Genomic DNA, 72,089 nt, shown 5'->3' on the forward strand with positions numbered 1-72,089 from the left:
CAATTTTGGATTTTGTTTTTTGTTTCTTATGCAGGGTGCATTGCCAAACAGGACTGTAATAATCTCTCCAGTGCAGAGATCTGATTGAAATGTATGTTGATGCTTCGGTTTAAAGGCCAGCAGTTTCTAATCAGCAGTTGGAATGAGGCCACGCTTGGGTGATGATGTGCAAAGCTTCCTCCAGGGACTTACATGAATAATCACAATCGCTCACAGGCTTAGGGTCCAACATGTGCGTTTTTTTCACATTTCAAACATCAATAAGCTTGGTTGCAATCAGCCTCCTGTGATTAATATGTGACTCATTTATCTGCTTCAGTAGCACTAAAACCGCTCTCCTCATCTAGTGCGGCTTCTACACTTTAAAGTCTCAGTGTAACACTATAAGGCATCCCTCTCGTCCGTGCTCATTTGTACCCATGGTTCCTTTTTCAGACAGAAAGTCGCTTACCAATGTGAACCACATTTAACACACTCTGAGCTTGTACTTAACTCTCAAAGCTATGTACTTCAAATTGTCCTGTGCACTTTTTTTTTTTTTTCAGAAAGGAGAAACACACCCAATAAAATTATCAAACCAGATGCAACAAAAACTGTTAAACTTGTTAAGTATTCTTTCTTTTCCTATTTGTTTAGAATCATTATTTTTTTTATTATTTTTTTCTTTCAGATAAAAATTGCAGTTCTGGTGATTTGGAGTGGTTAGCTTTGAGAATCCAACCCTCTGTGTTATTGAAAATGTGGGACAAGGCAAACGACACCCAGTTAAGTATTTACTCTGAACAGGATCATTCTCCAGCCCCCCCTCAGCGGGCAGATGAAATACCAACATGAAGGAGGGGCTGTCAGTTTCAAATCTTCTTATTGGTTTTCTTTCCACTACTCTTTCTACTGTAGGATGCTTGGCTGTCATTTCGAGAGGCTATAGGGTTTGTTACTACAATGTGAAGTTATTTGTTCTCTAAATCTGTCTGGCTTTGAGGTTGCTTTAGTTGTGAGTTTGTCTGGAGAATATCTGGACACTCCAGACCTCCTCATTTAATTCATGTGACTGTGTGTCCTTTCTACTCTGCCAGCCCCAACCTACTGCCTCTGTCTGTATAAATATAGACCAGGTGATATAAATTCAAAAGCAGATTTAGAAAAAAATGTGAATAAAATAGCTTAATACTAGAGCAACAGAACCCAGGAGCACTCAGACAGGGACTGTTAAAGTGCAGGGGCAGTTTCAACTTGATAAGGGAAAGCTGAACATCATGTCCCCATAGTATGGTATGAAACACCACAGAAGGCAAGCATTTGGTGAATTGTTTATTACAAATAAACATACACTTAACACTCCAATAGAAAAGCTGATATGCATTAATATTTACAGCGACTACAAATTTACATATAGTATTTACAAACAATGCAGGTGGTGATGTTGTGAGACTGGAGCTGGGATCAATCGCATAATCTATAGCACATGCGGAAAGCTAAAACTGCATTATAGTCCAGTTTCTTTTTTTTTTTTTTTTATATAAATACAACACTATTTATACACCTTTTTCTTTTCTTAAAGACCCCTAAATCATAAAAAAAATAGTTTTGCATCCAAATCAAGAATCTGATTATCATTTAAAATTCATATCTAAACGCATTTAAAGAAACAGACACTGTTTTTGATGTATCAAACTTGTTGACCTACGTAGGCTGTGCTTCACAAACAGAAACTTAAAAATAAAAGACAATTTGTTATCACATGCACAATTGGTAATAGTGACAGAATCATGAGATGTATATTTATATACATTGAACAAGTGATTCTTTCTGACAAACAGGATGGAAAGTTTCATGAAAAATGAAGACTGGTAAAAGGCAGTGAACTTGCCAATTGCTATCAAAGACCCTCTTGGTATGGGTATGAGATTTCACAGTTATGTTAACTAATGTATTCTAGGTTTTTTTCTAGAAAAGTTAAAAGCACTTTGAAAGAGCAGTCTGCTCTCTGAGTGCAGCTGTAAAGCAGAGTTTTGGCAGAGGGATGTAAGTTACCATTTACACTGTGGCACAGCAAGAGGAAAAGTGCTCTGCTCAGCTTGGCTTGAGCTACAGCTTTGTGAATAGATCTTTTTTTTTATATATATTATATATATATATATATATACATTTTCTTTAGAAACATACTGGTAGCATTTAATTTGGGATTTATTCAAGTGTCAAGTCTTCATTGTTCATTGCCACTTACAAATAACCAAACTCAACATATAGACATAACTTCATATACTGTTCAAACACACCGAACTTCAAATCAATACTAAAGCTTACCAACTGAATTGCAGTGAAGTAAGAGATGAAAAAAAAAACTTACATTGTAAAGAGCAAGTATAAAAAAAAAAAAAACACACCAGTTACCTTACATAGGACAGTATAGAGCTTGTTACAGTAATAGAGGTGTTTTTTTTTTACCCTGTTAAACAAAGCAAGACCAGCATGTTCTGTATGATTGTAAAATTCGGTTTGCCAGTATATTTGATAGTACCGTATAGAGGTTTAGTTGCACTGATCAGACATGCATCAGAATAGAAAATAGGGTCTTACTTCATGCCATGGTAACCCTTTCAGTCCTGAATTGTTTTTGTCGAGCTGAAGAATAAACTCCTTGATTGAGTACACATCAGAACACGAATGTAAGGACCTTTACATTTACCATGGTTTGTCTTGTTTTTATTTTATATAGGCTTTACCATACCTCTATGGGTCTGACAATGCTTATGTATGATTTAACTTACTTTTATCTGCTTTATTACACTGCGCTGCACTTTTACAAAGGTAACATTTATTTGAATGTTGTACAATGCTGTACAGCATGTTCGCACGTGCTGTGTACGTTCCAGTACAAAGCTACAATGAAGGTTCAGACAAGTGCCTTTGGAATGGAGGTTGGTTGTGAGTCCAAGCCTTAGGAAGTTTTGGTTTAGGGTAGACGTAAGTCTCATATAAGTGTTCAGGAGTGTTTCCAGGGTGTAGGTAAGTTAATATGAAACATACAGAGCTAAGTTGCTACAATGAAATGTACCGTACATGGGCTGAAGAACAGCAGAGGAAATAGAAAACATCACAAAGATATAAGCCCATGTCTAGCAAACCCAGCTGAGCCTCTGTAGTTCTGAGCAGACAGAGAGAGAGAGAGAGAGAGACAGGCAGGCAGGCAGGCAGGCAGGCAGGCAGCAATAATGTTGGTAATTAGTCCACAGTGCGCAGTGCTCTTCTCAGCAGCAGTTCTCAAGGATCACCTTACAAGCCTTACAAGCCCTGGCTTGTGTTTCAACCTCCAGGCTCTTATTTGCATTGCAGCTACACAGAATAATTGCCACGTATTAGCTAATGTCCAAGATTCTGTGAGCTGTATTTTGTTCATGGGAAAGCAATGTCAATTCAAAATGGGTATTGAGGACTGAGGTGTAACGGTTCATAATCTTGGCAGACCAGATCTGAGAAGCACTGGTCTGTTAACTGGTGTAAAAATGTTGCAAAAAGACTTGTTACGTCATGTTAACTTACTGAGTGCATGGTCTGGCAGCTTTCACAGATTTATTGAGGAACCTACAATGAGTTTTTAATCCCAAAGATAAAGTCAGATAGCAACGACAGCTACAGGATATTCATGTTTTTTTTCTAGTGGCAGGGAACAGACGCTGCTGATTGGGAGTGGCAAGCTTCAATGATCTGGGAGGCAGACGAGACAGACTTGCTCTCTGGTGCATCACCTGGGTTTTCTGACCTTGTGAAGGTGACCAGCGCCTGGGTGGAGTCGCAAGACTGCTTCTCTGCATCCTCTGAGTTCAAGGAGACCAAGCTGCTCTGCTTGGATTTATTTAACAGCTGCGTCTGCTTTAGCAGGATGCCGAGGTCCTCCTTGAAGTGCGGGTTGAACAACATGTAAAGCAAGGGGTTCAGGCAGGCCGGAAGTGGGACAATGACCAGGAGGATGGACTTGATCACTTCGGGGCTGATGAAGGACAGGTTGAGCAGGGAGGAGAAGGACAGGAAGGCGACGGGGAAGTAAAGGAAGCAGTTTGCGAAGAGCAGCCAGGCCACGTGCTTGATCATGGAGCAGTCCCAGAAGTTGTCCAGCTCGCCCTTCTCCAGGCTGCAGTACAGCCTGGTGTAGGTGACGGTCATCACGAAATAGCAGAGCGAGTTGAGCAGAACCAAGGCCACCATGAAGCCCAGGCTAGATGGCTCCCCGAAAGGCAAAGGCAAACACAGGGAGGAGATCCCGTACTCGCCCACGTGGAGCAGGGGCAGGACAGTGATGGCCAAAGCCAGGATGAAGCAGAAAGCGGAAACGATCTTGACGTTGCTCTTGGTGGACTTGGACTCCAGTTTTTTGGCGCACTTTATGGAGAGGCCACGTTCCAGCGCAGCGGTCGTCAGTAAAAAGGTGCACGTCTCAGAGCTGAAGACTGACATGAACCCTGTGATCCTGCAGCCAATTCCGCTTTCCCACCACGCCCCGTATTTGGCAAAGCTGCCGAAGGTTAAGGCATCGACGACAGCCAGGACACCACTTGAAAGCCCCATTAGGCTGTTGACAACTGCAAGCAGCCCTATGAGGTGCTTAGCTGGAGATATGTAGGTTGGTGAAACGAAGACAGTTACAGCCACCAGACCATTGCACACAAGTGACAGCACCACTATAATCCACACTCCGGTGCGAATTAACCAGCTGCCAAACAGGTGATCACAGGGCCGGAACGGACCTGGAATACAAAATACAGCACAAGCGTTTTACAGCATCTCCTTATGGAACAAGCCATTTACACGGAACTGCTTATGTTTCTAACATTTAGATTGCTTTTGTTTGACAATGACGTGTAAGTAGAGCTGCTTTGACTATTCACATACAAATGACATGATATAGCATGCTTTCTGCTAAGATGGGAGGACACACCGAATTGGTGCTAGAGAGCTTACATTACCTGGTGCTGGGGTGCACTGGACAGAGTGGTGAGCTTTTGGGTCTTCTTCAAAGTCAAGAAGGAAGTCCTCAAAGTCATGTTCTTCTGGAAACAAAAACAACAGGTTTTACGAATTACATTTGCCTAAGGGATGGTTTCTGTTTCTGTTTTTTTTTTTTTTTCCTGCACTTTTCTCATTTAGGCTTCAAAGCAATGAACTTCGAGTACGGGTCCCACCTGGATTTTGTCTTCAGTAGAAGACACACATTCCACAATGTTTTATTATTATTATCGCTGTTGTCTGTTACAGGGAAGTATTTTAGACTCTATTAAAATAGTGAGCATTAACACACCCTGACTGAGCAGAATGCCGCTGTCCTTCTTGACAAAGTGGTCGGTGCTACGGGTCTCGTCTTTGTCCCAAGGATTGGACATTTTGTTGTGGTTTTCACAGGATACGAATGCACAGCACTGGAAAGCGTACGGCATCTCCATAACCCTGTGAAGAGAAAAAGAAACACTTGAGAAATGAACAGAGGTGCAAATTCGACTGTGATCACAGTGAGGAATTCACATGTTTACACAGCAGTGAAGACTATGGGGTCTCTTTATACACTGTATCTTTTAATATTTCTCTAAATTGTTCTGTCTTATTTATTTTATGTTATTTTAGGCAATTTATCACAAAAGGGCACTATATAAGAAATAATATATAATAATAATATCTTTATTTTTATATAGCGCCTTTCATAGTGGACCAGCATCACAAAGCGCTTTACAGAGGTAGGCTGTCAACAGTGCATTATATGCAGAGTCACTTACAATAAGACATTGATTTAACATCTCATCCGCAGGATGGAGCACAAGGAGATTAAGTGACTTGCTCAGGGTCACACAGTGGCAGAGGTGGGATTTGACCTTCTGGTTACAAAGCCTGGACTTTAACCACTGGACCGCACTGCCTCCCCATATTAATTGATAGTTAATTGGTGTTTTTTTTACAAAACACAGCAAAGGAAATTATCCAAGTGCTTAATCTCTGATTGAAAACAGATAAGCAACGGCAAAAATCTATTATTCGTAATACCTTTTAATTTAACAAATAAATGAAAGAAAACATTGCGTTGTAATCCATTACCTCAGTTTTGGAAAGTTTTCCGCAGATAATAGCTCCTGGAGGTCTGTGTTGCCTGCTAATTTAAGGTGTGTTAATCCGTGCAGTCCAGTGACAGGAAGAGAGGAGAGGAGGTTAGATGAGAGATCCCTGTAGAAGTGGAACGACAGTGATCAGCAGATTAGTGGCATGTTCAGTATTCACAAAGAAGCAAACTGAAGCCATCGCTAGGAAGTACTACCGATACTTACAGCTTGATTAACGAAGGCAGATGGGAGAATCCATTGGGATGAACTGCACATAACTTGTTCCAAGCCAGGTCACTGTGAATAAATATTAAAATAGCAATGCAGCTTATTAATGTGATTCATAAAAAGTGCTCACAGACCCCGATAAGACTAATCTTAGGTTATTTATTAAAACATAGACTGAACAACACCACTACATTATACATATTTTGCACTACATTCTATGGTCTTTACCCGGCCCATAAATTAGTTCACAGATAAGTGGAGAGGCTGACCAAGGGGAAGCCATGGGCAGGGGGGCAGGTTAGCTGCCCTCCCCTGTTAGATGAAGCCAAAATGCAGGTGGAGGCTGACCCACAGCGGGGATGTGATGGATTGGGGTAAAATATAAATCCTTTCCTTGCCGATCGTTAGGCATATCGTTTATCGAAGGACAAATAAGATACTAGCCATTTGATTGATGATCTCACCTGGTATTGGAAGCGCTTGATGTCGTGAGTTCTCTAACCTTTGCCTCAACCACCACAAACATAGTAATATGTCACAATGGGGTCAATACACTAAAACCCCTGATTTTGCAGTACTTTAATTAATTAATCCTACTGGTGCTTCCCACAGGAGTGACACTGACCCACTTTTCACAGAATCTTCATTGTATGTAGTGATGTTAAAATTAGATATTTTACTGTATTTATTAATATCTGCCTCTGTTGAGATCATTAAAACAGATCCCATGATTGCGGGACACAGTACTTGAGATTTCTAAATGTAAGACTCTTTTCAGAAATATTTTTTTCACATATGCATTAATAAAATTATCTTTATCCTGACCTAAGTAAATCAAAATGATTTCAACCAGAAAATTCCAATCTATTATTGTACACTAACCCTAACCCAGAGACTGTTGTTGCCCTGGTATTTTGGCAGGGCTGTAATATACAATAACATTTGTTCATATGGGAACTCTTAACTGTCAAGGCTAGAAATGTGTGCAATTATTTTTTGCTTCGTAAATGTACTGTTGTTTGTTTTATTGTTAGCGTGTCATCCTGAATAAGAGTGCCCTGGCAGCGGCCAACAGGGCATTTTTTGCGTCTCTCAGTATGCCTTCTGGTGCAAATAAATAATACATATTAACTCTTAACCTCTGGTACATTTTAGTTCTGGTCACAGTCATACCTCAAAAATAGAGTGAAACAACAAAAGCTTGACAATTACTCCCCTACTATCCTCAAGTAAACTTCCAAATGACAGAAACAATAATATAACATGTTCAACAGAATAAAGTGTATTGCTGGTGATTACACATACCAGAGTAAAACAAGCAGTGTATATATAGACCCATGTAGGCCAGCAATCCCTAAAATGCACAGGTGGAGATCTCCTCAGTAACTGGCATATAAACTGTGATCATCTTGTAACTAAAACGGATCCCATTTGAGTGTAAACGTTGCGATTTGGGTCTCAGATTATTAGATGTGTGTAGGTTTCGTTTTCTGTATCCTGGCTGCCAAATCACGTCCTGACTCATCTTCCAAAGCAAGCAAGCGTGTTCATTTCACATATGAGGCCTCAATTAACCTTCCATTGATGGATGAATGGCCCTGGTACCCTATTTGTAGCCTCACATATATATACCGGTATTGCACTGCAAGCACATGCATGCTTCCACTTGTATTTTGAAGGCTACATTTCATTTCCTTCTTGCATTTTACTATCCTTAATAAAACATTTCTTAAATCATTCCTTAAAGTTTTGTGAACGGGGCACCATGAGTGGTCTTTTTTTATTATGAGTTGAAGAAATGCAGATGTTTTTAATTTATGTTAGGTTTATAATACGAACCACACCATCCATGTCAAGAGTTTATCAAGACTGACAAGTGCAGGCACAGGACACAGGAGAGACTGCCCTTTTACCTACGTTACCAATAGGGCACTGTAGCCACTGAGAGAGTCCAGCGAACAGCAACCAGACTAATCCCATGGCCTAAAGGAATACGCTGCAAAGATGATGGATCTGAATTCATTTAGCCTCAAACACACGTATAACTAAGGGTAGGAGCCTCTTCCTTACACAGAGTAGCAAGGGTAAGGAATGGGTTAACTGGCCATGTTGCTGATGCTGAATGATTGACAGCCAGAGAGTTGACTAGGAACTGGGTGAGCACTGATGGGCCGAATGGCCTCCTCCTCTTTGTATATTTTCTTAGGCGCTTATTGTACTTGGCATCTCTGCCCTCCTATGCAGATGCATGGTTTGTTATTGGATATTATAAGGCAGTTTTACTGCCAGAAGTATTCCAGCACACCCTGCAGTTTACAGTCAGCAAGTGGTACTTACAGCGATCTCAGAGCAGTCAGGTGCTGAAACGTGTTGGTCTGGATTTCTTGAATTTCGTTGTGCTGTAGGTCACTGGAAACCAAAACAAAGTAGCAAATAAAGTCACTTGTGATTTTTGATGTTTTTTTTTTTTTTTTTTTTAACACAAATTTTGTAAATTTCATGTAAAAAGTTGAACCCTCTTCACTATGTTCGTGTTTCAATAAATATATATATATATATATACTATATATATATATATATTATATATATATATACATATATATATATATATATATATATATTTTCTTTTTAACTTACATTTTCTGGAGCCTTTCACAACCATTAAAAGTGGGCAGGTCCTGAATCAGGTTGTAAGACAGATCTCTGCAGAGAAGACAGGAGAGATTGGTTTGTTTAGGTAACCTTGTCTTTTTGGTCCTCTAACTAAAAAGAATGATATGCAAACACAAAACACAGAACATTTTAGAATTTACTTGCAGTACAGACCGAGCCATGCGTCAAGGTTTGTTGTGTATTTTTTTTTTATGACTAGTGTGTACTGCAGGTCCAAAACCTCTGGACTGTTTACCCCATTTAGATCTATAAAAAGCGTGGTGGAGGAAGGCTTATTCCAGTATGTTGCGTGTGTCTTGCTATCCCCCATGCTGTTACCCCAGAAAGAATTCTGTGCTGATGTATATTTTAATTCAACAGCAGCGGATCCAACACATGCGCAATTTTAAAGTGCACAATGTTTTGTTTGGCATATTTACAAAGCAAAGTGTGTGTGTGTGTTTAAAATAGAACTGACAAGGCAGTAACATGGAAGCAAGAATGGCGAGGCTCATTCAAAAGGGGTATAAGAGACATATAACCAACACCAAGTCAGAGGGGAGCGTTAGCCTCGCCCCAGGTCAACTTTTGAATGGTGGTGCGTTCAGTTTAGTATTTCAAATGATGTGTGTTATGATTTAATTACCTATTACTATGTCAAGTGTATTAATATCTGACATGGTGGATACTTTTAGCTTTTGTTTTTATTAATGAAAAAGATTAAAAACATCTATTTGGCCAAAAAAAACTAAACAGTTTTTATTCCTGGTGGTCTGAAATGTTTCCGAAATGTTGTGTGCCTATATTAATAAATATGGCTCCAAGGAATTGCCATGCTTAAAGTCACGCCTTGGCACATCTAAATAACTCTTACTGTTACTTGACTTTGAGCACACCAGCTCTTGGCAGTGTTGGGCCCAACTGGCTAAGTATTTCCTTCCTTGGTTTTGCCATGCTTATTATAGACGTTGCACAGGAGATGTTTTTATAAGGAAACTAAGTGCCCAAAGCAGGATACCCTGCAAATGCTGACAATTGAAAAGAGCCATTAGCCTGTTACTGCAGGGTTAAAAAAAAAAAAAGACATTGCAGTGGTTGGAAACAATGCCACGATATGACTTACAGAACTTGAAGGTTCGGTAACTGCTCGCACATCTCTGCGGGAAGAGCGCTTATCCGCGCCCCGGTCAGGGTCCTGATGAAATTCAAATAAGAGTGTTACGTCACGGACATGGGTCCTTGACAGTTTCTAAAAGCCACATGAATCAGACTTTAGTGGCCGAGAACTTACAGGCTCTCCAGACTCTTGGTCCCTGTGAGGTCAGGAAACTCAGTGATTTCTGTGGCTCCGTTTAGTGACCTGAAGTTACAAAAACAAAAGTGGGAGATGGACGCAGTTAGTAAGCAGGATGTGCAACACGGAGCCACTAATCGAGGCTCCGATTAATCTCAAAAGAGGAGTGAAAATAAACGCTGAGAGGAAGTGGACAAGGATCTTACAGCGTTCTCAGTTCGGGTAAGTGCTGGAAAGCAGATTTTCCAACAAACTGGATAGGGTTGTCATAGAAAAATCTGTCAATAAAGAAGAGTTCAATGAATTACTTATGAGTAGCTATGTTTAAAATGCAGGGTGCAGTTGGCTAGTTTGTGTAAAACACATCATCTAATGAAGATTGTTCAAGGGCAACGTATCTCTGTTTCAGTACAGTAGTTCATATGTAATCAAGTCCAGTATTCAGATGAGTAATATAAAGTCTGCCGCCTGTTCTGCTAATAGAACCAGGTCCTGCTGGCACTGAAACCAGTTTCAGTTTAAGTCTCTGAACTCAGTGATCTCAGTCATTACCTCTATACAATGATGTGAAAGCTGGTGTACTTTTCCAGAGGTTCCTAACATACAGTGGAAGAGTATAAGCAACTTGTAGCTCCTCATATGAACAACTATATGAATATAGATCGTTTGTTCTATCAGGCATCCATAAATAGCCAGAAATGTAACAAGCTTTCATATTTGAAGTGTGATTGACGCAAAAACATTTAAAGCTACCAGTGAAACCATCAATAAACTATAAAAAAGAAACCATTTATACATTTATGTCACAGATGAGTTGTGTTACTGATTATAAACTACAATTAAAACCCATATGCTTATACCATCTGCATGTAAGGGTCCATATAATGTCACGTCATGATAAATGCATAAGCTTGTTTCTTATTAAATTACTTTTTTTTTTTTAAATGCAAAATGCCCAATTATTTTACCCCCGTTTTTGTCACAAATTCAGACTGTCCAATGACACTGCCCCACCACTGAGGCTTGAGCTCACCGGGCACTTGGCCAGTAGGGTTTGCAGTCCCTGTTGATTGTGCCTCACAAATCGACAGGAGTGCCTGTTAAATGTGGCATTCCCCATGGAATCCACAGCAAAGAATATGCAACTGCCAGGACATTCATTTTATTAACAAGAAATCCAATCACTTTAGAACTTACATTGATATGAGAGAAGGGTTTTCCATAAAAGCTCTTTCTGGGATCGACTTAATGTTGTTGCTATGAAAACCACTAAAACAAACAAACAAACAAATAAACAATAAAACGCAAAATTATCACTTTTCATATCTACGAATGCAATTGTTTAGTTTTTTTTCCTTCTTTTTTTAATAATAAATGCCAGTGAAATGGTTTCATTAATATTGTAAATACTTACAGTTCCTTAAGATTTATCAAGGCTTTGATGGCAGTTGGAAATTCATCCAGATTATTGTAGTTTAAATCCCTGTGGGAAATGAAAACTGGAATTAATGATAGGGTTGGAAACAGAATACCAGCGCATTACATTGCAGAGTGTATACATGGGCAATGCTGGAGAACATTAAGCTGTGCCACAGATGATTCTATGGCTTTGTTCACAAAAACACAACCAGTTCTACCTGTTTGCTACATCTTAACAGTCTATAAAAGACATAGATTTTTAGCTGTGGTAAACTGCATACACCTTTCTTTCCTAACAACATCGGCCACTTTCCCCTTTCGATCAGTGTCATACATTACTCAGAATGCAACCTGTGTTTTGGCTAGGTTAGACTGGTCTAAAGTAAGACAGCTTTATGCAACAGGCTTAGCTATGTGTCTTTAGCAAGGCTGACTTAAAGAGTAAGTAGCAGGGTTCTGAAAACGGCAGCGTCCTGCACCCCCATCTGTTACTACTGTTTAAATAGCGTACCTCCCATGTTCTTTTTATTCTTAACATCCTGACAACTTTTTACACTTATACCATTAAAGTCTGTTTCAAAGCTTTTTTCACAATGGCTGCTCTAGTGCACTGATAGTGTAAGGATTATTGCCCACATTGTCAGTAACACAGCAAGATCTATCTATGATGTGGTACGGAATAGGAAAGTCAGAGCACTTACGTTTTTTTTTAATTTTATAATCTCTCTTCCAGCAACGATTTAGAGGACAGATCTCAAACCCCAGTGCACTAGAGCGGACATTTTGAAAAGAGCTTTGATAAGACTTAAAAATTATAAGTGTAAAAAGTCGTCAGGATGTTAAAAATGAAAAATTCAATTACAGGTACGTTATTTAAACAGTTGTAGCAACAGGTGGGCACGTGTGACGGTAGACTTTTAGGGACCCCGTTCTTACTCTTTAACATTACACAGAGTTTCAAATGCTGGTTTATCTTTATGCAACATTGTTACTACAAACAGGAAAGACATAATGACAGACAATGGTGAGAAACCTTTCTCTGTAAGAATACCATGCACAGGCAAGCGCATACTGTATTAGTCAACTGCTTGTTGGCAAGCCAACTGAAAATGATATAAATAAAAGGGCTTCCTTTTACAAAACACTTTCTGAATGAAACTGCACAGTACATAGTAAGCTTCCCTGTATTTGTACCTTTTCTTCCTTCTCTCAGAATAAACAATAAAGCGCTTCCCACAAGCGACTTCCTGTTAGTACATATCTAGCCTGCCTGCCTTTGATTAACTAGGATATGGGTTGTCAGAATTTAGTTCACATACTAGACCTCTGTTTCCCTGCTTAGTGCGATATCCTCAGCTCGTTGGAACGCTGAGGGAAGATCTGATTGCTGTGCTTCACTTCCTGCGTTAAACAGCCAATGTTCTGAGAACCTGATCACACTGAGGGAACCCATGTTTCTTGAATTGCAATATTAAAAAATAAATAAATAACATTAAATCAAAGTCCTGTGCACGTCGTCTTTTATGATGGCGTAACCACGGCTTGATTTTTCAATGTTTTCACTTGATTTTTCTGTACTTCTATCAATAGAAAGTCATCTTTCAGGTCCTCACATGGTTTCAATTACAAGCAGTGATCCTTTTCTGGGGCACAGGTGGTCCTGTATGATAGCCACATTAGTGTGGCTCCTCTGTTTGACCAGACGCATTAGTAAACTTCCACAGCGTCAGCACAGCAGAAAAGGCTTGCAGAGATTGTGAAAATATCATTACATGAAAATGATTTCAGTGTGGTGCTCGACTGGCATGCAATTCGTAATGAAAGGGGCACTTGCATGTATCACCAGTCCAACACGTCTATCTATCTGTATACCCTTCTATCTGTTTATGTTTAATTTCACCTGTAACTCTTAACTATGACTAATAATATAAAACAGTAACAAAAAAAGTCTTTCCTGTTTTACTATTAAACTGTTTGTTTAATTTATTACAGTATGTACATGGACACATTTACTGAAACCCACAGAAAAAAAAAAAAGTTGGCAAATATGAACTCCCATGTTGGCATCTGAATACTTGGTATGGTTAAACAATAGGAGAGTTAGCTGTACTGTTGTTGAGGTTCACTGTTTCAGTCATCACCCTCGTGACCTCTGTAGAGCTCTCCGAATCATGTTTGTTTATGTCTGTCCCTGCGCAAGACATTGTCGCCTCTCTAGTGGACATAAGAAATATAGCATGTGTTCTTCTTGGCACGTCTTACTGGTGGGCTTCTTCCATTAACTACGAGGGCCAGCGTTGAAGGAGACAGGTTAGACATGGCTGTGAGAGCTCTATTGAGCCCACAGTTGGATTTGAAACCAGCATGTGGTGACTGAAACGGAATTTGATACAAAGTGAAGCTAAACACAAATATATTAGTTTAGATAACATAAAATTAGTAATAACATTTTTTTTTTTTTTTTGGGTGCATTATGGGTTTGGCGTCTAACGATCCAGTGGTTACACAGCAAACCAAAAAAAAAAAGTGACATAAAAACAACTGGATATTTTCAACAGCATGTAGCCAATATGCAAACTCCTTCAGGACTAGAATCGAAGCACCTTTGCAGTTCTGCTACAACAAAACATTTCTGTTTTTGCTGTTTTTTAGGTGAATTGGAAATGATTTTGTTGATACGTTCTGCATTTTAATGAAAACATTTAAAGTGAAAGAAGTCAGAGGTCAACTCACAAAGTCTCAAGGCTGTGAAGCCCATCAAAGCATTTCTTTCCCAGGGAGTGAATTCTATTGTTATGGAGATGTCTGCAGAGAAACATTAACGGCACGGTCAGGAAAGAACAATGCACCCAGCAGGCTTAAACAAACTTTTCTCATTGGCTAAGCCCAAAGACCTTGTGCCTTGCTCCATGAAAATAAGGCACCCTCATTACATGCAAGTCATGCCAAATGTACAGTAAATGAAAGTTAAAAGCTTTCAGCTTCAAAGCATGTGTCCTTTTCTCATCCGCAGTCCAATTCTGGGATTGCAATAGCAATACAAATCGACCATGGATTGGAATGAGGAGGGGGTTCTAGATCCAAGCCCAGCACAGACCACTTGAGTAACCCAGGATACTAACATTATTAGAGATTATTAACATTATTAGTGTGCTTTCTTTTTTTGTTTTACATTAATTCAGGCTATGCAAACATTTCAAACAAAGTGCTATATATGCCTTGGTGTACCCTGGTTTGAGCTCACATGGTCTGACTGTACAGCAGCTAGAACACTGGGGTCACTTTGAACATAAAGGTAGCAGCAACAACGTTGCACCTTTTCAACCTTTGTCTGCATATTCTCGGTTTAAGTATAACATACTAGAAAAGGACCAAAGAACTGAAATATCTTAAACAGACGACCAGTGATAATATCGCAAATGCTAATAAGATAATATAACTAATGCTAATAAGATGTAAGGAAATGGATTGCAAAACCGTGGCGCTGCCAAAGGTATAAACATTCATAAGCTCCAGGTTTTAAATGCTGCCCCAAGGCAGTAGTGGCGTCAGTTAGAGGAAGGATGTTTATCGGCACACCAGACACACACACATACTTAGCCTGTTGCTACAAAACAGAGAGACATCTAATTTCTCTGCACAGCCCGGCTGTTCTTATTAGCTTTATCCCAGTTAAAATACAAAACAACAACAGCCTAATCAGCCACACTTACAAGACAACCAGACTGGAAAGGTTTGCGAAGGCATAGTCAGGTATGCGTGTTATTTTATTCAGGGCTAATGTCATGGCCTGCAGGGAGGACAGGCTGCTGAGAGCCTGCACTGGAACCTCCGTCAGGGAGTTGTCGTCCAGCCAGAGGTGCCGCAGGGAACTCAAGCCAGAGAAGCTGTTGTGCGGAACGCTGTAGATGTGATTGGCATCCAAACGCCTAGCAGAGAAAAAGACGCAAGAGAGAACACACCTTTACCACTTGCAATTAAAACGTGTGCTTTCAATAATAATAATAATAATAATAATAATATCATTGCTTTATGCTTTAAAATCCCAGTTCTGCCTTTCACTGACATTCTTTAGGGTGGTTGCTGTTTTTTTGTACCGTACACTCTCCCTAATCTGAACCAGTTGAACCAGTTGGTTTCAACTCATTGTCATCTGGTTTGGCAGCTTTACTGGTTTTGGTCGAATTGCAGCTACTATAACTGACTTATTTATTATGTATGCATTCATTATTTAACCAGGAATAAACCCTTGAGAGCAAAGCCTCCTTTACAAGGGTGTCCTGGCAAGATGACCAGCAACAGACAGCAGTGCTTTCACATCACTAAAATAAACAATGTCATCCATTTATTCTGGGATTGAAACATTTGCACTCTGATAGATCTTGGAACCCACTCATTAAAGGTCATAGTCTTAGTCATTATTCTACATCTAGCTGATACATTTCGGTTATTTATCTGATGCATATATCATATCCTGGATACTCTGGATCAGACTACCCCTTGCCATAGGGGGCGCTGTGGCTAAATGCTCATCAGCCAGCACAGGACCTGCAAGGTACTTGATAAGTAAGTGTAAGACTAGATAGTAAACTGTACTTTGGTGTATTAACCTGCAACATCGAGCCTAGGTAACCTCTCAACAGACCTATTACAGTTTTACACACTGGCCAGTGGTGCGGTTGCCTTCTACAGTTCAGCAGCGTCCACTTTTAAGAAGCCAGTCTCTGGCAGTGATGGGTTTGAGGGGGGCATTCTCATACAAATCTGGCTGCTTTGTTCATTAGGCGATCCATTTTTTTTTTTAATTGCTCAGGAGAGGCATGTACAAATTAAAGAATAGCCACAATAAATGCAGCTCTTAACACAATTCCTACTTTGAATAAAGCATTAAAAACAAAGAAAGAAAAAAAAAGTCAAAAGTCTCTAATCTGGCATAATGGGTTTTCAAAATACCTTTTCAAATGTAAATTTTTCTTAAGGGAAGAAAAAAATGAAAAAACTCAAGTTGCTTCGTTTGTGGGTTCTCATTGGGATAGACGGTTACACTACTTTATATTAACAATACTCTAATCTCCAGGGATAACTATAGTTAATGAATATCTGAGAAGACTCATGAGGGTTATGCAACACAGACAGAATAGGTTACTATAGGTTACTACTGGTGCTGCCATAAAAAGTAAACCAATAAATTTGTATTTCCTAACTGCATTGTTAGTTATTAAGAGCATATATAATGAGGCCCATTTCACATGATGCAGGATTGCGTCATATTATTATTTGGGCATTACGACATAACATCAGTCATCTCCTACTTAACTGCAACTCAATATAACATAGGTGATCTCAGAGGGAATATATTTTTTAAATATGACCATGTTAAGGAAATAAATTGATTAGTCATTGTTTCAACACCAGGGAGGGTATCCTGTAACCTTCATGAGCGTCTATAGAGTTTCAGTTTGGCACCTTTACAGTCAAGTACTTCATGGAGTTTTTGCAAGCCCAGAGGGCCCGCTAAAACCTTAAACAATCAAAACGTTATATTTACACGAGTAAACCAAACAATAATAGATTTGAAAGCCATTTCAATCCGCTAGATTTTATTACTTGCACTCTGAAAGTATGTATATCGGCAAATAAAAATAAAAATTGAAAACATTCGATTGGGGGTGTTGAAATCAAATGCCAATAACATACTTTAAAAAACAAAAAATTAAATAATGTACATCTTTCAGGATTTCAGATTCATCTAAATAAAAAAGGCAAGATGAAGGTTTTCTTTTTTTTTATTTGTACACAGACACCAGACTTGATGGTCAGAATCGCAGTGTTTGTACAGTTGAGCTCAGACTATAAAAGAATGGACACATTCATCAATTTAAATCAAAATGCTACAGACTTGCATGGGGGGGCTGGCAGAATTGAGTGCAAAATATACAAACGTATCGGAGCTCCTCTCTCAGGATTGCTTGTACAAGTTCCAAAGGTGCTAAAACAAGAGCAGCCACTTGTCCAGACAGACCAGGCCCCACATGCTGATCTCTCAGAAGGCTCAGGCCAGCTCAGTGGAGCCAACCCAAGCCCAGCGTCTGCAGCTCGGTCAGAAGTTTCAGGCCTATCGTTTCTGACAGACCGGAAGCTAACAATCAAACATTTTTGTTCGGATGTATATCACTAGTAGAAGCCTTTGGGACTGAAGAACACCCTTGTAAGAGTTCTCCTTGAAATATCTTCAGCCTACAGTAAAGCATGGAGGGATTTGTTTTGCTGATTGTTTGGGAGCAAGCTTGTTATCTGCAAAAAAAAAAAAAAAATCCCCCTAGCCTAAAAATCGAGCTGAAGTGGAGTCTCTGAGGAGCAGAACAGCATCTCTCAAGATGACACAGCGGCTGGACTTCACAATGAGTGGAACAGATGGAGCCACACTGTATTAATGGAAGGCATACTATTGCTCTGGCTTCATTGTTACCAGTAAAACTATGATTGGGTATGCATGGATTTCTTTAATATATTTTTTCTTTATATATGATGCAGTTTGTATGCACAAGGGTTCTAGATTCACCATGCTTGGTTATATTTTGCTGTGCTTTTGCCATGGTGTACCACAAGAAGCATGTACGGGAAAGCTCAGTAGATATGCATGTTTGCTACAGGGGATTATGAAGTTACTACATTGGGAATCGCTGGTTTAATTTAGTGCTAATGTTCAAGGCAATTATCCACTTGTAGTCGTGGCAGTTTCTTTATCTGTGGAGGCGATGGTGTTAAGAGCTCTTCACCTCACACCACAGACAACACTACCCCTTACTATGTGTTCCAAGATAAAGCGAGCATTTCTGGCAGGACGATTGGCCTCGTAAAGTACTGAAGCAAGGTTACAGGGATTACACTGTTGAAGCACCCCTTGAGGTTCACGTGGTCTGTGTGTTAGCTGACATGAAAGGAACTGGAGCTGCCTGGTCCATTTCAAAACCAGTCAAGGTTCTGTCAACAAACAATCAAAGCTGGATATGGTTAGACTGTCTCAAGGCTGTCCGAATCCCAAAAGAATAATATTAAAAAAGGGCATTTTATTTAAACAATATAATAATCTGTTTCGTGGAAACTTGTTTCAGTTGTTAAACAGGAACAGAAATGACAGTGTATTACAGGAATGGCACGAGACAGTTAAAGTGCATTTAACTTTCGCACAGACTTGGGCTGTTTGGATAGTTCTTTTAAATGCAGCATATTGTAACTGGTGAATGCTACAGATTTTTTTTTGTACTCACGAATCACGTTACTGTGCATTTAAATAGACTGCAATTATTGTGCCAAGCATGTACTAATTGATTTTTTTATATGTGGATATATAAAGTGTTGTCATCTTACCCTGTGCCAAAACCACTAAACTGCGCACACAAGTATTAAACTGAAGTGATTCGTTATAAACGGCTGCATATATTGTGATACCCAATCACCCGCACTATGCAGTTACTTGTAGTCTGCCAAGAAAGTGTCTTTTGAAGTAATATAGTTTATTTATTGTTGGAACACGTATATTCTCATGATGAAATGAATACTTTTAAAAATAGTCTACTGTATCTGTTTATTATATCATGAAGTGTTGTTAATCATTCCTGGATATTTGGCAGTTTTCTTCAGGGTTATATTACATGGTTATATTATGCATTTACCATAGTTCAGCCTGGTTTGCCGTGTTTATTAACCTGCCATACCTCGCTATTCTTTACAATGCTTACCTACCCTTTACCATGCTTTCAATATGCTTAAAGTTTATTACACTTTGCTATGCTTTTATTATGGTAGTCTTTTGTTCAGGATGAGTAAAAAGTGACTGCCTTTTGCCGAGTTTCAGACCATCTGCACTGCCTCTCCACAAGCTTTTCATTGTGGTGTGTCTGTTATCACTGCTCACTCCTCCAGAAGTCGTTCAGCGGGTTGCTATATTTAAGAAAAGCAGTTGCTCATTGCTACAGTGTTCTTTTTGCAGGTGCATTTTGGTTCTAGAATGCGCTTTCTGATGTTCCTAACCAGACTCTCTTTGGAGGGAATTTATCTGAAGTTTTTCATTCTACACCTAGGATATTACTACAAAAGCATAACGTTTCAAAATGCACAAGCAGGTGCATCACCATCTCCCAAAAATAACTTTACAGCTTCAGAACGTTTATTTATTTATTTGTAACATTTTCCATCGTAAAAATGTAATATATCGGTTATATGTTATTTCTCTGGGTATTTAACTGGCTTGTACAGGCGACAGGATGCTCCATGAAAAGTATTCGTATTTTAATCAGATTTATGTTTTAGAAGTTTACAGACACACAAGACCAGCAATAACCTAATGCTTACTAAAATTACAAAAGAAACATAGGTAAATGTGTATTATAACAAAACAGAACTGAAAATGCTTTTTACTGACAGTATGTGAAATATTAAAAAACAATGCCTAATTATTTATATCAATAGGGATTCTGGGTTGTGCTTGTTATAACTGTTTTTGTTAAGGTTACCACTTCCAGGGAGGTCTGTGCATTCTTCACCAGCATGGTAGTAGTTTCTGTAATTTCTTGTGTTGACATTTGTTGTAGGGACATAGCATTTTGACACAGGTTTCTGGCAGAAACACAGCTTCTCTGTTTGCTGGTGAGTGTCAATCTCCGACCTAACATGTGAACTGCTGGGCGGTATTTATAAACAGAGCTGCACATTGTTTATCATGGTTATAGTTTTGCAGTGTCTAACATTGCCAGGTATGCATTTTCAGTCTGATTGTTTTTCATCAAGCACAAGAGTTTTTTCATTGGAATTCCAGTGTTATATCAGAGCCAGAAAGAATCATGAAGACAAGTACGTTTACAATACTACTCTACAAATATGTGAATGGTATTTTCAGTTTTTAATGGACAATTATATTTCAAGCAGTGTTGCAGCTGCAAGAAATTTAGATACAGGTAGGCTACAAATGCTTTTAGGTGACAAATTAAATAAAAATTATAAATTATAATTTATAAAAATTATAAATTAGTGAAGAGACCTTATACTGGACAGTGAAGTACAGTGCGTGCAGAATTTACTGTCACCGTGGCCAGACCGCAAATAAACCTCATTTAAATAATGGGACATTTAAAAAAAAAAAAAAAGGTTATTTCTCATTGTCAGAGTTGTACTGGGAGATGGAAGGTGTGGATTACTGTTGCCTGCTAATTACCAAGTAGGTTTATTTAATATAAGCAGCTGTATAATTATTTGACACTTAACCAGTAATCTACTTAGTCTCCCAGTTGAACCGCTCTGATTCTCACGCTGCAGTCACCTCTTTACCCTACAAAAGAAGTTACCTGACGAGTCACACCTGGTGAGAAAGCCGGATAAAACAGCAGGGCAAGTCACAGCTATTGTATCCCACTGAATAACTGTGTTCATTTAGTTCAAATGTTTCCCCTCTTCGCTGGAGAGAAAGCCTTTAAACCCCTTGTGCCTACCTGTGCCCCCCCCCCCCCCAAACACAACAGGAAACCAAAGATCAGTATTACTAAAGATCATTTGGAAAGAACAAAAGGCATCCTCGACGCCCTCAATCCAGTAACCCATCTTTCAGCAGACAGTACCTCTAGTGCACTGCCTCAGGGATCTTTCATCTGCTCAGTCTATTTTACAGCTGTTTCGCTCGCCCCATTCAACACTGCCACTCTTGTGTTTTAATGGTCACTGGATACCACTTGCTTACTTGGACAACAGAACCCAGAGTCTTTCTCTTCCTGCGCTTTGTACAGAGGGAAGCATTTAGGTAACAAAGGCACCATGAGAGTAGCTGTCATGTTATTTAGGAAGCCCTGTACAACATGCATCAGAACCTGGAACTGCAACAATGGGCTGTCTGTTCACTTGGCCTACCTTTGGGCAGAATGCTTATGGAATAATGTGATCTTAGTCAGATATTCTGCATGTGTTCGAAAAAAAGGAGACAAAAAACAAGGGATAGATTCCAGCTTGGCTACCCTGAAAGGTAGGCTGTATAGAATTCCCTTATCTCCTTTTTTTTTTTTTTTTAGTTATCAAAAGGTAAGCTTTCTTTCTATCCAAGTCTATTTAGACTCATTCTGCTACCTCCCCCCAGCTTTACCCCTCTTACTTCAGATGATAATTAAAAGACAGAGTTGCTTTCAGCTGATCCACACTGATAAATGACAAACAGCAAGTACAGAAATGAGACTGATGGCCTCTCGGTTCTCAGCGATGGCTTTTAGAGAGAGATGCTGCCTGTCAGGGTGTGCGTTCCCTTTGTGGAGCGAGCTGAAAAGGTCTGGTTCTCTGATTTCAGCAGGAGCATCTTACTGAGGTACTCACAGAGACTGGAGATTACGGAGATTCTGCAGTGCTTCGCTAGGGACCTGTCTTAACTGATTGTTCTGTAGCATTCTGTATAGAAAACAAAAACATTGAACAGAAAGGGTCAATTAGGAATCAGCAGAAAAGAAGCGCTAAAGCAAACGGAGGTCATTATGTGAGCTGAAACTGCCTTACACAGGGTAGTTAGTACAGTGTGAGGGATGAACCTTTTCAAAACTGGGGAACAACTGGCTCAATATCGGTATGACACTTTCTAAAACTGTATATACGGTCTATCTCTTTGAAAAGTTCATTAATAATACTAACTTGCCAGGTGCTGCACGGCTACATGATAAGAAGAAAGAAAAGGTAAACAATAACACCCTTAATGAGAAGTTTTCATTATGTCAACCTCGAAGTGCAGAACTTGTAAAAGTTGCATTGTAAAAGTTACCTGTTTTCCCTCAACAGCCACAACTTGAACATTTTTCAAGCCCCTTACTTACCCCTTAACACCAGAGTGTAACCATTAACATGTCCCTCAGCAGCACTCTGCCCTTAGATGACATCGGTACCGATTTATGTAAATACCACAATGTTTAGTTTTTAAAAAATCAGCAGGAGGCAATGACTGAAACAGAAAAGTATCTCTCTCTCTCTCTCTCTCTCTCTCTCTCTCTCTCTCTCTCTCTCTCTCTCTCGTTTTTGCTCAAGATAGCTAACTTCTCAACGTTTTGGTATGTTTAACATGCCTTTGTCAAGGGAAAGTGTGTTTGAAAACAAACAGTGGAGGTACTTGAAGGCTTTTGAAGTCATGGTAACTACACTCACCTATTTCTATGTAAATCTATTAATGTGTTTATGATGTCATTTAGTACATAGTTAATGATGTAATTATCTCCTATTCATTTCTATTTAAACCTTCAGGCATCATGGTATGTCTATTAATCCATTTATTTTCCTTTACTCTTCTGTATTGTACATTATCTAATTGTATTTCTTCTAAAACTACACATTGCAGGTCATTCTTGTTATGTTAAATCTTCTGTAAAGTGTTGAAGCTGTGTGTAATATTTTGTTTTCAATGGAAGTACTGAGAGGTCAATGCAGACAAGGTTTACAAGGTTTATTATTATATATATTATATATTATATATATATATATATAGGTCATAAAAAGAACACTTTTGGAGGAAACGTGCTTTTTCTTTAACTTTTTTTTTACATCACCAATAGTTTCATTTATTTTTATGAGGGTCCCACTGAAAAGCCAGATGTCGCATCACAAGTGGTAATAAATTCAAACATACCTCTAGTCTTAGCATGTGCATTTAACTATTACAGCTTATTGGTAGACAGGACTGTAAAGGATTACAAGCTGCTCTTGATATCAAAGGCTTTCCTTCTTATTAAAACAGGTAGGAACCGTAACAGAGCCCTTCATGAAGGCTTTTCATATAGATCGCACTTCTGCCTGCTGTTAGCAGCCCATTTTACCGGATTGTGAAGCGCCTCCCTACTGGGAAATCCTTTGCTTCACACCGCGCCACAGATGACTTTGCTTGCACTGGAGCTCACTGCGCACATGCGGTTTGCAAGGCTGCTGCAGCTGAGAGATGCACTGACACGGTAATTACTGACTGCTGTTATTCTGTCACTTGATAAGTAGGAAGGGAAACGCCTATGAACTTGAGCACGCACCACAGATGCAATAGTGAGTTGATTGTGATGTCTAATAATGCCAGCTGTGACTCCCCTGCTTGCTTGAGCAGCGGATCAGTTAACCTCAGCTGAGAAACAGAACCCGATTTCAGTGTCCTAACCCTGCCTCCTTCATGCTTGTTATACTGTGGTCTGTCTCCTGCCTTACCCCTGGAGGCACTTGAGCTACCTAAGGGAAACTTGTGCAAATCGATCACTTTGGTTTTGATCGTAAATTTGATGTTTTACATAAAAACTGCTTATTTTTGTCAATCGTATCGTAACCTTAGTGCTGTTTAATAGCAAACAAAAACAGAAGCAAATAAATTTTAATAAAGCCACACTGTGGATAGACTTACAGAATATGTAAAGGGCACAGTGACTGATCTGGCCCCATACATATTCTCCCAATACAATACAATAAGTCAGTGCTGTCCACTTTGCAATTTGGTTGATATGTCATGTTAAAAAATAAATAAATAAATAAATTAATAAATAAATAAATAAATAAATAAATAAACACCCTACCCGCTACATATGTTTGATTCTGGAAGTTAAATGTTGTAAATATTGAAAGTGTACTCTAGAATTCTGCGATTGATCAGTGTTCTTCAGGCAACACAATCTATACAGAAGCTCTCACGAGCCAGTCTTTGGCATGGAGTAGCCAGTGCCTAACTTTAACAGAAGTGCTTCAACTGTGAGTGTCTTGATTCTGACTGCACAGAGAGTCTGTGCTAGGCTTAACAACTCCCTAAATGACAAGATTGCGGCATTTCTGGCCAAGCAGCTGTCTGTTATTATTAATAAAGATGTGATTTACTGGCAGTGATGGGATAGTTTTGATGCCACAGATTTACTCAAAATAACAAATAAATGTGAAACAGACTAGCCTAGGAATTTCCCAGTCCCATTCCTTTTGAATTTTATTTTTTCACGTTATATGCATTTTCACTTTCTTTCTTAATCTGCAAGGAAATCCCTTACCTTTATCAAGCAGTATTCGCCCCCAGTCAAGACTTCCTCCCTAATATGATAGAGTCCAGGACTTGAGCGCCTTGACGTTGCCTTTTCTAATGGAACCCCATCAGCCCGGCCCTCCCACACCCCCAGTGTTCTGCTGAATGGAAACAGGAGACCTATTAAACAGCACAGGCTTTACTTACAGCACTTTAAGATTGAAAAGGCCAGACAGGGCTCCCTTAGGGATGTGTGTCAAGTCATTTCCTGCAAGACGCCTGTAGGGGAGGAGAAAAAAACAAAGGGAATACATTTCTCGTCATGTGGTTTTAATTCTGCAGAGAAGACAGGCAATACAAATATAGCCTAACAATAGGTGCCAGAACATGAATTAAAAAAAATGCATTTCCTCTAATCTTCTACAGCAAACACATCACCAAGGAAGTAAGTCATGTATAGACAGAGTGTGATAGTTTCTATTATTGTATTGAAGTCATGTATAGACAGAGGGTTTGATATTTTCTATTATTGTATTGAAGTCATGTATAGACAGAGTGTGATATTTTCTATTATTGTATTGAAGTCATGTATAGACAGAGAGTTTGATATTTTCTATTATTGTATTGAAGTCATGTATAGACAGAGAGTGTGATAGTTTCTATTATTGTATTGAAGTCATGTATAGACAGAGAGTGATATTTTCTATTATTGTATTGAAGTCATGTATAGACAGAGAGTGATATTTTCTATTATTGTATTGAAGTCATGTATAGACAGAGAGTTTGATATTTTTTATTATTGTATTTAATACTCTACTCTATGCTCTATTTAATACTCTACAAATACTCTTCTATTGTTGTATTTAAAACTCATCATAATATTTGTTTTTCCTTTGCAGAAAATCTGATTATTTGTTGACACAGTAATTTAGTATTGGATTGGTACAATCGCTCGTATACTCACTTCTGTGTTGTGTTTGTTGTTACTCAGCTCACAAACACTGTTCCAGCTGTTTCTTTTTTCAGGGATAAAATGCCTTTAAAATTAAAAGCATTCACAGGTTTATTTTGGTATCAGGATAAATGTCGACACCTAACCCGAGGACAGCAAATATCGGAGTTTTTTTTTGTTTTTTGTTTTTTTCCCCCAGAAAATAAACTGCCAGGTGTGCTTACAGATAATTTGACACAACCCTGTCTTATCAGGGGCTGTCCCCCGACACTATAGCATATATCTATATATATTATATATATATATATATATATATATATATATATATATATATATATATATATATATATTTTTTTTTTTTTTTTTTTTTTAAGGAAAAACAGAAACTAAGAACAAATGCTTTTCTCAAATGAAACACCTTGTTTTTCTAAGATTACAAACATGTGTCCCAGTGTGACCTGCAGTGGCTGCTGAAATGCTGAAGATGAGTGCTGTACACAGCCAGGAGAGCCTGGGTTTGAATCCCAGCCGAGTCACACATTTACGTTGTGGACTCCATGGCAAAACATCACACCTAGAAAACTGGGCATTAGCACGACCCGTCAAAGAAAGAAAAACAAACAGATATTTTGATAGGAACCTGTTAAGTATTAAAGCTCATCAACGTTGGTTCGAGTCTACGAGCAGTAATGCATTCAATTAATTTGTTTTGGCACAGACTCATTATAAACTCCTGTGTATAAAAAAAAAACATGTACACCTCAAATCTGCTTGACTGGCAGTGCTGATGAAGGCATTAGGGTTTGCTGCAATGGCTTTCTCAGGGGGTGTCTCAGTCCAGGCTGTGGCCAGGGTGCAGAATGTAGACCAGGACTAACAGAGGGCTTCCTTTTTTTAAGTTGGCTAGCTATATTTTCTGCATTTAGTTAAATACTGATTAGCTTTGTAAGGGTTTTGTTTTGAAATGAGTCTTTTTTTTTTATTAATTATTTAACCATGTGTAAATAGTGTAATAACAGAAGACGATAACAAGTGCCAACATTTTTCATTTTGTAATTCAGCATGTTGTTGCATTATAACCAAGTTCACATTTTTAATTACTGTCTTATAACAGGGAAAGTTTTGTCTTCACAATCAAACCAAGTAGCCGGAGCTATGACCCTGGTTTACTATTAGAACTTAAACCAAACTTCTGTTACTAACATTGTACATCATTGTAAATCTGTATTGCAGGACAATTCAGAGGAAATAAAGCTGTGGATTAAACAAGAGTCCTTTAGAAATAATAGATAATACAACAGTAGAAACAGAGATATGAAAACTACGAAAGCCATGCGGCAGAATTAGGTTACTGCAAGGTAAAAGTTTTTCTGTCAATTTTACTAAAGAACATAAGAATGTTTATCTATATTCAGTGTCTTGAGACTGTGGAGAACAACCCCAAAGACAACTCTTTGGCAGCCCTTAGGTTTGTGGCACAGTAATGCAGAATAGCATCTCAAGAAGGCTATCCCTAAGACTGAGATCCAGGAAAATGCCATTTTCACATTACACGTTTATGTCCTCCGGCAAAGTTACATGTGGCACTGCAGTGTGTAACAGCACCTCCCACGGTCTAGTAAACATTTGAAAGATATAATAACAAACAAAAATACACATCTGGTTAAACACCAAGCGCTGAACTGTAAAAATAAAGGTGTTAAATATATTTCTTTGCTCTGCTGCCACTAGTTTGACAAGTTTACTCTTGAATTATATCTCAAGCAACTATTCTTTCTTTCTTTCTTTTTCTTTCTTTGCATTCGTTGAAGTGGTTACAACCACACAGCGTAAAATTTTAAAAAAAAAAGTTAAGTAGATTACTGTAAGCTTCGCAAAATTGAAACACGTTCTTCTGCTCCAATATTGTTTTGTGTGTGTGTGACTGAAGGTAATGCAATATGTGTGGCGTCCTCTCAAACAGACTGACACATCTCTTCTCCAAGAGAACACATCCTACACGAAGCGTGTTAACTTATATTAGAAACCCTATCTTAAAGTTGCACAGTGCTTTAAAAAAATGAGAATAAACCAACCCTCTCGAAAGCATATCGTTAACTTTACTTAATTAACAAAGCATTCCTTTAAACAGTCCTTTACGTTTTCTTAGCAGGGCCAGCAGTGTCTATTGCACTGTACTGTATCAGTAAGCTTGGGTAAAGCATTGTGCCACATAAGCTCATTATTATTATTGGTCTCAGAGGCAAAATAAGGGTTAGTCAAGGGCAGTGGTAATTGGGTTCTGATCAGGATCCAGTCAATGTGTAAAAAGTCAGGAAACAAAAAGCCAAAGGCTGCAGTATAACACCAGCAGTTGGAGAAGGCTAGAGAGACTATTAGTTCTTATAAGGCAGTGCTTGCCACAAGAAACTTAAAAGGTGACTTTGCCTTCTGTTTCTCCGAGCTGAGGAAATGCACAGTGTCATTAAATCATGTAATTAGTCATGTTACTCTAGACACAACTGCTGCCCACTTTGACAAGAACTGCTTGAAAACTGTTCCATATGGTCCCATGTGTTCTTTTAAATGTAACACCTGAAATGTTTAATATTGTAGGCTGTAAAAGTCAGTGTTCGGACTCCATGCTAAGAACCCTGTAAAATAACTTTAAAAATAATACATTACCACGCTGACCTCTTGCTGAAGTTTGTATCCTTTAAAAATAAATAAGCACTCTAACAGCACCAGCTATTTTTACAAGCCAAACATCAGATATGAGTTAAAGTAAAAGAGCAATTTAGGTAGATGTCAATGTCAGTAAGAAAGACTTCCCTGTCCTATTGCTGTATTGGACACTACTCTGCTCGACCTGTCCTAGACAGGAAGGTATACTATTAATAGCAGTGGCTTGGAAAGCAGAAGGCTCTCAGTGACCTCAAAGGGCATGAAATTTGGGGCCTGTGCAAAGGACTCGTTAGTACCACTTGTGACAAATGGAATATGACACTCCTCCAACACATACTGTAGAACCCATATTTTGGATTGAAAGGCTGTATGGGTTGTCTGTCTGTAACCTGCAATTTGCTGGACTGCCTGCTAGCCTGCATTGCAATTCTGAGCTGATTGTGTCACATTTGTGTATTCCATTAAAAAAGTGAGAGGCAAGCTTCCTCTTCCGATTACTGTACTCTTGACTGCAGAGTAAGTTGTCTGCCTGTCATACAGATGGAAATGCACTCTCTGCAAAGCTGTTCGGATGTTAATAAGCTGGAACGAGCTACAGATGGGACATGTTGGAAATGACTAATTTCCCTATAAAACACTTTCTAGAGATTATGATTGAAGGAGTTGATTGTTCCTACATTTCCTTGCATTATCAATGGGGCCTGTCTTTTCTCTGCTGTGGAACAATTAACAATGTGCCACAGGCCCGGTGGTGTCTGCTCCACGACAAAGTCTCATAAGCAGAACCTACAAATTAAAGACAACAATGCACCCTTCGAGGACAGCCTGGGACGATCCCAGACCGCACACACTGGTACAGCAGTGCACATTTTTGTGTAAATGAGCTGTTTATTACATTATTCATTTCTAATCTATGACATTTATTCTGTAATATACAAAAGCTTCATCTCCCTGTTGCACATCATGATTGAAATACACAATTTGAGAAAAAAACTTTGAACCAGTGCCACCCTGGAGGTCCAGAGTGGCCCTACCACTTGTTGTCAGTGTTGTGGTAGATGTAGGCACCATACGCATACAGCTTTGCCATGGTGCACCTATGTAAAGCATACAATTGAACTGCACTTCTTTTAAAGCTTAAATCTAATTTTTAAGGACAGGTTGTTATTTGAAACTATGCAAGGCAAAAAGGATTCTTACAGCCTCCTAATCAATGTAGAACAAAGCTTCTGGGTCCCCTGCTGTACTTTATTCCAGTCTGGGACAAAATCACCTGCCTTTGGTTCATGAACAATGGGGTCTGAAGTTAAAAAGAAAGAGCCTGAAAGCATTCTTTCTTTGCCTGTTAACACACATTTTAAAAGGAAACCGAATATGTCCAGAAAAACTGCCACCTTTTGTATCTTTGGCTGTGTGGTGGAATGCCCTGCCCCTGCGTGTATTTTGTGTTTTATGTTTTATGTGGTGTGTACATATTGGTGCATGGAGTATAATGTGGGCTATGTAGGATGAGCGATTTAAAATGTATATTTGTATTTAGGCATAGAGATTGCACAATCACTTGTGGGCACGTGGATTGCACAAATTAATTCACGTGCCGGGGTTCACGTGAATGATTAATTAGCAATTGAATCCCGGCACAGCTGCATATATAGAGGCGTGAATCGCTCACTCATGGCTGGTTGCTCAGTGTGGAGAGAATGGGAGAGAAAGTCGGGAGTAAGCTTTAAAAACATATAATTACAATGCGTATTGGTGCTGGTTTTACACCAGCGCAATACTTGTTTTATTTAGTATTTCTAGTGTTCGTCTTGTCGGTCTGTTTTGGCCATCATGCCGTTTTATTTTGTGTGCAGTGTTTCAATTCTTAACCCTTTTGATTTACAATAAACCGGCGCAACAATGCATTCACTCAGCATTCTGTGTCCATTTCTTCCTGGCCTGATGTCACCACACGAGCCATCGTGTCACACATACATCTTCCTGTACTGATCTTGGCTTATGCAAAAATGCATCCGATTGTTAACCAAATGATAATCAGTGCAATGCAAAGCACCATGGTGGTAATTCTTTATTACTGATTTGATGATAGCACGATGGTTATGGTAGGGAACGTAAATTGCTTTATACCATTGTGCTGCCATTGTTTTTCAGCAGCTATAGAAGTAACACTTTCATTTTTTGACAACGGTAACCAATGCAATACACACTGGAATCAATTGCAGTGAAATTGAATCATATCATTCTGTCAAATCAAAGTCTATTTACTCAGTAAAGGAAAGTCAGTGAAAGGTTTGGAGAAGATGGTAAACAATAGTTCAAATTCAAGGCAGCTACAGCGTGGTAAATAGAATCTCAAAGAAAATGTCAAAAATAAAACCCCAGAGGCAGCAGTTGCCAATGTATGTCATCCTAAAGCCAGAGTTTAAGAATGCACTGTACATGCTGTACAGTATGTACCAAGTATCATCCCATGTTAGTGCATGGGAATCTCCAATGCATACAGTGCTTCCCTTGCCAATCAAGGGAAAACCAAATTAAAAACAGAAATCAGTTGATTATTTGATTTGATATTTTGAATACACAAGCCAGAAACCATTTATATGGCCCTATCCCAGCTCAAAGCTGATGCTTCCCTTACATTTTTAATCATGTATAGGGATTTCAGGTCAATTCAGATGTGTTTAGAAGTAGGGAGGCCCACAGTTACAGTAAAGCTGTCAAATATCATCTTAAGTAGATATTCAGCGGTGTGCCAAATCTTGATAACTTCTAAGTGCCAATGGAACTGTGACTACAAGCGTCCAGTTTATTTTTTTATTTTTATTCCCGAGGCCGGTTCGTTAGCTTTGGAATGTGTGTCTGAAACATTTCCCCCGCTTTGTGAAGCGTGTGTGTGTGCGCGTGTGCTGCGGATAGCAAATGTGCAACACTTGAGATTACAAAGAAGTAGTCATTTGAAAATGTGGATTCAATTGATGCTGCTTCTGCTGTTAGCATTTTTTTTTGTTGCTTTCGATTCTAGAATGTGCAGCGTATTTAAATAAAATAAGAGCAACATTCCAAAATGTAATATCCTGCATTTTGTTTACAAAATTCCCACAAAACAATCCAGCCCATAAATTTATAATGTTTTAAATATGTTTGGCATATTGTCTTGTTAACCCTTGCCCCGTGGTATCTCAGTACCTATTTTCTCCTGTGCCAAGTGCCAGCCTTCCTGCTCTGTTTTATCTGGTTCCCACAACAAGTATGCAGTATAAAAATAGGAATGTGATGCGTCTCGTTTTTGTTTTGTTTTTCCTCATGCCCACCATTCTCCCCCTGTCCCACCAGGCGCAGCAGCAATACTTACAGCTCTTCTAGGAAGTGGAGGTTAAAAAGGGCACTCACGGGCAGTTGGGTGATGTTGTTCATGCTGAGATCACTATGGGAGAACAGAGAGAGTGTTAATATGACATGCCACAACTGCTCTATCCAGCTGTTCATTCCACAAATTGTTAAGTAATACTTCCTGGTAAAAAAAAAGGCACAGCCTTCACCCTCCAACACTGAACACTGGCTGAATGACTCTCTCTTAAATGATATTCCCCCCCTTTCAAGGCGGGATGGTGTGTGTAGAGTGTGTGGTGAAGGCGGGATGGTGTGTGTAGAGTGTGTGGTGAAGGCGGGATGGTGTGTGTAGAGTGTGTGGTGAAGGCGGGATGGTGTGTGTAAGTGTGTGGTGAAGGCGGGATGGTGTGTGTAGAGTGTGTGGTGAAGGCGGGATGGTGTGTGTAGAGTGTGTGGTGAAGGCGGGATGGTGTGTGTAGAGTGTGTGGTGAAGGCGGGATGGTGTGTGTAGAGTGTGTGGTGAAGGTGGGATGGTGTGTGTAGAGTGTGTGGTGAAGGTGGGATGGTGTGTGTAGAGTGTGTGGTGAAGGTGGGATGGTGTGTGTAGAGTGTGTGGTGAAGGTGGGATGGTGTGTGTAGAGTGTGTGGTGAAGGTGGGATGGTGTGTGTAGAGTGTGTGGTGAAGGTGGGATGGTGTGTGTAGAGTGTGTGGTGAAGGTGGGATGGTGTGTGTAGTGTGTGTGGTGAAGGTGGGATGGTGTGTGTAGAGTGTGTGGTGAAGGCGGGATGGTGTGTGTAGAGTGTGTGGTGAAGGCGGGATGGTGTGTGTAGAGTGTGTGGTGAAGGCGGGATGGTGTGTGTAGAGTGTGTGGTGAAGGCGGGATGGTATGTGTAGAGTGTGAGGTGAAGGTGGAATGACGTTAAGCTCAGAGACTGCACTAGATGTTGCTGCTCAAACACACAGCGTGCACTGAAGCACTTGGCCCTCACTTGAAGGGTTTTGTTGAGCAGCCGCAGGGCAGGAGGCAGTGTTAGTCTACAGCAACAAAACAAAGGATTGGCAGCCCTACTCACGCTCTCTGACCCCTCAGACTCTTCACAGGAACCGGGTCCACTTAACAAATGTACTGACAGATTGACTGACTGATTGATTGATTGACTGACTGATTTCTTATATTTATTCTTTGTGAGAAGACCAGCTGCAATTGTCAAGTCTCACTGTGTACACACATACAGTATTCCTGTATTACAAGAGACTACTGGAAGCTATAAGTAGTACAGTATTTTATGTTACATTTCAAAACGTCAATTTTTTTTTTGTTGCTGTTTTTCATTAAGTATATGGAAAACTACAATTCGGTATGTAATTCAATATATGTATATACACCCATAATAAAGCAGTTTTTGTAAAGCAGGATAATATAACAGATGTATTCAACCATAAACAATTAAGAGCCCTGCTTCAGCCATAACTATAAAACTAGAACGTGGCAAACTGAAATGCAACATCTCATTTCTAAAACAGTATTGTTCTGCTTCTGTCTGATTCAATAGCTGGGCTGGTGAATGCATGTGGTGGTCAACTGTCCCACCAAGTCTGGAGCTCGCTTGTGACTGGAGCTCAGTGTTTCCTGGGTTTTTGTTTTAATGATTTGAACAGTCAGATTCAAATACTGATGTCGTTAAATTCATAAGCTTGTTTTGATTGTACTTATTGATGCCAATAAGGGGTCAACGAACTGCCTTTTAAAGAAAGCCACCAGCAGAATGAACATTGAGATGTACGGTGGCGGGATCAGGATCTGTTCACATATTCAAATAGCCTGCCCAAACCACACATGAATCAGTCTGGAGTGCTGTGGTTACAGCCCCAGCACTGTTAGACTGGTGCAGCCCATCTGTGCCAAAGCCACCCCATTCCAGAAAGCAGATTTTTTAAAGGTAGTAATCATATAGCGCTGTGTGTGAAATCTATTTTTAACCAAAACATTTAATAGAAAAACTGGAGTGAAATTACGCTGATTTGACAACTGCAAATTGATGGCTTTACGGTTTAACAAGACAAAAAAGAGCGTGTTATTTTCCCCAAACAGGATCCAGAATTGCATTAAATACGAGAAAAGAGCCACAAAACAAGCGTGTAACTCGATACGAGGACGGACAGAGCGGACTTCCTGGTGCAGTTCCAATGGTAATTCCTGGCTCAGGAAACCACCAACTAGCCCAGTGCACAGAGGAGTCTAATCAAGCAGTGTGTGAGGCTACATGTAAGGTGATTAGATTTAATGGGAGTTTGCAGCAATTTCACAGTTCCTGCGCCTTTCCCATGGGCCTAATGTATCATTGTAATTTCTCCTTGGGAAGCTGGATTAGCAAAAGCCATGAAAACAGACACATCACACCCAAAGCTATCCTCAAAAAGACTACACTGCAGTCACCAAGTTTATAGTTCTCCACAGAAAGGAGAAGATAAAGAAGGAAAAAAAGATACAATCCCATATAATCATCTTAAACAATGAATAAAACAATGCTTGTTATATAGTAGCTAGTTTTTTTTTTGTTGTTTGTTTTGTTTTTTGCCTAAAGTTGAACTGATAAATATCAATATTGCCTAATTGCTTGGGGGTTGAGGGAATAGTTTACAAGTGCACGGAGACCTAATGTCTGGACAATATACAATGGGTATTGTAAAAAAAGCAAAAACAGAATAGGAAGAAAATAAAAGTAGACATCTGCTGTGTCCTAGATCCACAATCCGAGATTTAAAGAGAGGATCTGTTTGATTCCAAGCATGTGCACCTAAGGTCCATTCAAGGGTGTGCTGAAAGATACTGGAAATTAAAGAGGACATTTTGGTAGGGACTAGGTATGATTTACTGGGCTACGTTCACAGTGCATTAATGTAAAGATAATTACATTGCAAGCCTATGCTTCTATTATACTTGGCTTGTTAATGCTTAATGAAAGCAACCAGCCCCAGCATCTGGAGAAGTACTGTATACAGTAGTCTCCATGTATGGGAAGACCTCCTAAGGGAACACTTCACCTATGAGAACACTCTTGTGGTGAAAGTGATTTTTCACCATTGTAAATGCTCCGGCTAAAGGAAAAGGAACTTCTCTTAAAAAAAAAAAAAACACCTTCTTGGCACCGATAGCGATTCACTCACAATGGATACAGTACTGTTTTGTAACCCGACAACTCATCATCAAACTTAAATTAAAATGGCTTAGGAAGTCTTTATAAAAGCGACATGTTCCCTTAGCTTTAGACAACAGGTCGAACCCCATCTAGGACAGGTTTTATTACTTGGGAACTCAGTAACCAATAACCCATTTTATAGATTGGGGCTTGTTGTGATCTCCAGTGGCAACAGTGCTGTGCCATGACTTCACTATGCTTTACTTCATCCATTCCACTGTACATTTTTACACAGAAGTGTGAAAACAACATTTCCAGGTGCCTACTCAAACACCAGCCTTATCACTCCTATACAAAATCTGATAAACTTTGAAAGAAGTGTCTGTAATTCCAATGTAACTAACACATGATGTCCTACTGATTTCAAATGAAATTCCCATTGAATTCAAAAGCCACAAGCATGAGTTCATGACACTTTTCATGACTTCATAACATTTCCCTTAATGCGCATGAAATAACTACTTAGTGTTACCCACAATTCATACTTGCTGTATGAGACCACAATGAGCCACAACAGAAGAGAAAGTGTTTACAATAGCTTGTTATTGGGACGCAGTGCAGTCTAATGTGTAAAACTGCCTCCTACTTTGTGTTCTGAACGCCCCTTTATCTAATCTGCATTTCTGAGCCCTGGTCCAAGTTTCTTTTTCAGGTAGAAAAAGTCCCTTGGGTCGACATTGTTAGTAAGTCCTGCATTGTTCTGAGACACAGCAAGAAGTTGCTTTACTTTAAATTTCAGTAAAATCAGTTCAGATCCATTAGATAATAACAGGGTTGCGAAGTGTTACTGGGTTTAAAAAACAGGCCACGGCAAAATCGAAATTCATTTCCTACACCCGCACATTATTATTCTGTGGAAAAATACTGTAGTGTGAGCTCTGTCTAGTGTATGATGCTGCCTCTTTGATATTCTAACATATGAAAGGGCTAATTTCTCTGTCTCACCAACTCCCAGTCTCATGATTCTGTACAGTACATTCTGTGAAATAACTGCCTCGTAAAACCTCAATCTCAGTTTAAACATGCAATAGAGAACGTGTCATTTTTTACTTTATGGGCATCAGAATATGTACCCAAATTAAAAGGATGTGCTAATAACAGTTCTCATGAGAACAAGTATAACACAAGCAGCCCCAGGACAAATAATGAACATAAAACAGAGTATCACTTTGGATCATTAGGCAGAAGCAGTCATCAGACCCTCTGTTCACTTCAAACACAGCCCTCAAGACAAAGGCAAAAAAAGATCTTAACAGCAGTCCCTAGGTGTACAGATCCTGAAGCTGTGTGCCGCTTTCTAAATACTATTAACAAACTCATTAACACCAGTGAGTGAGGATACACTGAAGAGAAACTCCAAAATAGGAAATAGACAATTTCACTGATCAGCCGCAGAACAAAAGCTTTGCTAATGATCTATCTATCTATCTATCTATCTATCTATCTGTGTTTTCTGTGTGTGTGTAGGGGGGGGGGGGGGGGGGGCAGGTATTACTATCACTGTGCAGTCAAAATTTGAGAAAATGTCCCCACAAAGATAGTAACTCCTGAAAAAACGACATTGCAGGGATGTCCCCACTTTGTAAAACACCTTTTTAAGAACTAAATATGCATTCAAAAAAAAAAAGTAGAGTTTTGTCTGACTGGAGTTATATTAAATAAAAATATAGTGAGAGTCAATGCGAAGGAAATAGGAATGCAAACATGTATTTTTGTTGAAACGTGTTTTTAAAAATGTTATCGGATGCCAGAGTAGCGGGCAGTGTTCTGTGCTGCATTGCTGTTAGGGTTGAGGTTAAAGCTCTAACCAGGAATGCAGAGGAGCCCGGCACTTAGTGGTTAAGATGCCTGCTTGAGGTCTCTGGTCTGCATCCGGCAACAAGGCCCATGGATCTTTTCCTGCATCTGTACAGTAAATCATATGAGGACTACAGTTTAGACTACTGTAATAGCTTGGTTCAGAGCAAATAGTCAGTTCAGAATAGATTACACATACTGTCTTATTGCTTCTATTATAAGAGACAATTGGGAACTGAAGTAGTCTTAAACTGGGGGCATTGCTGCCAAATTTATCCCAGAGTGTGGCTCTCTGGTGCCGGACAGCTTGAACACCTTCTGTTTTGGAATATGTGCATCAGGCTCGGTTCAGGCGCAAGTGATAAAATGTGGAAGGCATGATTGACACAGAATATAAACACTTTTTTTTTGTCTCTATACATAGCACCGTGTTTATGAGCAGCGCAGTAAATGTTTCAATAAGCAGCTGTAAGCAATGTTCAAGGGCACTCGGAAAGAGAAAGTAAGCCTTAAAAAGTATCTTAACTAAAAGACGCCAAGTAGGTCCAAATGCAGTCGACTCCAAAAGGCGCTGCAGGCCAGATAGCCTAAATTTACACTAGGCTTTCAAGTCTACAGGGTTTGTGCCCATTATCCCTAATCTATACAGCTCAATCTAATGGTCTGCCTGTTCGTATCTAGTTGTTTTATGTGTTAAGAGCTCCAACACATTTAAAGTGATGGCATTTTAATAACAACTGTGATAGAAAATGTTAGATCTAAAGCAGGTGGAGTAAATACAGTATTTCACTCAAACTGAGCCACATTAGTTAACCCTGGTAATACTGTAGGAAGCAATAATATAAAGAAAGAACAAAATATATTCTGTACAGTACTTAAAAGATATGTAGGGTAATTTTGCACCATGTCTAAAAGAAAGAAAAAAAAGGAAAAAATGTGTTGCAGTAAAAACTGACTGAAGCTTAGCAATTATTACAATTAATAGAAATAGCCAACCGTAGGCATAAACAAGAAACAGGATTTTGCCAGGGGGCTGTTTGTTGGTGAACAGAGCCTAAACATTGAAGCACACACACACACACACACACACACACACACACAAAAGGTGGATTCCAATCTGAATTGCCAACTACGAGAAGCTCTGGCAAGTTAGTCAAGAAAGCCGTGCAAGGCCGATTAGTTGCTTCAGAAACAATCTTGGCACTCGGTTTAGTCAATGCTCCGGCAGAGGGAGTAGGACAAACAATTAGGGGTGAGAAATAAAAAGATCAAAAGATCAGATGAAACACACAGAGCAGGCATACTGCCAAACCAGGCGAGCGAGCGATCGGCATTCTCTCCTAGTCGGGAGGTTATGCTTAACCACCAAGCTTCTGAGAGATGGTAGTTTAGCAAAACAGTCAATTGCTTTTGAATTCAGATTTCTGATTTATTTAGAAAAAAAAACACTTCTACTGTTGCTGTACCAAAGAAGAAATATTTTTTGAGAATTACACTGACGGTTTCAAACATGACAAAACAAGGTGTCAGTCACTGATCATCTCTTATTAATATGTAACAAGAGGCACCTCATATAGTACTAGTGCAATACTGCACAAATGTCAAATGGCAGTAGTGAGCCAAACAAATATTAGCAGAGATTGCTTGCACGGGTAGTGCAAAATGCCAAAAGCAATCTCTCAACAAGATAACATGGCAGCCAAGTCAAAACTTATTTTTACAATTAATATCTTTGACAGCATCTTTTTTTTCTAACCTGCTAGCTGCAAATATGCGGTGTGTTTTGTGACACTACTGTATGTTAGACTGCAAGGTCATTATTCACTTTCATTAAGCAGGGTTAATGGACCAAGTTATTTTTCACATCCAAAAGGCAACTTTTTCCCCATTATTCTTTTTAATTTTTCAAACCACTATAGAAGGTGCAAACAACAAATGCAGACCTGAGGTGCATGTGTGTTTTAACCAGAAAGCTCCCGCTGGGTTAAGAAATGTTTTAAAAGGCAGAGCATTCTAATAAAAATGATGCTGAGCTGTTAGCAGCCTCTGAGGAATCTGACCATCTTCAGCTCTTTCAAAACAAAAAAGGATATCAGTTTAATTAAAGTATTGCTGCAGCTAAAAACTGTATCAACATAAAAAAACCAAAACTTGTATTTATTACAGAGGCTATATCTTTGTTTTTCTATGGTCGTGCATTAAAGAATGTATATATAGTCCACACTTTGCAGATTGTGATGCATTGTATGTTTTTTCAGTGCGTTTCAATTTAATTATAGATCAAAACAGAGAGATTAGGCTTGAGCCCTCTTACCTCATCTGTCTTTACTTTGAAAGGAACACTAACCATATCTTCAGCATCTGCACACCCCAGAGGCAACTCAATATTTCATAGCAAGCACTACAGCATTCACATAAAGAGCTTTTCATTCTCCTGTGCAAAGTCTATTTTTGTCAAGACGCATTCTTTTGGATAAGCAATCGTCAGTGGCGGGGGTTTTTTTTTGTGGATTTTTGAAGAAATTCACAAAAATAAAATTAAAAAATCAAGCAAGTTCGGTAGGCACAGAACACAGAGTATAGGTGAAGAAAAGTTTGTGATATAACTAGTGGTTACATATACTGTACAGTATGGATGCCACCACTTCGTCAGTGAAACTACACTTACGTTTCCTTGATTTCTAAATCCGGTTTAAGTTTTCTTTCAGGATTGGGTTAATTGAATCTCACCAATGCATTTCCGTCTTTGCACGTTTTGAAGCAGACGAAGTACTGCGCTCAGCCGCTCTCCGTACAGTATTTCACATGTTCATAACAAATACAGCTATGGGACTGAGCATGTGGGCGTTGATAGTCTGCTTAACAATAAGTCCCACAGGTTGAAAGTAAGGGAAGAGTCTTTTGTGTGATGAAAAGCACATCTTGTCGGAAATGTTTGTCTGGAGGCGGAGAACCCCTTTTTGAAAATGTTTTTTAAATAGGGACTCCCAACTGAAAACTACGGGCAAGACAAATCGCAATAGCATGAAAGAAAAAAGAAAATCATCTTGTGAACTGTTAGTCTGCTTGTACTCCCAAAAGGTCAAATGAGTGGTAATTTTGTTGCAGTTTTCCACAGTGAAATGTCCACAGTACAGTAAATCCCACAGTATGGTTCAAAACTTTTTTTGGAAGTTTGGAAGAATACAATACACTGCGAGATCTGAGCACTCAATTCTGAGAATAGAAAAAAATAAGAGATAAAAAACATGATTAGCAAAGCAAAAAAAATAATACAGTGCATGCTGTCTCAAGGTTAGTTGAAACCCCTTCCCCCTTCAAAGACTAAAACAGCTGTGCTCCACTGGCCTGTCTGCATTTCTATAATGTACAGTGTAGATGAACAGAGCACTTGATGCTGTATGCATGACGGTACAGACCCTCAGTGTCTCCCACATTCCACAATACGTGATAATTACTGATTGGGTTCCAAAAGCAATGGTTGGCTGGTGAAGGGCAATGGAATGTAGAGGGCTATGTTAATTCTGAGTGTCTCTATTCTGACCATCTATACGTGGCTGTAGTAAAACATTATTTAAATATATCTCTGTATCCTTCACTAGATTGTCCCTCTTTAAATATGGGTTTTGATAAGAGAATCGCCACCCTGGTGCAGTGTTATCCACACACTGCTCCTTATTTGAAACACAATTGACAACAAATAAACAAACACAAATCAAAACTGGAGTTTTCCAATATTAACAGAATGTTTTGCTTTTTTTTTTTTTTTTTTTTTTTGATGTACTTGAAACTTGCAATCTCAATGCTTTTCAATAGGGTTCTCGACCCGAGTTGTGGCTGACTAAGTCAAGATTCAGGATGTTTTGTGCACATTTTATTCAGGTTATTATGATGAATGTCAGTGGTAAAGGATTTGACCCATATAGGAACTTGCGATCCAACTCCTTTCAGAACAGTTTGGATCTCTGTTGTATCTGAAGCAACCTAATTTTCTCCACATTTCTCAAAAGCTCTGCTACGCAAACTTTTGATAAAAACTTCTTTCTACAAAAAAAGACAGCTGCTCATAATTTTCAAACAGCTGTAAAAACACCATTTAATTAACTACTACCTAGGAATTTAGAAATTAAACTTTAGTTTGATGTCAAAATTTAAAAAAAAAAAAAAAGTCCCCTTGGCTAAAAACACAGTAAAACAATTTTACCAAAAAAACAAAAGAATTAATTTAAAATCAAAGCAAAACAAAACACAACTGCCCAGTTTCCCGTTCCCATATTTAATGTCTAGTAGCAGAGAGCCTACTGATGGACTACCTGCGAGTACAGAGTTTTTTTATTTTTTTCTTGAAACAGTTGTATTCAATTCTCAGGGCTTCTGAACAAAAGCAGATTGGCACATTCTGTTGCATTCAAGCTCTTTAGAAAAGGGGGCCTTACCCTGCCTTTTTCTATAGCCACGCGCTTCACAGTCCCAGCTTCTGAAGAGACCAGAAAAAAAAAGAAAAACAGGGGCTACAGCGGAGACCTTTCAAACTTCTCCCCCTGCCATTGTCGGAGGATTTCCCTTGAAATCTCTTTCAATGGCACATTGAAGGCTTTTGAAAGATTAATTGACATTTGTCAACCACCAGTAAATCTTTAAAACTGTTTCAGGCAAACAGGCTCGACTCCAAGGCAGCCGCGGCGCTTCCCGTTAATCTGTAAGGACGGCCGTTCTGAGGTTTTTTTTTCAGATTCTTGATAATGCCTGGATTAAAAGGACCATTCAAAGGAGAAAGATTTAGCATTCACCTTGTGTACACAGTCATTTCACCAGCGGTATTCATGGGCTGTTATTTCAGCTCCAACATTTGTGCTCTAAATAAGACAAGTTGCCACAAAGGCTTGGCCGAGACATTCTCCAGTGAATTACTTGAAACCTGGGCCCTCTCTTTGTCGTGCCTTGTTGCTTGCTTCCAATGCAATCCACTTTAAATCAGGTGTTCGCTTTGACGTCTTTACAATTTCTGCTACCAACTTAAAAGGGAACGCGCGGGAGAGAGAGAGAGAGAGAGAGGAGAGATAGAGAAAGAAAGGTACATTTCACGTCTCTCAATTAAAATGCCTGGCGAAAGAACAAACAAAAAAACGCTGGTAGCGCTGGGCGTCAGTGTGCCGACAAATTAGCATGTCTCCTCATGTCCTTGCATGAGAGATTTTTAATTCTGGATTTTTTTTTCTTTATTTGAGATTTCACGTTTATCACTATATTTGCACACTTTACATGTGCTTTTACAGGTTTCAATGTCCCTTAATGTATCTATGACCCCTTTATGTTTACTGTGGACTAAAATGTCACCCAAATTTGTATCTTGTAAAAGCTACAATAGGTGCTTTCGGAATTTAAAAAAAAAAAAAAAAATTATGAATTATGAAGTACAAAATTAAATGTTTCCAGACTATTTTTGAAATATTGTGTAATAATTTAGAATAATTAATTATTAATTGTAATTCCCTTAACCCTCTCTTGCCTTTTGTTATAATCAAGTAGTTCATTCCTGTTTTTTTAATTCTGTTGTTAACTTATCCTTATCTATGTATCTGGAAGCCGGAACTTGAGCCCCTTGCATAGTAATGCTTTCTGTGAGGCTGTTGATGTTTTATCAGATAAATTAAATAGAGTGTCCAATGCATGCCCCTTAGTGATCTTCTTTTTTGTTTGTTTTAACTTTGATATTCTTGCTGTTGTGCACCAGATTGTTAGTTACTTCATTACCAATATTATCTGATCCTTTTCCAAAATCCCAATTCCACATTCTTTTCTTTTTGTGTGTATGTACGTTTTGTACACGATTCTAATTCCTTGCAGTTAATATATCTGATATGCAACTAATGCTATTAGATTTAAGTATAATTAATTCTAAATGATTATCTTTATATAACAGATTCATTGGTTCTCCATCACATGGAACTGAAGTTTCTGTTTCTTCATATTTAAAGCATTTCATGTCTGCAACATTTCAGTAAACATGTGTTGGTCTATTTATAATATCTACAGGAGCAACAAATTGTGCCTATGTAGCTCAGGTCTCTATGCCACCACTGCTAAATTTCACTTTCTTGGTGTGTTCTTTATAATCCACATCAAGGTAAAATTTGTATCTATGTTAATTTCTGCTTGTGCATGGGAGGGGACGGGGTAAACACTTTTCATTCTTTTGATCTGTCGATCCTGTCATTGTAAAGGACCAGTGTAAGTGCTTTGTCTATGTTTATAAGGGTTTTCCGTTGTATGTAGTGTGTTTAATGTTGGTGTTTATGTATTAAATACAGGGGATATAAATATGGGTTGCGAGCACAAGTGTTTAAAATGTATATGTGTATTTAGGCACGAGGATTGCACAGCACTTCACGTGCAAGTAAAATATGTGAGCACAGGGAATTGCACTTTATTAATTCACGTGCAGTTGTACCGAGACTCCAATTGAATGATTGATTAGCAATCAAGTCTCGGTACAGCTACATAAAAGCTACATGTTTTCACTCACTCGGGGTTGTGTGTTCAGTGAGTGGAGAACGGGTGTGGAGAGGAGAAATCAAAAGCATTAAGTAAAGTAGACCATCATTTCACTCACCGTGTTTGTCTGTTCGTCTGCCGTTTGTTAGTGTATTTCGTTTACTGTTTTGTCGTTTTATTTGTCCGTTTTGTTTGGCGTCAAGTGCCGTGTGCTGTTTTGTTTAAATCTCTTTTATTTTGTTTATTAAATGCTGAGCACAGCTCAGCATCACCAAACATCCACGTCTCTGTCTGTCCTGTGTTATTGTTTTGGGTCTGACGTCATCCACTACAGTCGTCTTTGTCACAGTGCCCTAGGTGAAGGAATGTTTGTGCAGGTCTCATTAAGTGTGAGAGCAGACCCCCGATAGGTAAACAAAGCTTCACAGTCTAAACAAGCCCTGTTCACTATAATTAGCCCTTCCACTCCAGCGTAAGTGCCCTGGAGGAGGTGGCGTTCCAGTGGACTCACTCAGGCTCGGTTGGTATAAATGCCGGTCATTACAAGTGGCAGATTTAAGCACACTAGCCCAAAGTATTGCACTGTAAAGGAATACTAGGTAAAGGCATGTTAGTGTGCAGGTGATGCTAATAGATTTACAGTGCGAAGGACCGGGACAGTTTGCAACACTTTGAGCATCTGATGGCCTGCTGTGCAACATGGTTCCGTCTATACAAAGTGCCACGACTACAGCTTTTGTATCCAGCTTTGTTAGTCATAACTTAGAATCCTGCTTTGCCACCCATGAATGGGTACATTGCATCGACCATGCAGGATCTATCTATATCTATATCTATATATATATATATCTATATATACACACACACACACACACATATATATATATATATATATATATATATATATATATATATATATATATATATATATATATATATATATATATATATATATATACATATATATATATATACACACATATATACACACACACACACACACACACATGCATGTTTTTACCTGCTAACCAATTTATTCTAATATCAAATAACTGTTTATTTTATAAACCTGTACAGTAAAAAGGAAATAATCCCTCGAAGGATCTGAAATACAATATATTTTACAATATACACAATTTAAGAATACATCATTTACTGGGGACAGCCAGACAAGGAATAATAATCTGCTATCAATATGGTACTTCTTCTATCCATGTTCTATTGCATGCAGGCTGTCATGGACACAAACAAGCAAGTCAAGAGCCTTGCCCAAGGTCAAGCAATGGCCAAGCTAGGAATGAAGATGTGCTGGCTCTTGGGCTGTTGCTCTAGGCTCCATACCAAACTGTCTGTATACATGTATGGATGAGCTCATCCTGTCATCATTCTGTGTGAGCTGTGGTCTGAAAATGTCCTCTAGCTGTGAACTTAATGACAGTGTGGCACTTACGCGTGTATATACTGAATTCTAAACCGGGGCTGCACAGCAGATTCCAGTTCGCATTCTCCCTGTGGCAGCAGGCAGGCAACTTCTACTAGGGACCAAATCTACTAGTTAGTCAGTCAACTAACTCAACTTAGAGGTCTGAGGAGGATCTACATCAGCTCATCGGATCTTTACAGAAAACTCTTTTTTCAGTTATTTCTGATGGAAGACATTAGGCCAAGATGCTACAGCATTTTTTGTTTTCCTGAGATCTTCCACAACCAGCCATCCATTATCATTAACCGCTTAATCCTTTACAGGGTTGCAGTGAGCCAGAGCCTAACCTGGCAGACACAGGGTGCAAGGCAGGACTACACCCTGGACAAGACACCAGTCCATCGCAGGGCACCACACACACTCACACAGAGGGCAATTTAGAATGAATTGAACCCAGGACCCTGGCGCTGTGAGGCAGCAGCGCTAACCACCACGCCACCCCTCTTCCACAACCTTGCCAGTTAATTCTAGTCCATGCAATTGCTCAACGATGTGTCAGGGAATTGTACTCTACTGGCACTGGTTTAAAAAGATTTCAAATCGACTGCTTCCTGAGTGGGAGAAACATATTATTTTCATATGACTCATACTTCATTTTCACCAGGCTGCTTCCTGGACGTAAGCGTGCTGAGAGAACTGTGGGGGCCACAAACCATAACAAGCTTCTGATGTTTGTATAACACCTCTCCTTGCATCTCTAATGCAAAGGGGTTCTGTTTTGGTGTTCTGAGGTGCCAAGTCACCATGAGGAATGTTCACAGAAAAATAACAGCATAGATAACCAGATGTTTTGCTATATCTAATACACGCTTTTCCTCAAATCATCCCCTTTCTTGCAATGGAAGCAGTTCCTAAAACTGAGGCGAAATGAGGAAGTGCAGCTACTTTAGCACAAAATCGTGCGGGCAGGACCTGCGTACACTGAATGGCAAAAAGACTTGTGGGTAGAACTCTGCATTGATCAAGTGAAAATGGTGGTGTCTTGTCCACTGTTTCTAGGATTTGGGCCACTGTTACTGGTTGCACAAACCTGCTGGCTCGACCACAGTTGCAGACTTTGCACTGGCACCCACTGTCACGTAACTTGTGAAGTCAATGAGCCATCTCCTTAGCTCTGACTGTTGCTGATCAGCAGTACACACTTGTTTAGCCTGGCAGTGTATTATCATCAGAATAAGCATTGGTTTGCTCCACTATACAAGCTTGCTCTGATTTTCTCGCTGCAACACAAGTCTACTCGCTGCTCTTACTGGACATCAGGTTTGGGTGCTAATTAATTACACCACCTGGTTTATCATTGCTGTCCTGGCTGCTCTATGAAGAGGACTAAAAAACAAATCTACATTAAACAGAGCAGTGGAAAGTTATTTCCATGTGATTCAGCTGCTATTTATCTGTCTCCACTGTGGAGGATGCTGGTTATGAGTACTGTTTTGTTTCACTAGTTTCATGTCAACCAGCTATAAATGGTCATCATTGAATGAAGGGCACAGGGGCGCTGGAGTTTCATAATCTGGCCCCCGTCCCATTTAATCTGAACCCACGCTACAGTTCAATGTGCTCTGGATTCTCTGAGAAAGGATCCGCCTGACCCTCACGAAGACCCAACCCCCCTCCCCCAAACCGGGACGGGACCTCATTCCCATTTAACCATTTGCCTTGCATGAATTTCAGGAATCCCTACTATTTCCTATGGAAATCCTATGGATTTCTTAAAGCTGTCCGAGGTGGAAAAAAGTAAGGCTTCTTTGCCTCGCCTTTCAGCGACAGCTTCGTTTAGTTTAGTGAGATATCTATACAGGGCCACCAGATTTAACAAAGCACTGTTACACAGCAGTTTAATGAGACTGTCAACCAACATAAGACGGGAATCAATAATAAAAAAAACCTCTCTCAATACTACTGTATATAGTACACCCTGATATTGATTTGATGCAGACATCCGAAATTTCTTTGCATCAGATAGTCTGCATCATAAATCTGGAAGATGCAACAAGATCCTGCTAAACAAAACTTTGACATACCTTAAATCTCGGAAACATTAAATCACTTGTCCTGATTCTCAACAACGAGGGGGAGAGGGAACTGCGGAACCCCAGAATTAAAATCGATTTACTTGTTGATACTATCCCCAAATAAATTAAAGATTTTAATCAGAGGTGCCAATTTTAATAATCTAAGCAGCAAGTTGTAACCACTTAGGACATGCCTCTTTACACTGCATATTTGATTGTATTTTTATTATGTTAAATTCCTTGCTGTACTTTATGCAGGGCAGCATGTCAGCGTGTCACAACATTATGAAACCCAGAAAACTACAGCATCCCAACATATTTTCTGATACTTTCTTTAGTATCACTTCGCTATGTATTAAATATCAATATTTCTAGCAGACACTTAAATGATCTCATCTGTTAGGTGTCCCTGAATGACAGCATACAAGAGCTGAATTTCCTTTTTTTGTATTAGTACATAGTACATTTTTTTTTTTACCAGCTATCTAACCCATTTGAAAGCATCAATACAAGTTTTTAACTGAGCTCCAAGCCAACATTGCTCCCTGCTTCCCCATCCTATACCCCATTTAAGCAACATGAAAGCATTACTTTGCAAACTACTTTTGTCTAGCCTATAATAAAATGAGTTTATCTTCCACATCAAAGCAAATTAGGCAGACCAGAATGCAACAGTAAAATCACCATACTTTCTATTCAGCTCCCCTTTCGCAAAGAAACAGGGCCTGTGTCAAATATGTAGGTATTTCCCACGGCCGGGCTAGACTTTGTTTCCAACAGACGCTGCAGCTAGGACAATGGTTCTTATACAGACACCAGAGTTCTTTAGTTCAGCCATTGTGCAAGAACAGGACTGGTAACATTTGATGAAACATCTAGATTTACATATTTCCCTAATTGCATTTTTTTTTTTCATGCGAGTAAGTTTTATCGGACCAAAGTTAAATGCTTTCTTTATTCTGTTACCAAGGGCAGAGCAGGCCAGGCAAACTACATCAACTACCCAGATGAATGGTGCTGTAAAGAGGGGTAAAAGGAGGCACAGATTTATTCTGATCTCAGTCCCATTCGAACACTCAGCGAGGTGATGGGGGTGTCAGGGGACTAGCACAATGATAAATCCCTCGCTTCAGTCATCCATGCTTTAAAGTGCAAATGCTGTTTTCCAATTAATATGTTGTTCAGTCATTACCGAGCACAAAGGGTCATGGTTGTTTCATTGCAGCACAGAGGTCTGTGAAGCTTAACAATATCACCAATAACATGAGCAGTCAAAGGCCATCGAATCATGGAAGGAATGTGGTGTCACTTGACCCAACATTTTTCTTTCAAACTTCTTTAGAGAGGTAAACTCTCGCTGTGTCAACAACACAAAAACTGACGGAATTCTCTTGTTCTTGGTCTGAATCCACACATCGTTTTTCACATAGTTGCGTTGTTTTCTTTTCTTATATATACTCTGGCATATTTGTTTCTTAATCAGATTTCATGCTCTGTGTCATGCTCTATATTGAATAAGGTGATGTCCTTGTTTAAAAACAAACATTATAAATAAACAAATACAGTAAAACAAAACAAACCAAAAAAAAAATCTCTAATGCCGAAATAGAAAATAAATGTTAACATGGGTTTTAAGGAATGTTGTTTTTTAAGCCCATTTTAATTTTGCTAAATAAATTTCAGTTTAAAAAAAAAAAAAAGATTATTCTTAGTTTTCAAAGAAATGTTTAACCTGGAGAATGTTTTTATTTTTTTTTGTTGTTGTTTTTTCAAACATTCCTTTAAACAACCCTTAAAAATGTATGAATAAGTCCCAATATCCAATCCTACATAGCCTGCCTATATATATATATATAAATTAAAAACTTTAATCAGCTTCAAAAATGTTTAACAAAAAAAGAACAGCACCAAATTCCACTTGCATTTAAAAATGTAATCCGATTTGTGTTGCTTGCCTAGTTAGACTCAATCATGACAAATTACCAGTAAATCTTACACTCAGGTCTTTTAAAGCTCCACTGTGCAGCTGCCCATTTGAAAATAAAATGGTTGCCTTCTTTCACTTTAGCAGGGAATACAAAACATCTATTGAGCACTGCTTTTATTATCACTGGCAATGTCCAGCTGACTTTCAACAACCCAATAGAGTGGAACAACAACGAAGCTCAGCATTGCAGTCCACTTCTGTTCGGTCTCCCCGTTAGACCAAAGCAGTTATTCAGGAGTCAGAGAATGCAGCCCTGCCAGCTTTCTTTTCATTAATTACACACTGCCCACTGCGGCTCCAACAAGAAAATAAATCCAATAGAAGGACAAAAATGTGGTTTGTCACACCAGCATTGAGCAGCTTCACATTATGGGCTTCAAATCTCTCTGATCCAAGGCCTCTGAAGGAATACTGTGGGACAAGCCCGTAGAGAAAGCCTCTTTTCTCCCTTTCCAGAGGCTTTTCTAATTGGTTTTTCAGACTAGCTGTTAAAAGATCCAATAACGACATAAATAAGCCATACTGCCAAGAAAAAAAAAAAAAAAAAAGTTTAGTACTATTTGTTATTTTCTTCTAAACTCTCTTTAAAAAGGAATGGTAATCTTTTGCAGCCATTAGCAAAACATCTAAAACCGCATCTTAAGATAGTTACAATCTGGCAAGTGATAGTGTTCACCATGCAGACAGGCAGAGGGAAGGACACGGTCAACGCATGTTCTGAATGAGGGCCTGAAATAAGAGCTGTGGATTTGATTTAGCGCCGTAATACTAAAACAAACACAGTAAATCCAATGACAAACATTTCTACATCTTTCTCAGTGACTGCAATCAATAACATGTGTCATTACATTCCTTTTTAGTTACACCACTGCGTTTTTTTTTTTTTTTTTTTTTTAAGTTCTGGATGGTTTCAGGTTTAAGTAACGATGGAGGAAGCAAAGCAAAGATAGTCTACTTGCTGGATTAACTCATTTAAAAAAAAACCTTTAAAATACATTCTTTCTTTTCTCTTATGTAACACTGTGACAGGGAGGACCCAGTCACTGGTTCAGCTGCACTATTGCTTTTGCAAACAGGAAAGCCTGCCCAGAGCAGAGCTGATTGGGAGGTCCTGATTGGCTGGGTGGGGGAGGGGTGTGCCCGGGGAGCTCACACCTGTTTGAGAAGGCAACAGCGGCAATGTTCGAGGCGACTGCAACACCATGGCTACACAGACGGGTGCTGAGAGGAAGCTATGGAAGGCCACCTGGTTCAAAAATGCGTTATTTAGTATGCTTTTCAAATATTTAGTGCATTGCGACCAATCAGAAGACATTAAATACTATGTGTTCTAAAGAATAGCAAGAGATTTTCTTCTACGGTGCAAATATAGACTACAAAATACTAAGCTATATGATACACAACCCTTAGTGTTTACATCACTGTTGCTAAACATTGTAACTATAGCACACATCAATATCTGTGTATATGCCATACATTCCATTATGGGTAGCGAATGACTTTGGGCTACAAACTTATTTTAATTTCTGGCAAGCCTGCCCGGAATGCACTTTCTTAAAGGCACAGTCAAGGCATTACTGCAAATGTTAATTTGTTCTCAAGGGTTTGACTTGATTAAACAAAAGAAAAGACTGATTGATTTGTATTTCAGGTGACTGTTTAGCAATTAAGCACATCAAACAAAATTTTTAAAAAGTTACAACGGCAAATACTGTAGTTGCTATTTGTTACAAGGGGGAACAACATCAGAGGTGACTGTGATGTCAGAACTTGTTGGGCGGGTTTTCAAGAAGAAGTTTTGTAAAAGTAGTTGACAACCCAATATTTGAAACATGTACTAAATAATGCATTTTGACCCGGGTGGCCTCTGTGTTCATTTACACCAAGGAGGAGAGGGTCTGCTCCAGAGGAGAGAACTATTGCACAAAAGCCTTCCATTCTAAGACAGTGCTCGTGAAGGCATTGCCCAGCCAAGGCCTTCAGGAAGAGGCCGGAGTTGCAGAGACTTGGCTAGGTTAGTTTATGGGATTTGTAGGGTAGGTTCCTGGAGCGGGATATCTCTGAGGCAAACATTTATTATTAGCTTTTGTTTTGTTTTCTTTATTAAATCCGGCGCAAGGATTACCATTGTTAGTACAGTAATGTTGGGCCTGTGTGTTATTAAATCTGTGCGCCCGTGTGTCATGTCAACACCCACTGCTCTGTGTCTGATTCAGTATTATCCAGTGACAACACACCTCTGTAACATCACCCTGTTACAAATATCTAAACCAAAACAGAGTGAAGGAAAAGGAAAAAAGGGTCACAGCTACAGAGGGGGCAGCAACTCTAATCTCCAGTCAAACTTAAAAGCTCAAAATAAAGTGCAGCTCTGAAGCTGGGAATCACTCAAGCTTGCTGGCTTTCCCAGCGAGGGGCTTTGCTGGTGGATGTAGAAATCGTGCCAGTAATCCATTAATCCTGCCAAAGGAAGGCAGAAGGAAGCTTGGATTGCTGATTTAGTGTTAATGAATTGACTTGACTTTGAAGAAAACCTGCAGAGAAAACAAATGAAGTTGCTTCTGGTAGTTCTCAGCGGCTAAAGTGAAACATTGTTAATGGATCTGCTCAGGCACAAAGGGGACAGAACACAGTCACCTGAACTTTTGAAGTTCAGTTTTTCAGCCCATTTCCAGAAGGCAAGAAAGAGCCACATGGCTAGCTCAATATTTTAAGAGCAAGCTATTTCTATATAAATCATTTATGTTTTATGATACAATAAAATGTTTCGTAGTGTAATGGAAAACTGCGGACAAAACAACACTTAACAGTTGGTCTTCTATCCTCATACAGTATACAGAGATGTTTGCTGTGTTAACAGTAACATTAGATTTGAATTACTGTAGATTAACTATGATGTACTGTACAAACAACAGGACGAAGTGGAAACTTTTACAAGATAATATTGCATTACTTTGCAATAATTATTGCATTATTAGGAAACAGTTTTCCTCAATGATAAAGTTGTCATAGTGATTCAGAAGTGTAGTGCAGCTGGACAGTGAGAACCTGTGAAGTATCTCTATTACAGCTTCTTAAATGTGAAAAAACGTGTTTGCACTGGTGCCAGCCTTCCTGGTTGCAATGTGCTGCGACATGCAGGTTACCTGCAGCACAGCCGTCACAACATGCACTTTAACCCCTCACAGGCCGGGTGTCCAAGTAGAAACCAGTAAGAAGCATTTTCTTTTAGATTTTAAAAGTTATTGTATAAGGAGGAAGCTTTTTTTTAAAGATTTAAAAGAATGATGTAATGCTGCAGTTCTTACAGTGGTACAGCAGGGGGAGTAGTGCTCTGCTCCTTTTACAATGCGTTACCCAATGTGACGGGTGGGCAAGCGTTTAAATTGTACAAGACTCAGGATACATGACCAGAGTCCACTGAATTGGGGGCAGAAATCGCCAGCAAGGTCTGTTCTCCAGAATGGCCCCTGTATGAGTTTGCAATCAGTTGTCAATATGGAAGCAATATACTGGGTGTGTGTGTCTGTCTGTCTATGAGGCGATACCTTGCATCAGGGATATTCAGCTGTTATAGTTAGCAGTATACATGCTGCATGAGGAATTACATTTACATAACAAACAACAAGCCGTGACTTACACAAAAGTGTGTTCTGCTCATCTCATTTAATGTCTATTATTACATGTCACCTAGAAGGCTAAATGGGGCAGAGATACAGTATTAGTCCCAATATATTTTCATTTTTTGTTGTTGTGCATCAATTGTTCTGTATATAGAAACCCCTCGGGTCACTGGCTAGGCAACAAGGCCAAGTGACAGTCTGTTAACCTTAAAATGCACGTTACTCATTCATTTTATAAAAATAAAAAAAGCTGATGAGCCTAGCCCATCTGATTTTAGTTCTCTCCTGCCACAATAATGTGATCTGATCTTCCAGCCAGCCAATAGTCCAGCAGCTAGGTGTCAGTCAGTAGAGAATCTTTACTTTGAATTGTGGCTCACCCGTCTTTAAATTGATTTCACATCAATTAAAACTTGTAATATTAATTTAAACTTTAGGAGGTACAGCACTACAGCACACCCCAGGAGTTAAAGCTGCTGTCACACCTAGCCAACGATTCTGGGTTTGTTTTCCTTTTAAATCTGCACTCTGCATTTTTACAGTTTAGGATTCATTCATACACACACAGTTAAAAAAAAAAAAGAAACGCTGGAGGGAGCAGATTAGTTTAAAAAAAAAAAGATCCGAGCTATGCAGCTTGAGAACACGGCAGGAAATAAATCCATCAGCAAGGTGTTTAACGCTGCTTCATTAACTGTTTAAAAAAGACTCAACTGGCGGTTCAGATCAGCTGATCTATCTGCCCAAGCCCCCACCACATTAAACCACTTCCAGGCACCTCTTTTACAAACCTGCTTTGGCATAACATAGGTTATCCTGCCTGCTCCAAGGAAGATTGACCAGGGCAGGCTTTAAACGCGAGGAGTACTAGACAGGTTTCAGACTTCAAAGTGTTAGCTTGCCTTGCTGCTGCTATTATACCGGCTCTAGCACACGACTCACAATACAATGCGAAGGGAATCTTTTCTGTTATCACTTGCACTGTCTGCTTGCTTGCACCACTCCCTATGTCATGACATTGAAGCGAACATAATCTTAGTGTTATTCTTCTTTTTTTTTTTTTTAAAAAGGGAGGTTCAATTCCTATACATACCCACATCAATCATAATGTTGTATATATGTACAGGTGTGTATACATTTCTATATATAGGAACATAAGATCATTGTTAGAGGAGGCAGCCCTTCCATGGTTATCCAGCTCTCTTAGCTGACTGATCTCAAAACTGTCAGGTTGGGTCTTAAAGGGTCCCAATAGACAAGTGTCACCTAGCCTCTGTCCTGAGTAAATCTCAATATCTTAACTTACTCCTGTGTCCTCTGGTCCTGGTTTCTGTGCCTAAAGTAATAGCAGGATGTGATGCATGGAATAAGGACAGTATATTTCACCAGTTTATTTGGTATTAATATTATAACTTTTTTTTTTACATGTCTAATATTTTGTCCACGAGTGAACGTGTGATTTTCTGAGCTCTGCATTCCCCCAGAATCCCCCCGAAACAAGATATCCTCCAGGGTACATAAACATGAGAAGTAATTTGAAACATTATATATTGTGTTTTTAGAACAAGGCAATACAGAAACATGAACAAAGGTAACCCTAATTCAACCACATGCCCCTGGCCATCACACCTTATACACTGTAAACAAAATTCCCTGAGCTTTGTCTAGCAATCCTTCATCTCTGTAATGACAGCTTACTTTGTTTATAGGCAAACGGTAAGCTATTATCATTTTCTCATCTCTGGTTTTAAAACACTGCTGATTTTTCTAACGTCTTCTCAGAGACTCCAGCAAAGTATCATATGTTGTTCCCATTGTGGCAACAAGAACAGAGTGTGACCTCTGAATGAAGTAACTAAAAGAATGAAGATAAAGCTAAGGCAATAGGTCTTTCTATGGCATAGCTCCAAGATAAACTGCTTCGGTCAAGCTGCCTCACTACAGTACTGAACTGTTTAATGAAGTACACCTCTTGTAGCTCCTTAGGAGACATTTCCAGAAAGCTTGAGAGATTTACAGATAAATCAGCACAAAAAAAAGAACTAGAGTAAGTGAGAACTTTAAAATGCAAGGCATAATGTACTGTTAGTGGTGTGGATCTTGAAAGCCATGCAATTGCAGCAAAGTGAGCACAAAAAACAACACAAAAAAAAAAACTTTGCAACAGATGCAGGGAAATAACTGAAAACTGCTCAAGATAAAGGCTCTGAATCCAGCTAACGTCTCCATTCGCACAGGAGACTGCTAAAGCTCTTGGCTAAAATGTACAGATCTTTGTAGGGCAGGTAAAACTATGCTGTAGCCGTGAATAGGATTAAACATGAAGCAGACAAAGTTTTAAAGCAATGGCCACAGCTGGCATCCAAAGTGCTCTGTTCAATTCATGCACGCGTTCTCTGCTGGAAACAGACTGAACTGGGGAGGCCAGTTGTCCCAAGTTCTACAGACAATGAACCAGATTGTACATGTCCTGGACCTACGCTCTCTCTCTCTATTGTCCCTGCACACGGCCTTATGGTTTCCCTGTCAATCTGCCTGTCAAACAGACAGAAGAAACAGCACACAAAGCATCAATCACCACATTCATTTTTATTATTTCCCTTTCTTATTCAAAATCCCCCTTCATGAAAGTGTCCTCTATCGTTTCAGACCTACGTTTGTAAGCGCTGTTATTAACAATGTCACAATTATTATTATTTTTTTAAATAATGTCAGAAAATTTAAGGCTAGATTCTTAAATATACATATTTGTTTAACTCTAAAATTGTCATAAGCTATTTTTTTCTGAAATGAAAAACACCGATTGCAACTCTAAAATGAATACGAAACGACTTAGGGTTACTTACACGCCCCAGTCATTAAATGAGCAAGTTGTTTATTTACATTTTGCTAACTTAATTTGGTTCCTTTGTGAAAAAAAAAAAAAAACATGCTAATGATACTGAGTAAAGAGTTTTGAGAACCCAGCCCTTCATCCAACTTTAATTAGAAATGCTTTGAACCATTTATCACAGCAAAATAATGTTAAACTAATCAAATACCATTTGTAACTTAAGCGTAACTTTCAGTACAAAATGCATGAACGGCTGACTTCAGATCATACTGAAGATAATACTGTAGAGTCACTCCCTCCCTGCAAACCCATACTAGAAGAAACTGGAATGCATGTATCAGTTATTATTTTAATACAGAAAATGGTATATCACCAAATGGTGTGTGGAATCACATAGTCTGTGGGTATTTCCAGGGCAGGAGGGCAATGAATCCTGAATGTGGAACATTTGCACTGGGGAATGGAATCTGAAAAATCCCATTTGTGGCACAAACTTTGCCACTCTGAAATGATAGAGTACATTACACAACTTGGTTGAAAAACAGGCCTTTATCCAAGCAAGGTCATTTCACAGACATTTAATTTATCCAAAACATTTCACAGATTGACTGCTGTGAAATCCTTCCAGCAGCTGATGACAGGCATCTCAGCACTGCAGAGCACTGCATGCTGCTTCATTACTTGAGTAAGTGTGTCTTTGAAGCAGGGAGACCCCAGACACACCTTCTTTTCCAACACACAGAGAGGGGGAGAAAGGGCTTTGATCTTCAACTGTTTCATTAACACAAACCAAATATAATTTCAATGGAAACACTCCCAGAGCCCTGGCTATTAAACAGAGGCTGGCATACTGTCACTCAAGCCTGTTGGAATTAGTTGCCAGCTCTGACAGTGGTAGATATTTCTATTTTTAGTCTGACGCTACATTTATAGGCACTTATACATTTTCATGGCTGAACAAAAACGTAATTACAGGTTGTTTACAAGTACTAGTATACAGTCAGCCTTATCTTGTTTTTTTTTCTCTCTCTCTCTGAATGAATTCCTTATTGTGTTAATAGCTGAAATTATATATATGTATATATACACACACACACACACACACAATGTGCAAAATGTCTATATAAGTAGATTACTAGATTCAAATATGCGCATTTACATTGTTAAAAGTAGCGAAGCTGTTTAAAAGGCACACGGAATACAACGGGAAGATTTCCTTTAGCTACGTGCAGTCTACACCGTTCCTCTGTGATTGAAAAATCCAGCTTGTGATTCCCTGCAACTGCTGCGCCAAAGTTACTGTTTTTATATAACATTAACATCAGGTATACTCTCACAAATAATTAGTTAAACCGCATTAGAGTAAATGTCGCTGTTTTGCAGTGTAGCTGTTACAATACAGCACTTGTAAAATAAATAAACACATACATACATACACACATATAAAAGAGTAGTGTACTGTTAGCTGTTCTACAAATTATGCAAGCGCTGGTCGGGTGACAGCTACATTGTGCCTGTATTAATTATATGGTGTTTGATATATCATTCCAGAAATGATACGGACTGTCCCTGGTGGCGACCTTATCAGGTGAGCTTAGCCAATGTTTACATAAACACAAGCATATTTTACCACCGTTTAATTACACGATAGCTCGCTCGGTGTAAACACTGATTTTTTTAATGTATGTTTTTTTTTTTTACACAGCAAACAGGTTGAGTATATGGTCTGTACCTAGAGAAGTCTGGTCCAATGTGTGTGTTTTAGTACTATTACACTGGCTGTAGCAGCGACACCCTCAATTGCCCTCAATGTACTGGAATGATGGTTAAAAAAAATAATAATTAAAACGTTTTCGTAGAATGCAAAAACCTTGGCATCAAGGTGAAACAACAGAGATGACTGTATGCATTACACGACATACTTCACTGTAGTGTGTATAAAGGGAGGCTAAATCGAGGCATGGGTGTTCTACTAGTGCTGCTTGCTACGATATCAAACCACCTCGGTCTGATGTAGTTAAGTTTGGTTTTGTTTTTTTGTTCTCAGATAAAATACCTGTACTGCATTAGCATTGCTAAAAAACACATGCCATGCAGCCATTGTGCACGTGCAAGCAGGTAAAGTTTCACACACGCTTTGAAAAAATAAATACACTTCTGCACCTCCGCTGTACAAAGCTGAGTCTGTTAGTTGCATTTCCTTTACACACACGCTTTGCACAAAACAAGACACTGTAAGAGAATGCAACAACCCGCTACGGACGAGCTACACTTACAGGTACGATGTGAAGACGCTCAGGTTTGCAGGCAGAGCCGTGAGCCCGAGGTCCGAGCAGTCAACTCGGAGGAGCATGCCATCCTCCTCGCAATGACAAATGGACGGGCAGTCTCTCTGCGGCTTCCCGGCTTCGGTCCCCCCTCCAGCAGCTACTAGCAGCAGCAACAGTGCAACTAAAAAGCAGTGAGGGAAAGGAGGATGCAACATCTCTGCAGTTTCAGGGAGAGACAACTGTAGCGGCGGCGGCGGCAGCTCTCACTAGCAGTGGGACGCACTCATTCCTGGGCAGCTCTGAGCAGTGTCTCTTGTGACTGTCTGTGCAGCATTCCAGTTCCCTCGCCGCTTTAAACAGTCCTCCCTGAACACCGCGCTCCGTGACGTCACTCGCTGCCATTCAAAGGCAAGGGATATGTGGGGCGAAGGAGCGCGCTGATCGGTCCCGCAGTTGTCTGATAATAGTAGCCACAGAGGCTGCTGGAGGGTTGCGTGTTACCAGAGCAGTTATTACAGTGTCGGACCGGAACCGCAGAACACACACAAACACAAAAAAGTAATGTTGCACTTCAAATAGTACGAGACAGCAGAAGATACTGACTGACAAAAACAAAACTACCAACATGATGGAACCCCCCACCCCCACACACACATAGACACACACACACACACACACACACTGTATTCACTAAGGTTGGGCAACTATTCTATTCTGTACCTTCTCAAATGATTATACAATAAAACGGAACTTGACATTCAAATTGATTGATAAGACCGACACCCTCATTAAAGATCACTACAGGTACAGGACAGAGTAAACAGCAGGGCTGACAAAGAGATCTATTCATGGACTGAAGCTTTGTGAGCAGGGTGCGCACTACATGCAATAGATAACGTTTCACCTGAAACGGTTTAGACTTCTTTTTTTTTAAATGAGATGCAGGTGTGTTGCAGGGCTGGCAATAGCGCCCACAGTGCATATATTTAGCACTTTTTAATCGATATTTATAAAGCAATCGAATGGGTCCGAGCAATCCTAGCGCACAATCTTCATCCGCTCACGGGATCTAATTTAATAAGACAGAATCGTATTGTTTCCCTATTTATAAATACACATTTCTTTGTTCAAGTTGTAGTGTTTTAGATGCTATTACTCCACCTGCTAGGTGATATTCAACGCATTTAAAACTGTAAAAAGTGCTTTGAGCCCTCTGTTCTAAACGCACCTTTACTCTCACCCTGCTCGCTGTGCTGCAGTTGAAGTAGCGATCGAAAACATTTAAGATTTTAGAAACTTCAGTCAAAAAAGGGTTCACCCTCAACTTTATGAGAGATTTCAAGTTGAATTTGGCAGACCTACTGCATATGCATATGCGTTTATGGAGAGCTGCACGCTGGGACAAGAATCTGAAATACTGGCTAATTTAAGGATTAACCGCGTGGGAATATGATATTCCTGCATGGCAATATACTGTAGGTATGTTAATAGTTTACAGTAAAAAAGTTATCAGTTAAAAGTTTAAAAGTTATCCAGACATTACATGTTTAGACTGTTTCAACATGTGAAAAAATATGCAGATGGAATATAGATGCTGGCCGGTTATATAGTAAGAACGACACACAGTAAGGTCATTTCTTTAATATCTAGGATTCACAATATATTCTGTATACTGTACAGGTATTAATGTTGTACATATTTCTTGTTTTCTTGCTTTCTTTCTTTCTTTCTTCCGAGCTTCATTTTTTTCAGTCGAGGGTGTCCGAAACATTCGTACATTCGCACAATAAACACACCCCCTGAGCTGAACAGAGGAGAAACAATTACATGACTGTTTTAACCATGGTTTCCCTGTGCTTTATTACATTTTGCTTTACATTTACGACTGGGTTACGTTTCTAAGGGTTATTTCAAAACATGTAGTCGTTTATTTTAAGCTCTCGCGGAGTGCTTTTTGCTATGGGTCACCTGTGGTTACCAGCATTCCAGTTATGTTAAATTTGGTTGACACGTTAAAATGTAGCCTTGATTAATTTACCCTTCTTTCTAAACGTTTCGGATATTAACTGGTATCTGACACCACTATGTGTAACTTTGCTCTACGACTCCTGCAGTTGCATGGTATGTAACTTAAAAGAGCCGTCATGGTATTGAGGTCTGGGACAAATTCTAAAGGCAGAATGCAGGCAGGCATTGCCTGACTATAGAGAATTGGTTTGTTTGATGCATGTTGGGTTAGAATAGAGGACATCTTCTAAAGCAATGTGGATGAATGTAAACTGTTTCTCTTTGGATGGGAATGCCTGTGTAAAACCTCTCGCCTTGTTAACTCAAATAACCACACAGCCTGTGTTGTGCATCTTTCAAGAAATAGAGATTTTCCAGCGCTATAACTTGTTCCCCCACCCCCTATTTTAGAGTTCCTGAGAGCATGTTATTTCATTTGTTCCCAGTGTTTTGTCTCTTCAGTGTTAAATAGCTGCCTGATTGCTGTTGATTGATGAGTGACTGAATGACAGGTAGCAGGTGCTGCAAATAGCCTGCATTGTACGAGACACAAAGCAATGTGTTTCAACGCAGGTGTGCGTCTCCTCTCCTTGTCCTCAATGTGTTTCCACTCAGGTGTGCGTCTCCTCTCCGTGTCCTCAATGGCCCGTGGTTTGTTTATTTTGCAGACGATGAGTTGAATTATACTGATGGATATTTGAGTTGGGAAAGAACTGGGCAAGGGAATTCAAACTCACTAAACACAATTCATCCATAGCTTCAAGCACTCCAGCAAAAATTCTAAAGTAATTAAAAAAAAAAAAAAAAAAAAAAAATTCTGCCAGTGCCTTCGTCTCCTTGAATCGCTTTGAAACTTGCATGCCTTTATAACTTGACAACCTGAAATGTATAGGTTACTCCCAGAATGAAATACCCTCCCAGGCAAATGTAATAAACTATTCATAAGAGAGCAATGGTCTTCAAATGCAATTTTTCTCTTTCTATTTCCATTAGTGGCTCTGAATTTTAATTGCTCCCATAGTTCTCTGACCTTACCTGTGTTTCTAGAGCTATCCTCATTCCATTTAAATCATGTGACTCTTACTTTTCAGCGCTGGAGTCATAGCATTTAGGATTCTCCAGACAGACAAGTTTAAGCCAGATGAAGTAAGATTTAGAGACACATAATAATAACCTCGGAGCAACACACCCCAAAACCAATACAGCATGAACTTGGTGTTAGTAGTGGGATTAATGGACAATACACGCACCACCCCCAGTCTTTTTTGTAGTATGTCATTCCTACGAAATAGATAATAGTCTGTGTTATCAGAGGTCTCAAATCAAATCTATGTCATGTCCTCTATATCAGTTCCATTTACAAAGTTAGTATTAAGGCTCACCCCAAAGCAATAATACTTTAGCACACATCTGCAAAGGGAAAAAGAACAGTATTATTTATAAACTTTATTAAGTGAACTGTAGATTTCAGCTCAAGTGGAAGGTTCCGGTGTTGCAGTAATATATTATTCACAGCTATTTTAAGGCTCCCAGCATTACCTCAAAGATAAAAGATTAAATCTAACAGACCCTGGTTCATTTCAATGACGATTTACTCAGACATCATAAAAACATTCAAATGAACAGTTTCTGAGAAATGCATGTAATTCTAAATTATTTATTATTATATTATTATAATATATTTATTATTATTATTTAATAATATAATAATAATATTAATATAATATTTGTTGATGTTATTACAACAGTTTAGGGGATCCCCTATAAATCATTGGCTATACCGAAAGGACCAGTATTTTTTTATATATATATATATATAAAATTTAACACAATAGCGCGATATACAAAATTGATATGAAATGTAATTAGTTTCATTTGCTAAAATGAAATTCCAATGATAGTTTCACACATTCATAACAACTCTGTGGGCTACCAGTTGTCCAGCTGCTCTCTAACTTTCCAACCCGAATCCATCAGTTTCTTCTCTGATGCAGACTTTCTGGCTCCCCACACACTTCTATAACCACAGTAAACCCAAGCAAATTCCATGTAATTGTTTTCAGTATTATAGTGTTTTTAAGGTAAAGCAATAGCGGTCAAAGAATGCTGGGTTTGTTTTATAATAGTAATATTGCAGACCAAGGCTGGGCCCAAATCAAAACTTTGATAACATGCTAATCACACTTAACAAAACTGTATTTTATAGTGTTCTCTTTTTATGAGTAGAAGAAATAAGATACTTACTAAAAAAAGAAAACACTATTAAATACAATTTTGTTCAGTGCGATTAACGGGTTGTCAAAGTTTTGATTTGGCTCCAGCCCAAGGTGGTAGTTTTCCAGCGAGTTAATGATTATGCAGATTATTGTTTAAAGGCTCTTTAAATGTCTCCTTGGCCTTCACCATCCTCTGGGTGGATATTAACTGGCTAGTGAAGGAATAAATGTTATATTTAAACTTTGGGACAGCCAAATTAACCTGTCAAATATACCCCTCTGAACCTTCACTAATGCTTCACTTTGAGTGGCATTTAATTGATAAGAAATTACCTATTTATTGAAGCTCAGTTAATAAATAGCCAATGAACATGTGCTAGAGAAATGTAATCATATGAAAATAACAGTATTATTGTTATATCCTAAATATTTTTTTGCACTGGAAAACTACCAATATAAGGACATAAGAACATTTACAAAAGGTGGCCAATCGGCTAATTATTGCTTGTCGAGTTCCTAGTAGTCCTGTTTAATCTCAAAATTTTGGTGATTAAGCATCATTCCCTACCCACACCACTCTCTGTCTAAAAAAAGTGTCTCCTAGCCTCTGTCCTTCAGTAAGACTGTCTCAGGTGTCCCCAGGTCCTGTTTTCTGTGCTGTGTTTACAGGTCTGAATAGGGTTAACTTTGTCAACTCCTTTTAAGATACTAAAGACTTCAGCAGAGTCAAATTCAATTCAAATTCTTCACAGCTCGTTCTTTTAAGCCCTGAGATTAGTTTGGTTGCTCATTGTTGGACTCTCCCAGAAGCTACTGATCACGGGACACTCCCAAAACATATGCAGGTAGGTACTGGTTGCTATAGAAGTGGTGCTCTCACCTGGAAACACCTATATAGGGTAGCATATGCTGAAGCCTAAAATGGATCAATAGATCAGCTACATTTTTGGTATTGTCCCTCACCACTACCCAATCGGGAGTTCCACCCACATGATCTAATTCTCAGTGGCAAGGAGTGGTAATGAGGGGGGCAATATCAAGACAAAGAAAGCGACTCTAACAATACGTCTTTATTTTTAATGTACTGCCTACAAAAAGGGTTGGGTGCATTGGAACAGTCAAACAGATACACATGTGCTGTTGCCTAACTCCAGCTGACTCAACCAGCCTCGTTGGGTAGAGAATGATGCTGGTAGATGTGGGTAACTGAGTGCTACTGCAGCCTTTATTCTGATGTAGATTAAGCTCCTGAACAAAGTTAATATACAATCAAAAACAAAATTGTTGTGCACAAAGCCAATGCCTGAATCTTCAAACATACCGAAATCTGAGCTAAAGCGTAAACCCTGAACAGCAGGGTCTTTCTTGGCTGATGTCTTCATATCTGTACGAGTCAGCCCATCTGATCAACAGTTCATATCAGTCTTGAAAATAGTTTGAAATGATCTTGCAATTAAAAACGTGCTCAAATAGTTAATAGGTTAGGGTTAACCCTTAGCTGTTGCATGGGCTCCTTCCAGTTTGTAATCAATTATTTCATTTATTTAAAAGGAAAATCTCCCTGAGTTGTTCAAGCATATATCTCAGAAAGCTTTTTTTCTCAGACTTTGAGAATCCCAACAGGAAGAAACAGCCAAAAAGAAACAAGTCTATTTTGGGATCAGTGAAACCACATTGAGAGTTTTAAACTAATAAAAACAATATCGTCAAACTATTTGTAATGATGTATTTTTCCATTTTTAGTTGATAAGCAGATGGGAAATGAATAATCCGGTGACTCATAATTTTTGGAATAATTGTCTGTGGAAGACTGTAGGAAGTATCATGTTATCATTAATGCAGTTTTCCCTGTGTAAGTAATTGCTTGTCATTATCTAATAGTAATACATGTAGCATGAATTGTACATGGGGTGAAATATAGGGAAGCGTTTTTATTACAAGTGTAAAGTGTAAAGTGTACAAGTTAAAAAGTATGTAGCGTCAATGGATGAGAGTGGAAATCTTCCGTCGCATAACTTATTCAAATTAAATGCTGTTTAAACTATTATCGCTATGGCTCTGAAGACAAATGTTTAAGAATCAAGCAACACAGCTTAGTAGTTATGTGCTTATTGCTGCAAACCTTAGGGTTTACAGTGTGAATAGTCATTAGTGGGAAGATTGAAAAAGAATGTAATAAACAGACTTCACTCAGTCGTAAATGTGTGGCTTCGGGTTCATTTAAGTTCTTCACTCAGGTTTTATTACATCCAGACAACAATGTATAAACCATGTGTGGCTTCAATATGCCAATCTCAGCCAACACCTTTGAAGAGAAGGACACACCTTCTGTAAATAAGTCTCTCTTTACTGTGGAAATGGATATGTGGGTATGACATCATCCATAACTTTAAACGCTCTCTCATTAAATCCAAGCATTATTGAGAAAAAGTTATTACTGCCAGTGTCTGACAGGAAGAAGTTCAGAGAGAGAAATGTGTATTAATCTTCTTGGCCGATATTAATAGCATTTCTCTTGATTCTATGCGCCTTGTCTTTTTTAGATTTGCTCCACAATTCTTCTACTGTCTTAGTTAATCAGAAACCCAAGGATGGAAATAAGACTCCTATTGCATAGTTGTTACACCTGCTGGTGAATGTATGTGTGTGTGGAGGTGGGGGGGGGGGTTAAATTGTTTTAAATGAAGCACTTGTTAGTATTTAAATGCAATTATATGTTTTAATTTACTAAAAATCAATGTTTGTGCTTGATTCTTAAACATTTGGCTTTAGAGGTGTAGGGGCACTTTCATCCTGAGGTTTGATTTATTAAACAGGCAAGCAAGATTCAATTATTTAAAAACTTAGTTAATCTGTTAGTCGAATTGTAAAATGTAATTCATTGTATACATTTTAAAAAACTGTGCTTGTGGAGTTCAGCTCCTTCCTATGAACTATAGTGTTACTCTGTTATCATTGACTCCTTCAGTTGGCAGTGAAATATTTGAAAGATAGATTGAATCACTATGTAGAAGAAAGCAAATTGTGGAGCAAGTTAATATAAAAAACATGTAGCTGTTAAAGGTTCAAATAAAAACAAATACCTGAAACATTAAGAGCAAAGAGAGGAGACTCAGTCCTGTCTAGCTGTAACCTGTCACGCTGAGGTACCCTCAATCGACTTTGAACTGATAACGACCTGCTCACCACTCGGCTGTGATTGAATTTGGTTTAATAGTTTTCAAAAAAATGTTTTTTTAAAAATCCAGTAAATATCTTTAAAAATGCCTTTAAATTAAGTTAATGTTAATCAACACAAAAAGTAAAGTGCGACCCTTCTAAATAAAAGTCCTTGACAAGTGAAGTAGACCAAACCTCTGCTCTGTGTACAGTAGTAAGTTGTAGGTTATCTTTCCACACAGTTCTTTGGTTCAATGCCTCATCATTTGTCAGTGTCCGTTATCTGTCTCCAATGAAGGGTTACCCCCAGAGGCATCGGTCTTTGATTCGGTTTTTCTTTATTTATACACCCGTGGCCTTTCCTTTTCTCTGGAGTCAGTGGCTGGACTCTTTGTGGGTTGATGTGACACTGACATTTATGGATCCAACACTCCTATTAATAATGACATTAGCCATGCGCTGATCAAAGAGACGGTGCCTGCATGTAAAGGTCTGAATCTTGACACCACTCAGGCTGTGCAGGTGGGGACATGTTCCAGTCTGAATCAGATCAGCATCCAGCCTGACATTACGAACTTCCTTCCTCGGCAAACTTGAAATAATTTTAGGAAATTCAAATCCTGGGGCGGTTTTCTTAAGCGATACCTGACTTGATAATCTCATACTTGTAGCCACCGCTGGGTGTGAAGAGGCAGGTTCACCAGTGTACGATGCTTCACATCCCTGTGAGGTGGAGAAGAACCCAGCTCTTTATTAGACAACCTCATTACTCTTGAACTGCTGTCAAACTAGGCACACAAGGAAATGACAGACCCCTGTTTTAATCAATGAGAGACCCCTCAGTTTTAATCCATGAAAGATCCCTTAATTAATCAATGGGAGAACCCAATTTTAATAATTTTCTTTCTGTCAGGTAAGAGAGTGTTATAAAGCACAGGAATGATCACAAAAATAACCCAACAATTCCAGATTTTATTAACAGAATCAAAATGAGTTTAAAAACAATGTTTTATTAAAATAAAGCAAAAAGGGGACGTGTTGATTTTAATTTTGTGCAAGTAAAAAGTAAAACTTTGTGTCTAGGATATCTTTTATTGTTTTAAGAGATGTCATCTCATGCAGTTTATAATATTGGGCACCTTACACACAAGGCATTATAAATCATAAAAGCTTCTCAGTTAATATGAAACATACACAAGGTTACTGTGTGTTCCATGCTTTGGATGGCATCTATAGGAACACAAGATGGAATTCTGACAAATAGTTAAGAGCTGATTTCTCATACAGACCTGTGATGTATAATTTTAAAAGGAACAGCACAAGCACACACAGTAAACTAGTGCTCTTATTGCACCTCAAACTCCTGTGTCTCTTTCTAGTCATATAAAAGTGTCTTGATCTATTCCTGACCTGCTCTTACACTAGAGTCATTTTATATCTTTAATCTCGCATACTGGTTGACACACAGCACAGATGAAGGAAAGGTAGTTGGAGCCAACCACTGATAAGCGTTACAGTGGCTTTGTGTCTCTGCTATGAAGAACGCTCACAGTGTTCATTCTGCAGCCTTTAAATTTAAAACTTTTTTATGTATTGAAAAAAAAAACGCAATCTCAAAGGCGTTTCAGTTCGGCAGTGTTTACAGAACCCACTAATCTTTACACACTGTGTGGGATCTTTAATCAGACTAAGAGATGAGTCGCAAGCTTTTTGTGAACATGCTGATAAAACGATGTGTGTGTCCTGAAGGCTAAACAGAAGCCTGTCCCGTACTATCACTTGTTTGTGATTACTTTGCCCACGTTGTTTCTGTCACTGAGACGCTGTGAAATGACTGCCCTCTACAGGTGAGATGTGTAACCTGCAAGGCTGAGTTGTAGTGATTTTCCTGTGAAGAGGGCTCAATTCACATTTCACGTTTTTGATACATTTTACATAAATAGAACTAATTATGATTAACCCTTTCAGTCCTGGCCTTATTTTAGATTAGTATGTAATAACCCGAGATCCAAGATGCAAGAGTATAACTTTAATCACAGTGTCTTTATTAGAACAATCTCTGTTGAAACCTACACATTAGTGTTTTCTAAGGACTTCCTCGACCCCACGGTATCCTAGGTAGAGGGTAAGTATGTAGGGCGCTACTGACCTCTAGTGGCATAACTTGAACTGCATTATATACATAAACATTCACATTAGTACATTCTCCCCCCCTTAAGATTTCAGCTTCTCTAAAATTTGGAAACAGTTTAAACACAGTTATAAACAAAATGTAACGCCAATACACTAGCTGTCTCTGATCTATTGCTGTAACAAAAACTACACACAATAGTCCACCCTTAACTATACCTAAACATTCACATTACTACAGTATGTTAACATATGACGTCGTAAATCACGTATAAGCCTCACAGGACCCATAAATCCCAGTTTGAGGTAGTAAAACATACGTTGGAAAAAATCCTGTTCTCATCTATACTTATTAACTCATTATGGATTGAAAGGGTTAGACAGGCTTTAGCACAGATTATTTGAGTGTCAGAATATCTGGGTAATAGGAGATGTCTGTCTATCCAACTGTCTGTCTGCCTGTGTATGGTTACATACATGTAAAGCACTTATTTTCTATTGTGATGAAACTTGCTAAGAACGCACATTTTTATATATGTATGGATATAGTTTGTGGGGTCTGCTGTGTTACCTATAGCTCCAGTTTGTAATGTCTAGCCGTGGTGGGGATGTGCGCCGCTGTTCGGACTGTACTCTGTGGAAAGCAACTAAATGGTCGCAGTGCTTCCTACAATGCCAACACACCCAGCCGTACTTCGAAACTGCATGTGTGGAGCAAATCTACTCGGAGAAGCTGTGGTTTGACAGGACGGTTATGCCGTTTTTTCCTGTCAAGAAGAGTTCCCTCAAAGTTTTAATGACTGCTGGTAAACAGTCTGACGCTCAAGTCACCACAGTCTCTAAAATAATTAAAGACCACAAAATAATGAGACAACAGCGTGAGACAACAACCAGCACCTGTACTAACCCTTTCAGGACATCCGGGGGTGTGGCCAGGAATTTTAATTTTACATTCACGATTTAAGCCTTGGTTTGTCTGTGAAGTACAGCCGTGTTGTTATCTAGGACTTTCTGGAATAGAAAGGTAATTGGGACAATGGCACAGGCTACACTCATGAGGGCACATTGCAGGCAGTTTCCATGAGTTTCCCCTCACTACTCTGAATGGACCTCCAATCTAACCTGAGCATTTCGCCTGAGCTGCTGTCCATATATAGAGGAGACTGAATGTGTGTGTGTGTGTGTGTGTGTGTGTGTGTGTGCGTGCGTGCGTGTGTGTGTGTGGTATAGTTTTTTATAGGACATCCTCCTAAAGTGCATAAAACCTGTATATACCACGAACAACATTCAGTATCTTCAGCAGAATAACAAAATGTATCCCACGCTAGATATCCCCAGGCTTGTGGTATATAATAATCGATGTGATGCTGAGGGATCTTAGTAAGTATTTGTCAACCAGTATTTTCATTTTGAAACATTTTTATGTACATTATATAGAATCGACATCTTCGATAAAAGGAAACGATAGTTTGTCGATATATATTGTGAGCAGGGAGAGGGTTAATTTCCTCCCTGCTAGAGAGAAAAAAAAAGAAAAAAAAAACGTGCGAATGCACATTTGTTTGTTTTTATTGTTTAATTATCATCCGCTCCTGGGGATCATTTCAAATTAGACCAGGTGCAGGGTTTAAATAGTCAGCAGCCAGTATACTCGGGGCTGTAGAGTAGAAGGAGGCAGAAAGTGTGCTCTGCTTCCGAGCAGTCAAAGTAAAGCAAGTGCTGTGTTAAACCGGTGTGGTTTGTTTGGTGCTGTTTTATGTCAGGTAAACGGCTTAGCCATCCTGCGTGTTAGTCACGGACCTGTTAATGTACAGTCAGAGCTTCGAAACGGAGTTAGGTTTTGTTTGTTTATTTGTGTTTTGTATTTATTAAAAAGTGCGCGTAAGCGCTGCAAAATTCAATTTCCGTATCTGGGTCTACGTTTTTAAAGGGGCAACGATCCTTCAGAGTTGCAGGATCGATCACTCTATATATATATATATATATATATATATATATATATATATATATATATATATATATATATATATATGTACTCTATATATATATATAAATGCACAGAGCGGGTTTTACCCCCCTGCAAAGTTTTCACATTTTGTACTCCACATTGATAAAGTTAGAAAATGCATATAAAATGTAAATAAGTAAGATTTACAGAGAAAAACAGATTAATCTCAGTATTCAACGCCTTTGCTACTGCAGCCCTAAATCAGCTCCGGTGCAAATGATTTGTTTGAAAGGTCACAAAATTAATGAAATGGTTTCAGCCTGTGTACACAAAGGTATATGAAGACTTTCAAGCTGCAACTCACATAGTGATCAAACAAAGCCACCAAGGAGCTTTTGAAACAAGTCAGGGATAAAGTGGTAGAGAGGCACAAAGCAGGAGAAGGGTACAAGAAAATTTCAAAGGCGTTGATTATCCCTCAGCACAGTGAAGTCCATCATTAAGAAGTGGAAGATGAATCATACAACCCAGACACTACCCAGATCAGGTTGCCCTCAAACTGAGCAGCCATGCAAGCAGGAAGCTGGATCAGGATGTCACTCTGAAGCCAACAATGACCTTGAGAGATCTGCAGAGTTCTGTGTCTGAGATGGGAGTCAGTGTTCACACATCAACAATAAGGCGGTCCCTACACAAAGCTGGACTGTATGGACGGGTGGCAAGAAAGAAACCATTACTCAGAAAGCCTCATCTTAAAGCACGTATGGAGTTTGCCAAAAAGCATGCAGATGATACTGCAGACATGTGGGAAAAGGTTTTGTGGTCAGACAAGACAATAATTGAACTTTTTGGTCTAAATCCCAAGAGTTCCGTCTGGCGCAAGCCCAACACTGCACATCACCCAGTCAACACCATCCCAACTGTCAAGCATGGTGGTGGCAGCATCATGTTATGGGATGCTTCTTTTCAGCAGGGACTGGGAAGCTTGTTAGGATAGAGGGGAGAATGGATGATGCAAAGTACAGGCGAATCCTTGAGGAAAATCTGTTTGAGTCAGCCAATGTTGAAACTGGGGAGGAAATTCACATTTCAGCAGGACAATGACCCGAAGCACAAAGCCAAAGTCACACTGTAGCGGTTGAACAAGAAGAGAATTAATGTTCTTGAGTGGTCCAGTCAAAGTCCTGACTTGAATCCAATGGAAAATTTATGGCGAGACTTGAAGATTGCAGTCCATCGACGATCCCCAACAAACTTATCAGAACTGGAGCAATTTTCCTGTGAAGAATGGGCAAACATTTCACCATCCTGCTGTGCAAAGCTAGTTGAGACCTATCCAAAAAGACTCATAGCAGTAATTGCTGCAAAAGGTGCTTCTACCAAGTACTGACTTAAGGGGCTGAATACTAGTAACTAGCAACCAGTACATTTCATTTTGTACATTTTCTTTGCAAGTTTTGTTGACATTTAACCTCCTCTCATATAACAGTGTTCAGTTTAACCACTACAGCTTTGAATAAAATAAAAAAAAGTTTGTTTGTGCATTAATGATTTGTAATTAAACAAAATTTGACATTATTGATAGGGGATGAATACTTCTTATTGTAGGTCTCTACATTTCCTTCAGAGAGATGAGGGGGATTGTAACAGAAGCAAAACAAATTCAGGACAGAATATTGCCCTTTATCATATTTCCCCAAATACCGATGGCATACCTCGTCACAGTACAGAAATTCATCACATTTACTTTATTTTATCAGCATCAGCTCTCAATCACAAACATCTAACAACTAACAAAACCCATGCAGTAAAATGCCAGCAAGTGCTCCTTGTTTTGGTTCCCAGTAAAGAACACTGGTAGTTGGTTTACTGGTTTACAGAAAGACGTTACAGATTTTGATATTTTACCATTGCTTGTAAAACCCCAAACAATACCATCAATGGTAATACAATGGATTTGGAACTAATCGTACATGCTAGTCACACACTGGTCCTGCTACTGGTAAATAAACATGTGAATGTGTAATTGTGGTACTATTCTACCAATGGCAGCCTCATCCCGTTGTAGCTGCCCTTGCCCTACCATTGCAGGGTTGTCAATTTGTCCTGGCTGTGTGAAGTTGCCAGTCTTCACTGTGGACTCCACAAGAAGCATTGCAATGGCTCTGCCTCTCCCATGATTTAAGGAAGTCAAATTTAATAGGCACTTTTCCTCCTCGCCCCGCTACAGCAGACCTCTACTGGTCAGGCACCTGGTGAGCGTGAATTAGACAACTCCAATTGGCTTGGTGGTGGGATCAGAGGACAAGCCACTGACCTTCAGTTCTCCTGAGCTGTTGTGGGAATTACTTTACTGATTATCCTGAGGAGGGTTCTTACATTTTCTGGAGCTGCCATGTTGTGATCAGTTTATGGGTAGATGCACTCTCGATTCTCCTTGGAAGCAGGTGGTTAAAACACCGACGTTGCATCTGAAGCTGCTGATGTGCCCGAAGCATCGTTCACAAGACCAAGCAACAGCCTGAGCTATCATTACCTCTTAGTACAGCACTATTGCATTGCCATTGAATATCATTGGGTAAGGAATAGATTCATTTTACAATGAAGTAACTTGCTGGCCAATATATAAAAAAAATTAAACATCTACAGTTTCACAGGAGGTGCCTCTGTTTGCTTCGTGTTAACCAATATATTACTGAGTCATCTTGGATTTGCACTGTTTGTGAGCTGAGCTAGAATGTGATTGATGATATTTGAGTTTGGTTTCTTTTTTTTTATTTACTTAATCAAACGTAAACAGTACATCAAGACTATTGACCTTAAATACTTGATTGCAGCGTGTTTGATCTTGGGTTTTTAAACATGTACAATTGTACATACTTTGTTATTCAGGCAGAGCCTTTCAAAATATTATCTTACATAAGGGAAATGTAACATCAAATAAATGAATTCCAGATGCCAAGCAATAATTGAATGATTTATATGGTGTTGAATTGCTGACCTGCTCTGGGAGCAGCTCCAGCATATAGGATGCACATGGGCCTGCAGAATGTCATTATGAGCCCTGCTTAACTGATGGCTTAGTCTCTTAGACATTGTGGAGGAAATGAAAGGCTGTCTCTTTTAATATAGTTTTAATGACGCTCATGTTATTCCACTCTTTTGACCTTGCAATATCCTACATTATCTAAATCAATCCACAGAATGACAGTTGCCAATGTTTTATTTATATATGGGTACCAGAGAGGTCCAAGTATATTCTTGACGAGTTGCCTCCCCACCCCAAAACAGTGGGCAGATCGACAG

General features: G+C 39.1%; 1 protein-coding gene across 1 annotated transcript; it reads right to left on the bottom strand.

Moving 5' to 3' along the window:
- Window positions 1-2,166: 2,166 nt before the first annotated feature.
- LOC121320062 (leucine-rich repeat-containing G-protein coupled receptor 5-like) lies at window positions 2,167-57,690 on the bottom strand. The gene is made up of 18 exons (XM_041258218.1): window positions 57,330-57,690; window positions 31,642-31,713; window positions 24,878-24,949; window positions 22,030-22,101; window positions 15,390-15,605; window positions 14,410-14,481; window positions 11,672-11,740; window positions 11,455-11,526; window positions 10,464-10,535; window positions 10,255-10,323; window positions 10,087-10,158; window positions 8,949-9,014; window positions 8,649-8,720; window positions 6,309-6,380; window positions 6,082-6,207; window positions 5,297-5,442; window positions 4,965-5,048; window positions 2,167-4,745 (listed from the first exon to the last, which is right to left on the bottom strand). The coding sequence occupies exons 1-18, from the start codon at window positions 57,536-57,538 to the stop codon at window positions 3,658-3,660; spliced, it is 2,721 nt and encodes a 906-aa protein (XP_041114152.1). The 5' UTR covers window positions 57,539-57,690; the 3' UTR covers window positions 2,167-3,657.
- Window positions 57,691-72,089: the final 14,399 nt, after the last annotated feature.

The sequence above is a fragment of the Polyodon spathula genome, chromosome 8 (genome assembly GCF_017654505.1).
Source record: "Polyodon spathula isolate WHYD16114869_AA chromosome 8, ASM1765450v1, whole genome shotgun sequence".
Classification (NCBI taxonomy): domain Eukaryota; kingdom Metazoa; phylum Chordata; class Actinopteri; order Acipenseriformes; family Polyodontidae; genus Polyodon; species Polyodon spathula.

Coding starts and splice junctions, on each gene's coding strand:
- LOC121320062 (XM_041258218.1), bottom strand. CDS start 57,538: ATGTTGCATCCTCCTTTCCCTCACTGCTTTTTAGTTGCACTGTTGCTG. Junction 15,606..22,029: donor CTCCGTAATCTCCAGTCTCT/GTGAGTACCTCA, acceptor TTTCTCTGCTAG/GCGTTTGGATGCCAATCACA. Junction 8,721..8,948: donor TGTGAAAGGCTCCAGAAAAT/GTAAGTTAAAAA, acceptor TTTGGTTTCCAG/TGACCTACAGCACAACGAAA.